Source organism: Toxorhynchites rutilus, chromosome 1 (genome assembly GCF_029784135.1).
Source record: "Toxorhynchites rutilus septentrionalis strain SRP chromosome 1, ASM2978413v1, whole genome shotgun sequence".
NCBI classification, from domain to species: Eukaryota; Metazoa; Arthropoda; class Insecta; order Diptera; family Culicidae; genus Toxorhynchites; species Toxorhynchites rutilus.
Genome location: NC_073744.1, coordinates 81365800 through 81437888, shown reverse-complemented (window position 1 = coordinate 81437888; position 72089 = coordinate 81365800). Strand labels below are relative to the sequence as shown.

At 39.7% G+C, this 72089-nt stretch overlaps 1 protein-coding gene and 1 long non-coding RNA gene across 4 annotated transcripts; both read right to left on the bottom strand.

Moving 5' to 3' along the window:
• Nucleotides 1-25400: 25400 nt before the first annotated feature.
• Nucleotides 25401-31701, bottom strand: LOC129779039 (uncharacterized). Its single transcript, XR_008743553.1, has 4 exons — nt 31685-31701; nt 26028-26120; nt 25846-25968; nt 25401-25675 (listed from the first exon to the last, which is right to left on the bottom strand). It is a non-coding gene; the product is annotated as an uncharacterized LOC129779039 (long non-coding RNA).
• Nucleotides 31702-39081: 7380 nt separating this feature from the next.
• Nucleotides 39082-51137, bottom strand: LOC129778959 (transcription elongation factor SPT6). Of its 3 annotated transcripts, none has more exons than XM_055786176.1 (9): nt 50838-51137; nt 50675-50759; nt 50405-50613; nt 49980-50335; nt 48246-49918; nt 39905-42253; nt 39717-39841; nt 39454-39662; nt 39082-39389 (listed from the first exon to the last, which is right to left on the bottom strand). In XM_055786176.1, the coding sequence occupies exons 1-9, from the start codon at nt 50874-50876 to the stop codon at nt 39182-39184; spliced, it is 5253 nt and encodes a 1750-aa protein (XP_055642151.1). In that variant the 5' UTR covers nt 50877-51137; the 3' UTR covers nt 39082-39181. The 3 variants fall into 3 exon arrangements, with proteins under 3 accessions (XP_055642151.1, XP_055642141.1, XP_055642134.1); XM_055786166.1 differs by having other exon boundaries at nt 39717-42253; nt 49980-50155; nt 50216-50335; XM_055786159.1 differs by having other exon boundaries at nt 39717-42253.
• Nucleotides 51138-72089: the final 20952 nt, after the last annotated feature.

Genomic DNA, 72089 nt, shown 5'->3' with positions numbered 1-72089 from the left:
AATTCGAAACAGGTTGAATTTGTTCACATTAAAAGATCACATATTTGCGATCTAACATACAAATCTACACCTAGGCGGCGCTGCGGTGAAAGTGATGATGGTTTTTAATTTTGCAATGTGAGTTTATGGGAGGTTTGTAGTTCTTTCCATAAATTACAATGTTATAATCATAAAATACTATTTGATTGCGATGAGTGTGAAAGAAATTTAATTCTGCGCAATTTTGTATATAACATGTTATTTGTTTACCTCTTTCGGTGTTGAAAAATGTATAAATATTGACAAGTAGAAAAATGCATGATTCCTGCATGTGAGAACTACATTGGAAAGCCCAAAAGTAAAATATACGTGATTCGTTTTTGAGTTTTAGGTTACATTAGCATCATTTTCTTAGTTCAAAAACAAAATCCAGATGTCCCACCGAACGTTTACGTTTTGCGTTATACCAGGGACAGACATACAGCTGTACTTGCGTTGTACGTGTACAGCGTTGTACAGGTACCATCGTCCCATGACAGACATACTTTGGTTGTACATTGTACCGTATGTCAAACTGACAATCAGATATTTTTTCAATTTCCACCACATATTTCAATGAAAAAGGTTTTTATTTAGTGTCTAAACTATCAAACACAACAAACAAGTTTCCAATCTGAGTTATTAACATAAGAGAAAGTCAATGAAAAGAACTTTTATCAAGTGATTTGATTCTGCTTGTTCATGCTACCCACCACATCGTAAATATGCATATATGCAATGAGAATCATTGAATTCAATTATTTAAATGCTTAAACCCCCTAGTCCGACCCTTATGCAACAATAATAATAAATAGAATAATTCTTTCAACTAGTCGCGAATGATTTTCACTCCGAATGACTTAGCTCCAAAGATATATGTTGGCATAAAAAGTACAGTAAGTTACTTATAAAGCGATATGCTGAGGCACCACTCAGTGTCGCATTGGAGTCAGTTTCATAATTGGACATTTGCGACTGGTGGCGACTTTCAATGTGGGGCCATAATTTGGGCCCCGAACTCAATGTTTACAAAAATGTCCAACTAGAGGTAAAAATGTCTAATGAAACGTGTTGCATCACAGATCTGTTCAATTAGCTTAATGTCGATGTAGATGTAAATTACTGTGCAACCAAATCAAAACAAAAGCCGAGACACAAAGCCCAGACGAAAAACAAACGAGCCGTCCGTCACCGTCAATTATTCTTTTCTACAAACCCTGCCGGTCGTTTTCGTTGAACGTATGCTGACGGGTTGCCTGTGTATGTGAATGTTTCCATAAAAAATGCATGGTAGAATAACTGACGTAACGTGACGTGACGGAACGTGGACGTGACGTGGATGTTGTATGTGAATCGCACTTTACTCTACTCTCGGACCGTGAGGACTCATTTGTTTGGGACCAAGCAGACAGCTCGTTAGTCTTTCGGTGGTAAGGCACACGAAAATAGCTCGGATAAGCGCACCAGCCGCAGAATAAGTGAAGAAGCCACATCGCTATCGATCGGGAACTTTGCGTGAAATTCGTCGCTATCAGAAGTCGATCGAATTGCTGATCCGCAAGCTACCTTTGCAGCATTTGGTTTGTGGAATTGCTCAGGACTTCAAAACCGCTTCCAAAGTTCCGCGGTTATGACGCTGCAGGAGGCCTATTCGAAGATACCAATTTATGTGCTATCCACGCAAAACACGTCACATCATGCCCAAGGACATTTAGCTGGCCCGTCAAATCCAAGGAGAGCGTGCTATATTAGCTTAGCATATAATCAAGGACCGTTGATTCAGGGCTCCAAATTTGATGGATTAGAGTTCAGAAAAGTTTTTTGCAGGCCAAACTGAAAGGAGTATTTTCGTTTGGATGCCATACAGCATCGAGAAAATTCCGGAAAGATCTAATCGTTGCTGAAAAATAATCTGCCAGATCCCTGGGGATTGAAAAATACATTCATGCGAAAGAGTTTTTTCAATGTTTTCTAACCATATAACACAGCGACCAAATATTTTTCAATCTAGTGCTATTAACAGGTGGTTGTCAAGTTAGCATTTACCACTGGAGGACTTCGAGTATCGAGGAAAATCTGGAAAAATCTAATCGTTGCTGAAAATTAATCTGCCAGTTCCCTGGGAATTGAAAAATACTTTCATGCGAAAGAGTTTATTTTAATGTTTTCTAACCATATAACACAGCGACCAAATACATTTGATTTTGTAATTTTTCAATCAAGTGTAATTAGCTTGAAAGCTTCTGAAGATTATTCTTCCCCATCAGTAGGATATTTTCGTATCCAATATTGTATGCACGCGCAACGGAAAATGTTTCGCATCGCGAAAATTATATAATTTTCAAACGATTATTGCTCAGTCGTCGAAAGTTTCAAACTTAGAGAGTTCATCCCCCTCAAGTTTGCCTTCCAAATTGCCATAGTAAACCACATTTCTCTCGATTCAATCACGCACGAAAAGCATACTTAAGCGATATTCTGGTGGTGAAACCCATTCATTTTTCGTGAGGACATCGACAAGACAACATCGGTACTGAACAAGCTGAACGGCGAGGGATCGAGGGATTCATTAGCTGGCCTGACCTGACCTAAAATGCAGTCATTTTGTTTTAACTGTGAGGGAGTGCAGTAAAGCCGATCGATCAGAAGGAGAAGAGAAAGTGACCAAGAGAGTATCAGCATCGAAAAACGGTTCCCCGGGAAGACATCGAAGCAGCCGCCACAAACACACAAACACGCGCGCAACTCTTTTCGTTTGCCTGTTATCGAGAAGAAACCTGGAAAGAAGTAATCGTTGCTGAAAAATAATCTGCCAGTTCCCCTTGGAATTGAAAATTACATTCAAGCGAGTTTATTTTAATGTTTTCTATCCATATAATACTGCGACCACATACATTTGGTTTTGTGATTTGTCAATCAAGTGCAGTTAGTAGGAAAGCTTCTGAAGATTATTCTCCAGAACAAGGTTTTTTGTATCCAATATTGGATGCATAAAACCTGGAGCCTCCAACGTAACGCTCTTGTTTTCGAAGTCCCCCAAATATTCATTCATTCATTCATTCAGAATGGATTTAGATTCAACTTCAAACAAATGATCTCTAAATCAACGATAGTCCTACGTCACCCTTGCGGTTATACCATAGATATAACCCACTTCCTGTTTTTTTTTGTGAAATCGATGATATTAATTGTATATTTTTTATAATATAGTTATGAAATAATATATTCAATAAAAGCCGTATGGGTAATGTCGGGGATATAACCGGGGTGACGTAGGTCTATACAAAGGGGGCAGCTTTTGTTAAATATATTTTTAAATATATTGTTTTTTTTCTTATGCTGCGTGATTATTTACTTTTTATGAATGTTGTTGTTGTGTTTTTGCGTTTTTTGAATTGGATCGTATCTAACAATTCTTTTGCAACGATCACATTCTGTTCAGATAGCTCAGTAAGGTCTTCTTCTGGCATGAAAATTACATCCCGGCATGAAACATCACACTTGCGTTTATTAAGGGCGGGATAAAAAATTATTTTAATAGGGGTCAGGTCGATTAACGACTTCATACCCATTAGAAATTCAATTTGTTTAACTTCACGTATCTGGAGAATATATTGAAGGCGATTCTTATCGTCACGCTGTGGTTTAGCATCCTTGAATTTATCACCGATCACACCTTTGATCGATTTCGAGACAACAAAAGAGTTGGGTGGAAGAATGTTATCCTCAGTTGCTCATAGCAATAAAATTGGGGATGCTCACACTCACACGTCTATGCATTAAGTGCGATTCACATGCAACATCCACGTCACGTTATTCTTCCAAGCAGTTCTTATGCAAACATTCACATACACTGGCAACGGCAACTTCGACTTGCCGTTGCTGGTGTATGTGAATGCTTCATGTGAATTGTATGGAAGAATAATTGACGCAACGTGACGTGACCGATCGTGAATGTGACGTGGATGTTGTATGTGAATCGCGCTTTAAGCTGTTATCTTCCAATTCTTTTCGTTTCAGTAGGCCGAACGGAAAAATTTTCAGTCGAGTCAACTCTTTTTTACAGTAATGTATTTGAATTCTGACACTTCGCATTACATTCAATATCATACCACAGCCATAACACTTTTTGCATGTTGAATTAATGCGATTGATAGTTACAAATATAGTTAGTTATGATAGTTAATTCATAGTTACTAATCAATCGCATTAATTCAACATCCCGGCATGAAACATCACACTTGCGTTTATTAAGGGCGGGATAAAAAATTATTTTAATAGGGGTCAGGTCGATTAACGACTTCATACCCATTAGAAATTCAATTTGTTTAACTTCACGTATCTGGAGAATATATTGAAGGCGATTCTTATCGTCACGCTGTGGTTTAGCATCCTTGAATTTATCACCGATCACACCTTTGATCGATTTCGAGACAACAAAAGAGTTGGGTGGAAGAATGTTATCCTCAGTTGCTCATAGCAATAAAATTGGGGATGCTCACACTCACACGTCTATGCATTAAGTGCGATTCACATGCAACATCCACGTCACGTTATTCTTCCAAGCAGTTCTTATGCAAACATTCACATACACTGGCAACGGCAACTTCGACTTGCCGTTGCTGGTGTATGTGAATGCTTCATGTGAATTGTATGGAAGAATAATTGACGCAACGTGACGTGACCGATCGTGAATGTGACGTGGATGTTGTATGTGAATCGCGCTTTAAGCTGTTATCTTCCAATTCTTTTCGTTTCAGTAGGCCGAACGGAAAAATTTTCAGTCGAGTCAACTCTTTTTTACAGTAATGTATTTGAATTCTGACACTTCGCATTACATTCAATATCATACCACAGCCATAACACTTTTTGCATGTTGAATTAATGCGATTGATAGTTACAAATATAGTTAGTTATGATAGTTAATTCATAGTTACTAATCAATCGCATTAATTCAACATGCACAAAATGTCAATGACGAATACGAAATATATGATAGTTGATATTTCTCCATATCGAAGGAATCATTTTGATGAAAGCTGCGTTATAAAACTATTTGTGTACGAATGCCGCAATCGATAGTCGACTCTAATTTGCGCTGGGTATGTCCTCGGAGGACTCGATTCCTCCTTTGAGCATTAATAATCTCTTTCTGGCAAAACGAAGTGGCATGACAATCACATTATTCGAAAGATGAAATGCAGATGTTTTCTGCTAATCTCCTTTCAACCTCGGACATCTCTTTCTCCCGTTTGTCGTTTTTCAAATCCATTTCTCCTCTACAGTTGAATCTAACGGAGCATTTAGCGAAATCCGAGGTATCGATGATAATTCGATACCGATGGGTGCCATTGACTATGGATTTGATAGTGAAGAACACGGTATGATATGGTGTAGTGGATATTATATTACTTCTGCGTTCCCCACTCGTCTTCACCTTGTCCCTACGTTTCGCCCATTCCTGTGATTGCTTGTAATGAATAGCTGTTTGCTGCGGTAGCGCAGACAAAATGTATGGGAAAGTAGGGATTTCTTTCTTTCAATTTGAGCTTTAAATGAACTGAAAAATAGTAATGTAGAGCATACAAAAAATTTCTGGGGATATTTCCTATTAATTCGTGTATTTGGAATCAAAATTCATCGTTAAATTAAAGAGATATTAACGTTCAAAAACTGAACACTTTTTCACATCGAAATATGGGCTCCTATATTGAAAGGTTAGACGTAGTCCTACGTCAATAATTATTCTCGCTTGGTGACCGAAGCCCATGCATTCGAAACATCTCTTCATTTGCTTGGTCACCTGAGGGACAACATTCAACAAGCACACGGACCACCCCACTTTCACTTTGCCCTTCTCCAACATTTTCTACGCCGCGTCTCTAGAGAGCTGTACGTACGAATTCGGAGGACGTCATGGGTTCTCAGCAGTGTTTGCCAAATGATCCATTCACTGAAAAAATTGCTTTCGTTTGTTCAAATATGATCATTTCGCCCAACGGCATTCTTTTGTTGTTACGTGCTGCAAATCACGACACAAAAGAGAACGAGACAACTCTGCATCGGTTCGCACTTCATGATACACCGACAGGCAAGCAGAACCTATACGCATATACGCTTTCGGTGAAGAAAGTTTATTTTCTTCTTTGCCTCTAACATATGCATATCGACCTCTCCATGCATCATGAAACAGCAGGACCGTACGGACTACGCAAAACGAATGATTGATATTCAGCTAATGTAGCAAATCTCTGAAACTTAAGAATCAGAAGTTTCAGAGAGTGTAAACTACAGTGTTTTCCAACTTTAAATTCCGAAAATAAATTGAAATAAAACACACTTAGAATTCGAATTTCGATGAAACTTTTATTTCAAATTAAAGTTTTGTTTATGCCATTATGTGTGAAATACAACATCATTCAAATGTCCACCTAGGGCTTCCTCACACACTTTGATCCGGAACAGGTAATTTTCGATGACTTTTCGGCATATATGGGGCGGTATCTCGGTCATAACTTCACGAATGATGTCTTTCAAATGTTCAAGAGTTTGCGGAGAGTTGGCATAGACACGGTCTTTCGCATAACCCCACAAAAAAAAGTCTAGCGGGTTCAAATCGCATGATCTGGACGGCCAATTGGCATCACCAAAACGCGAAATTATGCGTCAAATTTCGTTCGCAATATAGCCATGTTCGGTCGTGTTGTGTGGCACGTGGTGCCGTCCTGCCACACATGTCCACATGTCATCCGTATCCATATATTCTATTTGTGGCAAAAAAAAATCGGTTAACATGCGGCCATAGCGCTCACCATTCACAGTTACCGTCTCGCCGTCCTCATTTTCAAAGAAATACGGCCCGATGACTCCACCAGACCATAATGCGCACCAAACAGTGACTTTTGGCGGATGCAATGGCCTCTCAACCATCACGTGTGGATTTTCTGAGCCTCATATACGGAAATTTTGGGTGTTCACATAGCCACCGAGCTCGAAATGTGCCTCATCGCTGAAGAAAATTTGATGCGAAAATTCAGCATTTTGCTGCTGTTGTTCGTTCACCCAATCGACGTATGCCCGACGCATTCCATGGTCACCACGCTCCAATTTTTGTACCAGTTGGACTTTATATGGATGTAGGTGCAAGTCCAAATGCAAAATTCGCCACAATGATGTGTTTGACAAGCCCATTTGCTGAGCACACCGTGGAATCGAAACATTCGGGTCATCCTCCACACTGGCAGCAACAGCAGCAATATTTTCGGCCGAACGCACATTACGATGATAGACAGGTTTCACAATATCCGCTACGGATCCAGTTTGTTCGAATTTACGCACTACATTAGCGATTGTGTGCTCTGTAGGCCGTCCATGACGACCAAAATCCGTCCGTAATGCTCGAAAAACATTTGCCGGTTTTTCTTCATTTTTATAGTATAATTTAACAAAATTAACACGTTGTACGATACTAAAACGATCCATATTGTAAAATGGCAGACTTTCAACTAACGATATGACGCTTTGGTTGACAGCTATGTCAAACGGTTGTCAGCGCAGGACTGTATACTTTCGGAAGCCCGAAATGGAAAACCCTGTATATGATTATTTAGCTGGATAGAGGCTAAGAGAAGGATAGTCAGATTATATTTTCCATTTATAACGCTGCTGTCCCTTGAAATATATATATTCATGTAGACCGCATAGTTTTACTAGCAACACCGCTCTCTTTTCCCATTCGTTGCTCTCCGCAAATGGTAACTGAATGATGACGTAATTATTCTTGTATCATTTATTGCTTTGCCTGTGCAGTGGGTTTCGCTATAGTAGAGCGGGACGATATATGCGGATGTTTTATGCAGCTCGAATATGCAAACAACAATTTTCGTTCCTCTCATGGTTTAATCATTTAGTGTAACACAAATGATTACTGTCATTCATACAAGTATCAGAATGATCCTCTCATATTTGGTTATATGTTCGTGAGAGGTTACTTGCATGACATTGTGTATCATGTGTGATTTTGATCGAAATCCAAACACTGGTTCTCAGAGTACGACGAGGAATATTTATGTTGAAGTCATTTAGCACAGCAGGGCGGTCAATTTGAAACTGAGCAACATAAGAGACGAAAGCAACCTTCGCTACGTTCCCTATATTTTTGAGAAGCTCTAGATCGATTAATCGACAGCGATCTTTGTAGCTGGGAAGGTTGAAGGGATCGTTCCAAGGCAACCGTCGCAAAGCAAAGCGGACAAACTTGCGTTGTATTGCTTCTTTTTGTTGTATGTTGTTTTGATAGTGCGGAACAAGGGATTGCTAAGATGGCCACCTTTTTGTAGCCAACATATTAAATCATGAGCATAGAAATCATAAAATTAAAAATGAAGTGCTCCGCGCGATTCTCCAGCAGTTATTTTAATTGCAAATCGCCAAGAAAACTTGCGGAAGGGTATCCAAACATCGGTTGCCAAAGGACGCGTAATTAAATATTAACATATATGACTCCAAACATTAAACAATATATGAGCCCCCTAAGCGCGAGCCCTGTTTTTTGCTGCCTACGCTCAATTTGCATTGGTTGGGATTGGGTTGCCAGGGCCCCGGTACGGAGCCTATACAACTACAGCATACTCCAAAATAGTTCGAACTATCGAACAATACAAAACTTTTAGACAGTCTGAGTCTGAGAACTTCTTAGCAGCTCGGAAAATGAAGCCCAAACACTTTGAAGCTTTGGAAATAATGTGAGCTATATGGTCTTTAAAATTGAGCTTTGAATCTAACAGTGGGTTAGGCTAGGGATATATTCATGTGAAGAAATATGATGAGATTCATAGAAATCGCATCAACCGTTTACACCAGCGCGAACTTAAAGGGTGTGTCACATCAAATTGCATCACGGAAAAAACGCTGTAGAAATTCGCCCAGTAGACCGATCCTTTTGAAAATTTTAGACAGTAAAATAAAAACTATTAAACAACTTTTGGCATTTTCTTTTTATTCATACTTCGAGCCCAAGCCCGTATGCTCGCACCTTCCTCTTTACCCCGTCCATAAGGTTCTGTACAACGTCAGGTTGTAGTTTTTTTTTGAACAGAAATCCATTTTCTCTTGAAGTCCGCCTCCGATTTGACAACTTTTGGGTTCTTCCGGAGGGCCGGCTTCATAGTCGCCCAATATTTCTCTATTGGGCGAAGCTCCGGCGCGTTGGGCGGGTTCATTTCCTTTGGCACGAAGGTGACCCCGTTGGCTTCGTACCACTCCAACACGTCCTTTGAATAGTGGCACGAAGCGAGATCCGGCCAGAAGATGGTCGGGCCCTCGTGCTGCTTCAATATTGGAAGTAAGCGCTTCTGTAGGCACTCCTTAAAGCCGGGTTCAGACGGTGCGAGTAAGTATACGAGTCGGTCTAGTCAGTTACTGCAGTGCAGCTACTCACACCGTGTGAACACATCATGTCAGTTAGTGTCATGCGAGATCCGGCGTGCGAGCTACTTCAAAGTATTTTGATTTTAATCGCACTCGCATCCCTCAAAACGTCAAAAACAAAATTTAGCGTTCGAATCAGGGATGCCAAATGTAAAAAAATGTCTCTATTTTGAAGATATTTGAAAATATGCGAAGATATTCATAGACTTGAAAATTATTGGAAAAACAAATAAAAACCTCATAATTTCTAAACGAAATTGTTGTTATTTTGTTTTGCACGCTTTCTTTTTGAGATAGTTTTCTTGAGAATCACTAATATAGAATCATTATCGGACATAATTTTCATTCAGAATTCACTCACAACTTGCAAAAAAAAAGTATTGTTCTAAGAAACAGAATGCATATCCGATTTAAAAAAGTACAGTTTCATTCATTACTTTATTTTGATGCGTATACCTGTAAATCTACTATCATTTTCAATTCACAATTGGTGCTGGAAATGCGAAATAAATAAAATTAAAAAAAATCTTTTAGATTGCGATTTATAGCATCACATACTTCCGGAATTATCTTAGCTATGGATGCTTTCGAGATCCTAAAAAATATCTCCAACAATCTGAACGATATTCCAGAAGAAAGGCACATCAATGTCTTTTTTTAATTTCACTCTTGCAGGTATAGCATCCCTCATGAGTGTATCTTGGCTTGTTTTTTTGAACCAATGAAATCCAACAGTGTTTCCACTTATTCAGGTGTTTTTCTCAACACTGCTCTGTACTCTAGAGGATCATCATCGTAGAGTTCTTTCTATATTGTATTTGTTGTTCCTTTTCTTTGCATCCAATTCCTGGCCCAAACCCTCTTGCCTTTTTGATTTTTCGGATAGTACCTTCAGTTCGGAGAAATTCAGCACAAGTTATTTTTATACACGGTCAGCGTGTATTTCGCGATAGAATTGTGTAATGACAAATGCAACTGAAAACCTGAGACGAAAACTGCCAATAGAGAAGTCGATTTCGGATCAATCATCTATCAAATTCGGATCTGATTGCTGCTTCTAACTATTGGATGGATATTTGGAAAATCGTCTGGCATCCCTGGTAAGCCAATGATGTAAATAGTACCTAGTTTCTCGTCAGCAGCTCACACTGTGTGAACGGACAAGGCGAGTCAACCAATTGTCAAGCGAGTTTACCGGCCCAGTAGCTGCTCACTGTCAGGACAGCTACTAGCGACGTATAAATGGACCTTAAGGTAAACCTGCCCGTTTACCGTGCCGGTCATCACGAAGGGGGCGCTCCGCTTTCCGCAAGAGCAGATCGCTTGCCACACCATGTACTTTTTGGCAAACTTGGATAGTTTCTGCTTGCGAATCTCCTCCGGAACGCTGAATTTGTCTTCTGCGGAGAAGAACAACAGGCCCGGCAGCTGACGAAAGTCCGCTTTGACGTAGGTTTCGTCGTCCATTACCAGGCAATGCGGCTTCGTCAGCATTTCGGTGTACAGCTTCCGGGCTCGCGTCTTCCCCACCATGTTTTGCCTTTCGTCGCGGTTATCCTAATCCTAGCCTTCTGAACCTTGTATGTACGCAGGCCCTCCCGCTGCTTGGTCCGCTGGACGAATGAACTTGACAAATTCAGCTTATTGGCGACATCCCGGACCGAACGTCTCGGATCACGTCTAAACTGCTTAACTACGCGCTTGTGATTTTTTTCACTGACAGAGCATCCATTTTTGCATCCGTTCTTCACCTTCCGGTCGATGGTTAGGTTCTCGAAGTATCTTTTTAGTACTCTGCTGACCGTGGATTGAACGATTCCCAGCATCTTACCGATGTCCCGATGTGACAACTCCGGATTCTCGAAATGAGTGCACAGGATTAATTCACGACGCTCTTTTTCGTTCGACATTTTTCCAAATTTACGAAAAATTGACAGTGAAGCATGGCCAACGTGATCTATACACTCTTATCTTTATTTTAAAATTAAATTTCTACAGCGTTTTTTCCGTGATGAAATTTGATGTGACACACCCTTTATAAAATGAATATATTCATATTTTCGGTGAATTTATTCACCTCGAGTAGAACTGCTGAAACTGTTGAAACTTTAGTGATTTCTCACCAGTGAGAAATTCACCAGCGTTTACATATGCCGAAATTTATTCTATTCAAAGTGGTTATATATATATATATATATATATATATATATATATATATATATATATATATATATACCTCGAAGAATATATTCTCACCCGTTTACATCTAATTTCGCGTGAATAAATCCATCTATAGCTATAGTTCTCCCTAATGTAAACCCGCCATAAGACCCAAATCCTTAACCTTATCCAAGACGGGTCTATGGTATTATACTTCTACGCGCCTTGAACCTTATCCTCCCGATTAAGAATTAAATCGGCAATAGCGTAGTCGAACAAAAACACGGAACGTTTGCGAGCGAAGGAAATGACGGAGCATTTGCATTGCTCATATGTTTATTGCGCACCAGCCGAAGAAGCTATCGAGTTCCCGCTGAAGGAACTACGCGTCTTCTTGGAAAGTTATCACATGATAAAGATTGAAGTCATCTGCGTACGAAAGTTTGAAACATTTCAGAGTGAAGTTGATGTCATTGAAATACAGCAGAAATAAAAAGTGTCCAATGTGACTACTCTGTTGAACACCGGATGTACTTTAACTGTCACTGACGACCAACAAGATAAGAATTTAGCCAACTTAGTAGCGTACCAGAGAAACCGAGACGTTCGAGTTTTGTTATTAGTATTCTATAATTAAATTTATCGAATGTTACTGAAAAATTCGTGTAGATTGCGTCTGTGGGCTTCTATAGCTCTGATGATAAAAAATGTATAGCTGATAAGATTGGTCCTTGTTGATCTCTTCGGCATGAATTCGTGTTGTGTAGTGCAAACGTAGTTGAGACAATTGTGCTCAAAAAAGTCGAAAGCAATCAGTTTACAAGAGGTACATAATGTGGCGATTACCCTGTAGTTTGAAACTTCCCTTCTATCGCCTTTTTTGAACACTAGAAAGACGAACAATTTATTCCGGTTAATAGGGAATTATCCAGATTTGAGAGAACGATTGAAAATGGTAGCTAGGGGCTTAGAGATAGCCATACTACACTTCTTCAGAATAATTGATGGTATTCCGTCGGGACCAGGATTTGATGAGTCTTTCAAACGAGTGCATGCTATTTCCACGAAGTTATGAGTGATCAGTGGATATGGACCGATGGCTGGGCGTTGTTGTACGCTATTTGCAGCATTACTAATCTGAATTGGGTTAAGTGTTTCTTCGATGAAAAAACGTTCGCTGAGAAACGTTCCTTAAAAAGATCACTGATAGTAGGGAGAGATTATGCTTCTTTGTCACCGAGCTTAATGGTTGAAGCCAATCCTACTTCCTTCCGCTGTTCGTCTATGTAACCCCAAAACATGTTGGAATTTGTTTTCACACTAAATTGAATTCTATTCAGATAAGCGTGGAACAATTGCTTGTTCCTACGTTTGTATCTGTTATTGCAGTTACTAGTATAGGAATTGCGGTCTTTGGAAAGTTTCTTAAGCGCCGATCTCTTAATCAACTTCAGCCACTTAAGAGTGTTGTTGGATCTTAGGGGGGGGGTGGTTAGCAAACCACAAAGTTGAGAATCTCAAATCCTGCAACATGTTATCCCAATCTACAGAAGATAAGAACAGGTTCATTTGCGTGAAGTTCGTTTTCCTGAAGTTGTAACGAGTTGCTTCTGAGACCGGGATGTATTGACAAGGAGTGAGATTCTTGATGAACAACGGATGGCGGATGATGACGACACTCCTTAACGAGTGGGACTGGAGCTTCAGAGATCATCGTATCCTGGTTGAGTTCTAGACTTACATAGCTCTAGGAAACGGTTATTGGTGTTGCAAACAGAGTTAATTCTAGTGAGTACCGTTGTAATGCAGTCACCCAGAAGTTGTTTTTGAACTAAGTTCATCGATGAGTGAGCTAAGTTCGGATGAAAATATCCAGATGAACTTAGCATCCAACTTACAGAGAGTATGTTAAAATCGCCTGTCTTTCATAGACATGCGTGAGATGATCCAATCTAGCGATTCACCGTGTTGGGATGCTAAAATTAAATCGGTTGTTTGATCAGGAGGAATATAAACGACGCAGATAAACAGTGTAAACCCAGGAACGAAAAGTTCCACCCAAAGCTGTTCGACAGCAGTGCAATCAGGGGTTCCAGTAATCGGTATTCCGCTCGAACAGTCAATAGAACATCAGGGGTGGCATTGTGCATTTCGAAATGAGTAACTCGTTTCGAGAAAATTCGAACTCAAGTCGAATTGGTTCTAGTATTATGTATTTTTTTCAAGTCAATATTTTCAGTGTACTAGATTTAGAGCAAAATTTGTCTCGTAGAGAAATGCCACCAATATTTTGGTAATATCAAAGTACACCATTTATACCAGAGAGGTCTGAATTCTGGGTGGCATGGGTACCGGAGGACGCGAGCCTGATTGTTGCTGCCGATGTGCAGTTGTGGTGGTTCTAGGTGATTGAGAGGCAGCTTTGTGGAATCCTAAGGAAGGAGTTATTTGATTCTGCACAATGGGTTCGAAACGGTTCATCGCTTCCGAATCGGTTTGGAGTTGCTGGATCTCCGGTCTAAAAAAGAAATAGAAACTCCGTTCGGCCAAAATCCATCCGACAGTAAACTTTGATACTAGATACTAGACGGCACAATAACTTTGAAAGAGACAAAGGTTAATGGTCAATCTTCAGTATTACGAGCAAGCCGATGGCACGCTATTTGACTGGGTCGCATTGCGTATGGTAAGCTATGTAACTGATACTGTTGGCTTCAGTTTAATAAGGCTGAAATTTTGTTAAATAGAACCAGTTTCTTCTATCGTCAATAACCGTTATTGGTGGGGGTGGTATTGGTACTATCGCTAATCTAGGTATAGTAGTTGAGCTTTTAACTCGTGAAGCACCGCCGTTTGAGTTATCGTCAGTCGTTGGACCTACTGGTCTATGGTGTATGTGAAATCTTCCATGGGAATTGCATGGAAGAATAATTGACGTAACGTGACGCGACGTGACGTGAACGTGACGTGGATGTTGTATGTGAATCGCACTTTATGGAGGCAGTGGAAGTGGTGTAGTTCGGTTCACCTACGGTAGGGTATGGAGGCCGGCTTCGAGCGGCACGTTGTGACAAAGTGCTGAATGATGCTATTTGGGTACATTGATCTGAGGTATATTTTGGCAGTGGCAGTCGACTTAGTGGTGGTCTGCCGTGATCTCGTAAAGTGACGTAAGCGCCAAAATTGACATTTTACTTTTTATGTTATAGATCGATAAAGAATACCAAATCCTTGCAAACGACTGCGAAGTTTTACAGAAATGAGAAAAATGACCACGTAAAAGCTTGAAAGCGGAATAGCGTAAGCGCCATTTCCACTGTGATATGACGCAAACGCCATTTCTCTAATGATGTGACGTAATTTGAATGTAATGCGATGTGATTTTTGATCCGTTCTGATGGCATAGAATGAACGAGTAGGGACAGCAAATTTCACATAACAAAAGACGGGTGGGTAATGTCGGGGACATAACCGGAGTGACGTAGGACTATACAAAGGGGACAGCTTTTGTTAAATATATATTTTAAATATATTGTTTTATTTTCTTCTCCTACGTGAATACCTACCTATCTACCTGAAAAATGGATTAGTTTACTGTTTACTCTTTATGAATATGTTGATGGTTCTGAAAAGAACCTTTGGTGTTGTGTTTTTGTTATCACTCGATATTCCCATCTTGTTCGGTTAAACCTTCCTGTTTAGCTATTGCGTTTGCCACTCGCCACAGCTTTCACAGTTGGAAAATTTCTTCCCATCCAGCTTGTGACATGTTGTTCAGTAAATTACATTTAATACGACGTGTCGGAGAAACACTTTGCCACTCACTGAAACTAATTGTTGCCTTGATGAGCGCCGAACCGAAGCTGCTCTGTTCTTGATGCGGGTTTTCTGATTGTCGTGAGTAGCTTTGCAAGCCAACTCGAGCACTCCGACGGCCGAAACTCTATAATCGTTGTTAGGTATACTGGTGCTCCGGCACCAATCCGTTCGGCCTAGTTACCCTTGCGGAGCAATCAGTGAATGCGACCAACAGGGATCTGGAGACCTGCACGGTTCGAGTGAGACTTTGCCTTTCCCTTAACTTGTCCTCCTTTGTTACGTCCACGATGCCGATTTACGGGTTTACGGTTTGAAAGAAAATAAGATATTTTTTGGGGTCCGCGTGTTTTATACTCTAGCGGTACACACTCACAGGATAGAGACAAATCTGCAGACTCAGCCAGAGGGGCGAGTCCAACGAGACGAACGAATGAGCGTTAAAAAGGGGGCGATGGCAAAAAAATACATTCATTACGATTTGTTCGCTCGTTGGATTCACATGCAGGCTAAAAAGGGTCCTTTTCAGGATCACAAAATTATCTTCAATCTAAAGAGTTTATTGTTTTGTTATCACTCGATATCCCCATCTTATTCGGCTAAACCTTTCTGTTTAGCAATTGCATTTGCCACTCGCCACAGCTTTCACAGTTGGAAAATTTCTTCCCATCCAGCTTGTGACATATTTTACAGTAAATTACATTCAATGGCACGTCGCATTACCACCACTCAGTATCGGATTGGAGGTAACTCTATTGAACTCTATTGTTCTGGATTTGCCACCAAAGCAGTTTGTATAAAGAACAAACGTTTTTCTTCTGCTACATGCTGCCGTTTTGCGATTGCGTTTGCCACTCGCTGCAACTGCCTGTTGTTGTCTTGATGTCCACCGAACCGAATGTGGTCTGCTCTGAATGCAGGTTTTCTTATCGTCGCGAGCAGCTTTGTCAGTCAACTCGATCACTTCAGCGGCCGAAACTATATAACGCCGGCTAGGTGGACTGGTGCACTGGTACTAACGCGCTCGGCCTAGCTACCCTTGCGGGGAACTCCAGATCAACACGGTTCGAGCGGGATTTTGCCTTTCCCTTCACTTTTCCTCCTTTACCATGTCCAGACATGGCTGCTTGGGTTGGTTTGTTGATGTGTTGTGATGCGAACCGATGTGGTGTACGGTTTGAATGAGAATGATCGTTACGGCAGCGGAGCGGGGATTTTTAAGCTGACTGGCTGGCTCGAGAATTACACATGTGTGAGACTGCGACCAATGTTTCGTTCATTTTGACGTAGGACTACGTCTAACCGGAAGATATAGGGGGTGAAATGGAAATCTAGGCACTGAACAAGTAGGAAAAAACAATGGATGGATTATACCTATGGAATAACCGCAAGGTTGACGTAGGACTGCCGTTGGCTTAGTAATCAATTGTATTTCTTCAATTATTTATTTATTTATTTATTGTAATTGTTGTAGAGTAAGGTGAAACCTTTTAATTTACCACAACCAGGTCCTATTTCATTTCCATTAAAATTCATAATGAAAGAGCTACAGTATCTATTAACTAATCTTAACTTAACAACTAAAAAAAAAAAGAAAATCAAAAGTTTTGCTGATTTCCCCTGCTGAACCAAGCCACACAATCTCGCCGAAATATATATTGTTGTAATTTGAAGGATTTCTGGTAGAAATCCATAATCCATAAGCAACATTTCGTTCAATCATGGCAATTTGAATCTCATTATTAAACCAAGGATTTTTCTTTGGTTTGAACACTTTGAAAGGTACATATGAATCATACAGTTCAATAATCCGTTGATTGAGAAAATCGAGTGCTACATTGGGGTCGGAAACAGAATATAATAAAGACCAATCGATGGATTCAGAATCATAACATAGTCCATTTCAGTCAATATTATTATAATCACTATAATACTGTAACTGGTTCGCAGTACCACTACGAGAGATATTTATCGACGAAAAAATAATGTCATGTTTCGAGAACCCAGGTGCAGATACCTGGTTAAAATTTAAGATGAAATCAGTATTATTGGTTAACATCAGGTCAATCAGTGAGGATCCCCCAGGGTAAAAGTGTATTGGTTCATAACTGACACAATTTAAACCTAAAGCATTCAAAGTGTTATCTAACCCAACCGAATGAGTTGTAGAATTTCGTAAGTCAGTATTGAAATCTCCAACCACGAGAATATCTGTATAATACAGTGATAAATCATTTAGCTGATTGTATAGAATTTCGGAACAATCATTACGTGGAGGATTGTAGACAACGCCTAGTAAAAATTTAGATGTGTTATGCTGAACTTGAAGGAACAATTCGGTTCTATCAACGATTTCAAAGCCACTATGAAAATTAGAATGTGATAACACTTTTACATTTAGACATTTCCTATAATAAACACAGATTCCACCGCCTTGACTATATAAACGATCATTCCTAATCAAATTAAAACCTTCAATAGCAATCACGTTATCAGACACGCTATCGGAAAGCCAGGTTTCGGAAATACAAATTATGTCCAATTAACTGTCTTGTATAATAAACTTTAACTCATTAAATTTACTTAAATTGCGTGCGCACAAACTTTGGACGTTAATGTGGCAAATATTCAGACTATCAGAACGTAAAGCACAATTCATAACCACTTTAAGTATACAAGCAATACTACCATTTGCGGGAGCATTGACGTCATCGACCGACATCAGGAAGCAGAGTATACAGCGAACAACAACGAAACAGCATGACCCAGTCCCACAAGAGAAAATCAGCAAAGAAATCAAATATTGAGTGAAGATTCATATGTAAACTATCAAATAAACTATAGTAACGCATTCCTAACGAATCACTGGTTTCATTATAACTTGTGATTCTACTTGATCTAGTGAGACATTACATTCATTCATGGAGTAGTAGCATTAAATAAATTCATTACAATTGCGGTTCCACTAGCAGTAGTCATAACGACAGCAGCAAAGACGAAGACGCGAAACAGCAACAGCAGCAAAATAACAACAGCAGCAAAAACAGCAACAGCAGCAGCAGCAGGTAAGAACGGAATTTAGACGTCGAGCAGCATTACTTTTAGGAAGGAATAAATCATGGAAAAATATAAGGAATGGAATCACGGAAAGAATCGGGAGGAGCAAACAAAAACTTTTCGGAAAGGTTTGAAAATTTACTTTCAGGAGCGGACTAATATCGCAGGAAATGATACACGGAAATATGTGGAAGGAAGTATGATGCAACAAGGAAAGGTTTATTTCTCCGCTAATTGATCTACAGAGTTTATTCACTGTACAGCAGCACCCGCAGTAGACTTCACGTGAATCACTCCATCTCGTGTGTAAACGGAAAACAGCTTACCAGCTTTCTTGAGTTTAACAGCCAGTGTCTTGATACGGCGGGCCTCCTCGGTCAAATTTTCGTTGAGATAAATCCTCTTGTTGACATCAAAACCCAGATGCGACAGAGAATGGTTGCGTGAAGATAGATACCGGTTGTAAAAATCATCTCGAGCGAATTTGAAACCAAATTGCAGAACGATGTGGGGTGTGGCGCCAACAGCTATCGGAGTTCTAGCAAGACGTTTCGCATAAATTTGTGGATCGTTTTCTTCACAATATCCAAGAGTATATGCAATTTTCTCGAAGTAATCCAGTAGATTCTCTGTCGTTTGGAAGGGAACACCAGAGAGTAACAAATCGTTTCGCCTCTCCACTACAAAGATATGTTCCTTATTGACCAGCACATCATCTCTTATCGTAGAGACACAGTCATTCAACCGCCTAACTTCGGAAGAAAACTCTGTTTTGATTTGTTGTACTTCCTCTCGCAATATTCCGATCTCCGCCTGTAGCTCACGCTTACTGCTCTCGATGTTGACTTCTATCTTCGTATTAGTATCATCAAACATTTGGCGCATTCGACTTAGAAGTTCGTCTAACGTGTCCACATGATCATTAGCTTTATCGAGATCATCTCTGGAGCGTTTCAAAGCGTTTCCATCGGCAGACACGGAGGTAGACATCAGTATTGTACGTTTATTTTTACCCATTGGTTGGAATGTCTGTGTGAGTGGTACCTTAGTATTTCCAGATCGAGTGAACATTAGGTGAACGTAACAGTTTGATTGATAGATGAATAGATGAGCACTCCGGCGATGAATAGCAGGATGGCGGGTATGCAGCAGATGATTTGTTCGGAGTCAATATTGTGTCATATGACTTTTCCGCTCATATCACTCGTGAATCAACAAAACTCCACTTTCACCATAAAGGGAACTTCTCAGCTAAAGTTTCAAACGAAACTACGTGTTGTGTAGATAAGAACGAATCAGGATTTTAGTGGTAGAATCACAGCGCTATCACTTCACTCGCTATTCGCGATCATCCCTTCAGAAACTTGTGCGATAATCCCACCTCGGATGTTCCTCATTGGGTACTATATCGCCACTGCGCAGAGCTATCTTTTGTGTGCATTGATTAAATTATTGATTAAACTAGTAAATGGATGAAACTATTTACGAATTAAATTGCAAACAAATCCCAATTTAAGTCAATTCATGCATTATGGTAGTAGTTATCGCAGCAAATAGTTATCAACATTTTGGCTTTTGCGGTATGCGTAGTAGTTCAGTGAGCTGGCGGCATGAAGAAATATCTTCCAATGCAGTCTAGAATAATCGAGCCAAAGCGTTGCATTTGTACCCGCTTTTGTAGACCGTGTCAGCATAACGAATTCCGGAGTGTAAAAATGCATGGGGGTATGAAAGTATTAACGACTTGAATGTATCTGCAATGCCGATTTCTTGGTTTCGAAATCTGTATTGGGAAAACACATTCCGGTTTGCAAAAATGCAAGCGAGTACAAAAGTACCCGTTTGCAATGCCAATTTCCCCAGGGTCCATGTTTTTGAAATCCGTGTTAGGGGAACATTCCAATTTGCAAAAAACGCAAAAGTTCCCACTGCTTGCATTTAATTTGCAATGCCGATTTCCTCAGGCTCCATGGTTTTGAAATCTGTGTTAGGGAAACATTCCGATTTCCAGAAATGCAAGCGAGTACAAAAGTACTCGCAGCTTGCATCTATTTTGCAATGTCGATTTCCCCAGACTTCAAGCTTTTGAAGTCTGTGTTAGGGAAACATTCCGATTTGCAAAAACGTATACGAGTACAAATGTTCCCGCTACTTGCATCTAATTTGCTGAGTCGATTTCCACAAGCTCCATGGTTTTGAAGTCTGTGTTAGGGAAACATTCCGATTTCCAGAAACGCAAGCGAGTACAAAAGTACTCGCAGCTTGCATCTATTTCGCTATGTCGATTTCCCCAGGCTCCATGGTTTTGAAGTCTGTGTTAGGGAATCATCCATCCATCCCAGCGATCATACCTCAATCGTTGCGCAATCACAACTGAGTGGATTTCCGAGCGGCACTCGCTTATATACCGATTGGTGTGATTTCAATAGCCTGTTTTGAAAGCAATTTTAGGGCTATTGAAACAAGTTGTTGGATCAAAAAGTAACAAGCATATAACGCGTAGACATTTTATCTTTCGAATGAAGTGTTTATCATACCATTCCCTTCAGTTGTTTAGGAGCTATTAACGCTCAAAATCTCGTTCTCTGGCGTAACGCTTTCGTTTTCGAAACTTTGAACTTACACCCCAGTATAGAAATGAAAGACGTAGTCCTACGTCAAAATGCAAGATTTGAAACGCTTATAACTTGAGCATTTCTCAATAGATCGCAAAGGTTTTCGCATCAATTGATAGGAAATATATCTACGCATCTATCATAACGAATAACATTTCATTTTTCTTGAGATAAATAATTGAATAATTGTGAAATATCGAGCATTGTCAAAATGCACTATGTGCCCATTTTTGATTGGTCCATTTTGTGCTACTCAAATCGTACCGACCAAAACGGGCAACCAGAGCAGCAGCGAAATAGAATGAAGCACGATTGGAAAGGAAAAAGGAAAAAAAGAAAGAAACATTGGTCGCAGTCTCACACATGCGTAATTCTCGAGCCAGCCAGTCAGCTTAAAAATCCCCGCTCCGCTGCCGTAACGATCATTCTCATTCAAACCGTACACCACATCGGTTCGCATCACAACACATCAACAAATCAACCCAAGCAGCCATGTCTGGACATGGTAAAGGAGTAAAAGTGAAGGGAAAGGCAAAATCCCGCTCGAACCGTGTTGATCTGGAGTTCCCCGCAAGGGTAGCTAGGCCGAGCGCGTTAGTATCAGTGCATCAGTCCACCTAGCCGGCGTTATATAGTTTCGGCCGCCGAAGTGGAAAAGCTGCTCGCGACGATAAGAAAACTCGCATTCAGAACAGACCACATTCGGTTCGGTGGACATCAAGACAACAACAGGCAGTTGCAGCGAGTGGCAACGCAATCGCAAAACGACAGCAGGTAGCGGAAGAAAAAAGTTTGTTCTTTATACAATCTGCTTTGGTGGCAAAACCAGAACAAGGCGGCATCGAGGGCGTTCGAAATGGTTTTTCTTAAAACCACGAGTACTAAGTTTTCTAAATTGGAACCATTCCATAAAACAAGGCGCTTTTCAGGACCATTAAGCCTTCCAAAAAAGAGTTTAGGAAATACAGTTCAATGCTTTCTAAAACATTATCCAAAATAATAATAAAACACAAATTGATTTTTTCATAATTTGTTTGCCAGGATCCGATGAGTATGTGAATTTGGCAGTTGTTCTGAGCTTATTGATTTTCACCAATTCTTAAATTGTTTCTAGATTGAAAGTACAGTAATTTACACTTATGTCGACATTTAACTAATTGGACGGACCTGTAATGCGACATATTTAGTTGGACATTTTTGTAAACATAGAGTTCGGGGTCCATATTATGACCCCACGTTGAAAGTCGACACTGTACCACTGTCATCGCAAATGATCAATTACAGGTTAAAATTACCTCCAATCCGATACTGAGTGGTGGTAATGCGACGTGCCATTGAATGTAATTTACTGTAAAATATGTCACAAGCTGGATGGGAAGAAATTTTCCAACTGTGAAAGCTGTGGCGAGTGGCAAATGCAATCGCTAAACAGAAAGGTTTAGCCGAACAAGATGGGGATATCGAGTAATAACAAAACAATAAACTCTTTAGATTGAAGATAATTTTGTGATCCTGAAAAGGACCCTTTTTAGCCTGCATGTGAATCCAACGAGCGAACAAATCGTAATGAATGTATTTTTCTGCCATCGCTCCCTTTTAACGTTCATTCGTTCGTCTCGTTGGACTCGCCCCTCTGGCTGAGTCTGCCGATTTGTCTCTATCCTGTGAGTGTGTACCGCTAGAGTATAAAACACGCGGACCCCAACAAAATATCTTATTTTCTTTCAAACCGTATACCCGTGTGGTTGTACGGCATCGGCATCGTGGACGTAACAAAGGAGGACAAGTTAAGGGAAAGGCAAAGTCTCACTCGAACCGTGCAGGTCTCCAGTTCCCAGTTGGTCGCATTCACTGATTGCTCCGCAAGGGTAACTAGGCCGAACGGATTGGTGCCGGAGCACCAGTATACCTAACAGCGATTATAGAGTTTCGGCTGTCGGAGTGCTCGAGTTAGCTTGCAAAGCTGCTCACGACAATCAGAAAACCCGCATCAAGAACAGAGCAGCTTCGATTCGGCGCTCATCAAGGCAACAATTAGTTTCAGTGAGTGGCAAAGTGTTTCTCCGGCACGTCGCATTAAATGTAATTTACTGAACAACATGTCACAAGCTGGATGGGAAGAAATTTTCCAACTGTGAAAGCTGTGGCGAGTGGCAAACGCAATAGCTAAACAGAAAGGTTTAACCGAACAAGATGGGAATATCGAGTGATAACAAAAACACAACACCAAAGGTTTTTTTCAGAACCATCAACATATTCATAAAGAGTAATCAGTAAACTAATCCAGTTTTCAGGTAGATAGGTAGGTATTCACGTAGGAGAAGAAAATAAAACAATATATTTAAAATATATATTTAACAAAAGCTGTCCCCTTTGTATAGTCCTACGTCACTCCGGTTATGTCCCCGACATTACCCACCCGTCTTTTTTTCTTTTTCCTTTACAATCGTGCTTCATTCTTTTTCGTTGCTGCTCTGGTTGCCCGGTTTGGTCGGTACGATTTGAGGAGCACAAAATGGACCAATCAAAAATGGGCACATAGTGCATTTTGACAATGCTTGATATTTCACATTTATTCAATTATTTATCTCAAGAAAAATGAAATGTTATTCGTAATGATAGATGCGTAGATATATTTCCTATCAATTGATGCAAAAACCTTTGCGATCTATTGAGAAATGCTCGAGTTATAAGCGTTCCAAATCTTGCTTTTTTTCCTACTTGTTCAGTGCCTAGATTTTCATTTCACCCCCTATATCTTCCGGTTAGACGTAGTCCTACGTCAATATGCTCCGTAATGGACGTTTAGCAAAATGAGTATCACATGCCTTCTTTCTTGAAAAAACACTTTTCCGAAAAGCTCGTCATGCCAAATATTTTAATCAAAACTAGTCGACCCCCGTGCAGTGGTACATTTATAACAGCAATTTTGTTTTAGAATTACAAAACATGTACATAGAAGCTCTGTTGAAAAGTCTCGTCAAATATTTTAATTCATAAAATCAAATTCATCTTGAAAGAAAAAAATGTCCTAGTATTGTTGTTCTCGCATATTGCACATAGCGATTGTAACTAAATAGTTAAAACTCATCAATTCAATTGTTGATTACAAGGATTCCCCAATAGTGACCTTCATCTTCAGGAATCAAGGGACAAAGCATCTTGATGATTTTTACTTACTTCATTTGCTCAATTTCTCTTTCGGATGAATTGAAGCTGAGTGTTGATTGAATGGTAAATGTCGGATTTGGTGAACAGCTGCAATCTTCTGAATTCTCCATCGAAACGCATCTTATAACAAAACAAAACATCCTCGCGTAAACAGTATTTGCTTTACATCGGATAATTTCGGACGGCATTATCATTATCATTACCAAATTTAACAAAAATCTGAGAACCACTATATATGTAGATTTGGCATAGGATAGCTGTATCTCGACATCGCAAAACTATTTTTTTGACGTTATAGTGAATCACTTTAGGCTGTAAATCGAAAACGTGTTTAATTGAAGAGGACCGTTATAGTCAAATGCCGTATAAACAGCGGCCGTATGACCGGCGAGGTATGGGTATAGTGAAATCACTTGATTTGTGACGTATTGAATAATACGGAAAGGGGTTAACATGGATTTTTTCAATTGCATTTTGGATTGGAAAAAATGTTGCTGTCCATAATTGTTGCAATCTTTCGTTTCTTTGTTTTTAAGAGGCTTTAAACTTTGCAGTTCATTCGCCTCCAACAATGTTGCAATCGGGTACGTTAGCCTTCTCGTCGCATGCTACAAAGTCGGAAAATGTGTAGAACTTCTTCCCTGATGCTTTCTCATGCTCCGCTCAACAGCGGCATTTTGGAGAAAATAATTGGAAACAGATTTTCGCAGACTTTGATGGATGAACGCCAATCGATTGTGGAAACATCGAAGTTGGAGTTCTACACAAAGATTGAGTCGTATGCAGCGATGTTGGGAGTTCGATTGAAATTGTTTCGATCAGTAACTGGGCGATATCACCAGTTTGTGTCGTTTAGAATCGGAGAAATTCTGGTTAGAAGCTATTAAATTTCTAACAAAAACGATTTTAAAAACAACTTGATGGGTGGATGAATTTTTTCACCGAATACATCAAAAAGCTCATAGATTGTAAAAAAAAGTAGTGAGAGACCTGGTGTACGAATTCGAGTGTGTTCTACTGTACGTTCTCTTGGAAGCCGACAATCAGGAGGTTCCGACTCGAACCTCTTCTTCCTGTAGCTCCAGCGGAACTAAGCAGCCGATGACCGATTACACTTTTCGGATATTCGTAGCTCAAACCAGTGATTTTTTTATATTTTTGCTTTATTTCATCTTCAGCTAGACACTTTTGCTCTTGCAGTGTTTTATTTGGATGCGAATGATCGTAGCGACTCGCACCGCTGATACATGGAATCAATGCATAACCTCTAGCGTTGAACAATTCTGCGGTTTACATGGCCAAAAAACCGTTTACCGTGATTGGTTCTTATATTCCCGCATGTGGGATACTACCCAGGTTGGGTATGCCAAGACTCCGAAGAAAATAGCAAGACCGTGGACGACTTTTTCCTGAAAAACATCAATGCAAAAATTACGTAACAATTATTTGCCCGAAAAAAATCTAAACTATCTCGACAGAATAAATTAGATTTAACTGCAAAAAGATAAGTAAATAGCAAAAATACGGATAAATATTCGCGAATCATGAGAAATATTTTTTTTCTTAGTAGAAAACTTACAGGGAAAGAAACGCGGACTTGGGGCAATCCTCCACTGGTCGAACTGTAGCAGCGGCTCGGAATGAGAGCGCTACGGGAAACGGCAACTAAACGAGATGTAATCATTTTGCTCCTGTTCGATGGCTGTATATAAAAAAATCAGAATTCAATTAAATAGACTTTTTGCATTTATTATTCCTTACGTTCAGACAGTCTGTATCACAATCAGAAGTTTTGGACTTAAAACAATGACGATGAAATTTGACGTATCCTATAACGCAAGATGAGTAGAGAGTCTGTAAAAATCAAGATAAAGACAGTTTTTGTTTATTATACTATTCGAAAACGGCCAATCCAAATTTCAGAAGGTAAATGCTTTGAATGCTTATTTCTGCACTGACCCAAAAAATTGGTATATATAACGATTTGACAATGACAGTGCCTCATTTGGGTGGTGGGTGAAAAATGACACGGAATTGATGCTGACAAATCTTGATCGCTGCCTCTTCGTTGTCGCTGGTGGCCATAAATACTCCGCGGCAATAAATGGTAATGGTAATGGTAATGAATTAGAGAGACTTTAAACTCTGAGAGTTCATTCGTCTCTTCGGGCGATAAATTCCAACGATGATCTTTATATATCGATGCCAGTCAAAGTGTGATTTATGAGAGCGCCGTTGAAGAATGGTAGATGAAACGCGTTTCATGATTGGCCCGATTTATGGTTTCCCCAACACAGACTTCAAAATTGATGTACCTGTGGTAATCCGCTTTGCAAATATACATGCAAGTCGGGGGTATTTTTGTTTCCACCGCGCTGTGTTTCCCTAACACGGATTTCAAAATCAATATGCCTGGGGAAAGATGCTTTGTCAAAACCAAGGCGCCTCTATATATACCAGGTGAAACAATCATATGAAATGCACTTTCAGCCATATTGGAATTGCTGTCGGTATTGTTTACAAACAGCATCAGAACGCTGCCGGCGGCTCTCTACAAACTGCTGCGACGCTTATTCGAACGATGCCTACTTTGTTCGGCTTTCGCGAATTTATGTGAAAAAGACGGGATGATTTTGTAGAATTTTATTCTCATCCAGTTCATCCACTACTCTCGCATGTGAAAATGCAAAAATGGCGTATCCTAGCAATAACAAAACAAACAACCCCCGCTCCACAAACCGTAATCCCCTTCTCATTGAAGTGATGATGTTGCTTCACCTGTTATACATTTATACAAGCGCCTTGGTCAAAACATGCTAGTCGGGGGTATTTTTTCCCAGTGAGCTGTGTTTCCCTAACACAGAGCTCAAAATTAATGTGCCTGGGAGAATCCGCTTTGTCAAAACATGCAGACAGAAATACTGGTAGTTTTTCTTTCCAGCCCAGCTTATAGAGCAACAGTTCCATTATTTGCAAGTGGTTTTCTGTGTTATATACGATTTGACTGGGGAAAATAAACAAACGCATTAACATGTGTCAGCCAGACAAGGCTGGCACGCATACGTACACAATTTCCTCCCAAGGAGGACGCATTAGAATATGGCACCACAGTTGTATCAGTATTGACGGTTCCTCTTTCAGTCCTCGCTGGTACAGCATTCAGCATATTCGTATCAGATGGATCATGATGTACTTGAGCGTCATGTTGTAGTAAATTGGCAGATCCTGGATAAGCAACCGCAGCTGTTCAACCGATACCGCATCACTGGTCATTTCTGTGTGGACAGATGCATGAATAGTTGGTAAAAAATTATATCAAACAAGTATCGGATATCCTACTTGAGGCTTCGACGTATTTGTCGTAAAACATAACTGGAATGATCTGATCGGGAAGCTCCTGTAAGAACTTCTTCACCGTGGCTACACACTCCGGTGAGTAGTTGCTCAGATCGGTGTTAGTTAGATTTTCGTTGAGTGAATCACGCAGTTTGTTAACCTCGTCGTAGTTCGTTGGCATCGTTCGATACAGCTTGTGCAGATTCAGGTTCAAGTTGCACATCGATTTCTGTTCGAACTCGTTACAAAGTATTATGTCAATCTGCGGCGCCGGCAGCTCGGCCACAAAGACCTACTAAGCCCAAAGACCTGCTGACTACAGCTGGTCAACGCTAGCATTCGACTGTCAATTTTCGCTGCGCACGGTTTAAGCCCGTAGCCGGGCACTGCCGATGCACTATATGATCACACTGCATCAGGGATTACATAGCAATCCCTGATGTATCAGCCCCGCAAGTACTGCTGACCAGTGCTGAAAATAATCAATTCATTCATTTGAACTCGAACGACAATCCCTATCCCTTCCATTCGATTGAATAACCGCACCTTCATTCAAGCCGCTTGCCATGCTTTTATTTGAGATTTACGTTTGTCCCTATCAATTGAACTAGTGACCGACACTCAATTGACACCCTACGATGCTTTAGTTTGTTTTCATCAAGAAACGGAGGAACAACTAGCGAGAGTGAATTTTTCATTTCTTTCATTCTTACGCTCCTCGCATTATTGTGGATGTGTGATGCTAACACATGAGTAAGGGTCATTAGAAAAAGCTCTCCCATCGCCTGCTCTGTGTATGCCCTGCTTATATGACAGCAAATAAACCGATTCCATGCTTCATTGCGGAAAGTCGAAGTTGTGAGGATGAATTATTTGTTTTCGTTCGGCCAAATGCATTCATCACATTCAAATGAAAAGGTATGGCATTCGTTTGACAATGAACTCTTTCGGATCTCAGTTGACAAGGTTAGCCAAATTCAAGTGATGGAGCGTTCGTCCATTTCTTTCGATTGAGACCTAATTTTCACCGCACTGCTGCTGACACTTATCACATTCAACCAACTTAGAAAAAGAATGGTCCACCAAATCATGCGTGTGTTTATCGGCCAAGTTATCATCCTCTTTGCCGGTTATTTCCAGCACGATACCTCCACTGGTGTTTCACAAAGTACCACCACTCTGAAACGGTTGCTCTGCGCTCTGCGCGATTAAGTGGACCATATGTGAAAACCTACAATACAACAACGAAATGAAATAATAAGCTAAAGTGACCAGATGGTCAGAGGTCTAACGCGGGACACAAATAACAAAACGTTATGTATATAAGTTTTGGGAACATATACCATAGTTTAGCGAGTCTGAACTGATATGTATTATTTTTTTCTAAGTATCGGCACTCAGTTGTGATTTTTCGGTGGTTTAGATTTTGTTTGCGCCTGAAAATCACTCGCTCAATCAGAGCATTTACGCCTGGCAAGCACGATTCGAATTCTACAATTTTCTTTGAAAAAGAAATTACGAATATTACCGAATGGAATGCTCGAATTTTTTCTTAAATCTTTCGTTTATTAAGCCTAAAACAAAAATTATTCAAGGCTGTTGATTCGCAGCAGCAGCACTGTCAATCAACTTGATGATTTTTTCATACTGCAAGCTCCACCCCACAGCGAAGGAGTTGGACATCCTGAGGCACTTTGTGTCCGCCAGATATAGCCGATCTGGTATTTACAACATCATATCCCTGCTGCTCCTTAAGCCGGGACATCGAAGCAACCGGCCAAACGGTGAAGGAGAATCTGGTCAAACTGGACATTTTTATGTGGAAGCGTCAGATGAGACCGGCCGTATCTGAGCAGCAAGCAATCACCCAGAAGGAGTAGCTTGAGGTGCTGGTGAAAATCCTCTTTCCGGCCAAAGAAGTGAAAAACTTCTTTCCGTGCTTATAATGAAAGACGAGACGTACTTGATGCTAGAATTTAACGAATGGCAGGGGATCGGGTACTTTACGTTCCCCAGGTAAGCGATGACTTCGAATATATCATCCACACCAAGTTCTCGAAGAAGGTCCTTCTCTGACAGATGTGAAGCGAATGTCCAAGCCGCTCTTCTTTCTAATCATATTGTGAACGGGGAGATATAGAGTACGAAGTGATTGCCGGAAGTTGCGAAGGTGATGTGGTATTTATGCCGAACCTGGGATCAGCCCATTATGCCAAAAGATCACTGGAGGATGGATCGGCTGGAGATAATCATTGTCGCGAAGACCGCCAACCTTCTCAACACTCCCCAGCTGCGACCGTTAAAAACTTTTGGGTGAATGGCCAAAATGGAGAGACAGTCGACCACCAAAGCCACGAAAATGTAAAAAAATACGCCGACATACATCTTTTCATCGACCATGGTTGAGGTTCCAACCAACTTCCGTAAGACCGCCCAGCGCTTCATTCACGATACTTATCAAACAGCCTCCCTCTTCCTGTCGAGTATACACTAGTTTTTCCGGCTTATTTAAAACGTTAAGCCCTGACCGAGCTAGAGAACCAAAGATGATCTTTTCGTTTGACTCGCGTTGGTCCCTGCGGATCAATAGGGGACTTTTATAAAAATCATTTTTCATTTTTGTTGCTGTCGCTTCCAGTTGACACTTTCTACACAAAAAGCCCACTGTCGGTGCGATGAAACCAGCTCAACGTATTAGTCTTAGGATGTATTAGAAGCGCTCTTGAACAGTCTGCCAAATAAAAGTTTTTTGACGTAGGACTACGTCTTTCATTTCTATACCGGGGTGTAAAATCAAAGTTTCGAAAACGAAAGCGTTACGCCGGAGACCGAGATTTTGAGTGTTAATAGCACCTAAACAACTGAACGAAATGGTATGATAAACACTTCATTCGAAAGATAAAATGTCTACGCGTTCTATACTTGTTACTTTCTGATCCAAAAATATTGTTTCAATAGTCTTAAATTTGCTTTCAAAATAGGCTATTGAAATCACCAATCGGTATATAAGCGAGCGCCGCTCGGAAATCCACTCAGTTCTAATTGAACAGCGATTGGAGCATGTTGTCGTTGTTGTGGTGAAGCTCTTCATTTATCATGAAAGCGCGGATGAAAGGTGTCACCAAGAGCCTGTTTGTGCACCTTAGGCCTGAAGGGAATCCATCAGGAGGAGAGTGATGCTACAAACGGTTCCCCGGGAAGATCTCGAAGCAGCCGCTACACACACACACACATACACGCACGGAATTCTTTCCGTTTGGATCGAGAAAGATCCGGAAAATAATCTGCCAGTTCCTCTAGGAATTTAAAAATACATTCATCTGAAAGAGTTTATTTGAATGTTTTCTATCCATGTAACACTGTGACCAAATATGTTTCAATCAAGTGCTATTAACAGATGGTTATCGAGTTAGCATTAACCACTGGTGGGCTTCCAGTATCGAGGAAAATGTTGAAATATCTAATCGTTACTGAAAATAATCAGCCAGTTCCTCTGGGAATTTAAAATTACATTCATATGAAAGAGTTTATTTTAATGTTTTCTATCCATGTAACACTGTGACCAAATACATTAGGTTTTGTGATTTTTCAATCAATCGCAATCAACAGGATAGCTTCTGAAGATTATTCTTCCCCATCAGTAGGATATTTCCGTATCCAATATTGGATGCATAAAACCTTGTGCCTCCAACGTAACGCTCTCGTTTTCGAAGTTCTCCAAATATTCATTCATTCAGAATGAATTCAGATTCAACTTCATACAAATGATCTCTAAATCAACGGTAGTCCTACGTCACCCTTGCGGTTATACCATAGATATAACCCACTTCCTGTTTTTTTTGAGGTTCATCCATTTAAGAAAATCAACATGATTAGATTGTGATATTGAAATATATTGATATCGCGGGACATTTTCGTTTCTTTTGCCAAACGCGGGACGTTTCGCGGGACGTAATCTTACGCGGGACATTTTGTTGAAATGCGGGACTGTCCCGCGTAACGCGGGACGTCTGGTCACTTTATAATAAGCCGTAAATCAAACGTTAAACTGCAATGTTTAAAAATGATTCATAATAACTTACCTTTATTGTTGTTATCAGCACTGCGAAAATTGAAATGATGACAGATAGTTTTTTCGCGGTTGCCAGGGATGACAATCGTGAAAGTTACTGGTACCGCATAGTAAAATGTACCAATCATTGGTAGTGATGTATCGCATCTGACATTCATTGACAAAGTTACAGCATGTCAACAATCGCTTAAAATTTTCGATTTTTAACTCTGTTCCTCTATTTTTTTTTTGTCAAGTGTAGGGTAAATGATTTTGGTTTGTCCGATTTGGAGTGTTTTCACGAAACTAGTAAATGCAAATCGATTTTTTTTCATGAAAATCACATGTAATTGTCGTGTTCCCGTTTAAGCATCGTTGAATTCCAGTGACCGTTTCTGCTAACTTTATTCTAGAGACTGACGTTCCATCGAATTAGTGGCATGCATCAGCCAAAGAGATATTTTAATTGCTCATTTTTCTCATTCTTATTAGCTGATACTCTTCCGGACCAATGGTGCCAATGTTTCCGAATTATCCGGATAATCGTATAAGACATAGGGCAACGCTGATCGGAACAGAGACAGATTAGAGCTTTTTCTCATTTCGTTCTTATATTATTTTGCTCTCCTTATTTGTGGAGGAATGTTCTCACGTATTGCTTGCGTGTATGGGTAATCCAAGAATTCACTTGCATACAAAGCCAAAGCTTTACCATAGATCATGAGTAGATGAAACACAACGATTTTGTAATCGATTTATATTTACATATACCTATATTTCAATTGTTTCGCATTTCTTCTCTTGTCTTCATCTCATCTCCTACAGTAATCAAGACGACTTTAGGTTTGTTGAAACGCCCCAAGTCCCTAGTTTGTTAATAATATCATAAGGTGTTCGAACTATTTATTTTTAATGTTTTTTAACGATTTTCTGCAAAGGGAAATTATGAGCATGGTTTGTCCGGAAAATGATCATGGTTTGTCCGGTTTAAGAAATCACCATTTTTGAATGAAAAAATTCGAATTTTCATGTAGATGTTGCATTTCTCATTGCTGGACTTTGCTGTCATCATGTTGATCCATTCATAATTCAGATTTTCTTCATAATATTGCCTTTTCCTAGGTATTTTGAAGGTGAGCATAACCCAACACAGAGAATTTTTATTTCTGCATCGCGCGAAGGGCAACACAAAACAAAGAAACTGCAGCGCGCCAAGCGGTTGTCATAGTAATCATGTGGACAAACCAACATTAGCGAATCGGACAATCCATGATCAGAATTCAGGTCATCGATATGCATTATTTACATCATTTAGACATATGAATCTGACACAAATTGTATGCAAGCATGAAGTTTACAATACATTGCAGTCGCTTTTTACGCGGGGGATACGTTCCGCGTAAACAAAAACCGCGTAAAAATAAACTAGGTAATTTTCAAAATCCGTGTAAATATCTAACAAACAGTGAATTGTTAGTTTAAAATGGAACCCATATTTCAACAACTGATAAACTGTTTTTTTCTCATGCTACATTCATGATATCTGTGTCTCCTTTTATTTCTCAGCTACTAATCAGTGATACAATACTAACTTATTTCGTGAAAAGTCACATCAATGAGCATATTGAATTTTCGCGCGGTTGATACGTGCCGCGTAATTTTCGAAATCCGCGTAAATTCCAAAACCCGCGTAAAAAACGACTTCAGTGTATTGTAAACTTCAATGCTCATCACCGCAACTGGGAAATGCAAACACCAGACGTCAGAGGGAATATCATCGCCGACCTCTTAGAGGTGATGGAGCTCTCAGTCTTAAATGACGGCACTGACACTTTCCGTAGAGGTACGAGCAACACAGCCATTGATATTTCAGCAGCCAGTCTCAACTTGGTGGATAAGTTAGGTTAGGGTGCCTTCATGGCAGCGACCATCACCCGATAACCATAAGCTTCAACGGCTCGCCGCCGCTCACGACTCGCAGACCAAGATGGATCTTCGAAAGAGCTGACTGGACAGCTTTTCAAACATCCTCCGACTTCTTGATATCTGGAGACAGCCCAACCACCATTGCCACTTTCAACAAAACCATTATGAAGGCGGCGGAAGCCTCCATCCCAAGAACGAAAACCACTCCGGGGAAAAAAGCGCTGCATTGATGGTCCGAGGACATCAAAGGGGAAGTCAAGAAGCGGAGAAAGTTTCTGCGTACGGCCAAACGACTACCAGTAGGAAGCTGCCATGAACAGGTATCGAGCGCAACACATCAGAGTACGGCGGTTAATCCGGAAGGCGAAGTTGGACAGTCAGATTGGTTTTCTAGAGTATATAAACGAAAATCAGTCCTCTGCGGATCTTTGGCGCAGAGTAAACGCACAAAATTGGAAGAGAAGGCCACACAACCCCATTATTCAACGGATGGTATAACCTTCAGCGATCCGGTAGATACTTCGAACACGCTCGGTGAATGTTTCGCGGGATTGTCCTCGATCTCCGAATATGAGCCCGAGTTCATCCGTCGACATGGAACGAGTATCCCTTCGGTCAGCAACTTTGTGATCCCTGTGAGTCGTCCTAATAATCCTCTCAACCGGAACTTCACCATCGAGGAACTTTCTGTCGCTCTACGTTCCGTAAAAGATGAGTCAACTGGCCCTCACGGTATCGGCTATAAGATGCTGAAACAGTTGTCCCAGCTCGAAAAGTCCACCCTTCTCAGAATCTTTAACGACCTGTGGGATACAAACGAATTTCCCGAGGGTTGGAGACACAGCCTAGTAATACCTATACCTAAGGTCGGTCAATTTTTTTTTTCTTTCTTTATTAAAGAGATTTTCAGCCAAAGGCTGGTTCATCTCTATGTAAGGTCGGTCAATGTAGCAACAACGTGAAAGGCTACCGTCCAATTTCCTTAACCTCCTGTTCATCCAAGATCCTGGAAAGAATGGCGAATAGACGCCTGGTCACCTTTCTAACCAAAAATAGAAAAATGAACTATCGACAGTTCGCCTTCCGACCGGGTATGTGCACCAACAACTACTTCGCGATCCTCGGAGACGTGATAGCCGAAGCCAACAGGAACCGTCAGCACAAGGAGATGGTAGCACTGGATCTGGAAAAGGCATACAACAGAACATGGATCCCGTTAGTGCTGAAAACTCTAGCAGATTGGGACGTTGACGAGAAATTACTGCACTTCATCAAGAACTTCGCCACACGCCGAATCTTTGAGGTCAAAATTGGTAACATCAGCTTTCCACGAGGAAACAGGAGTACCTCAAGGATCTGTTCTTGCCGTCACCCTCTTTCTCATCGCCATGAATAGCCTGTTCCAGGTCCTGACTGGGGGAGAACCTCCTTTCGATTTAATCATAGACTCGGAGATCATAGCCAGGACTGCCAGTTTTTTGTCGAAAACCAGCGATAGAGGGAAGACCCACCTGACCGCCCTTAGCAACACGATCCTGCAGCGGGTGGCGCATTCCAACCTCACTCCGGTGACAAAACAATCCTGGTTTGGTGCGAAAGACTGGAGGTTCCCAACTGTTCTCGTCGAGAATGATATTAGGGACAACTTTCGAGCCGGGGCGAGCTCGATCGGTCTGCTAGAATATTTCAAGGCTATCATAGCAAAAAAATCACGAGATCAGATACTCGGACGGCTCAAAAGGACCATAGGAAGTTGGATTTAGGGTAAGCGATAATAATAATAGTCTGATTTCCCGCAAGAAACACTCGGATACCTGCCAGGTCTTCTCGGCCGAAGTGGCCGGCATCTTCGAGGCAGCTACAACTTCATCTTCCAAGCCGTTGTTGGTCGTCTCCGATTCGGCAAGCGCCATTAATGCCATCGGTGCGACCAGGTCCAAACATCCATGGGTACAGGTCATCAGCAAGTACATATTGCCCGACACTGTGCTCATGTGGGTCCCCGAACACAACGGCATCGCAGGGAATGGAGCGACCAACTCTTTCCGCACCTTTTGGACCGAAAGGTGGTTCGCAGAGAGGGGGTAGTTCCTCAGAAAAATCAAGGGCACGATTGTCAGGTTTGACGATGTTAAAGGAATGAGAGAACAACGAATCCTGTCCAGACTGAGGACCGGTCACTGCTCGGTCTCACACGGATTCAAAAGAGAACCCTTCCATCTACTCTGCGACCTCTGCCAAATCCACAACTCCGTCGAGCACTTCTTGTGTGGTTGCCCGAAATTTGATGATCTGCGAAACCTTCATGGAATCAGCGGGAGTGTAAGAGACATCTTGAGGGACGATCCAGCAATGCCGAACTATTTTTTAAGATCTAGCGTCTGAACAATGGATCAGTCAATCCCCTCCACGATGAAAGGGAATGAGAACACTTCGGCATCTGTAACGGCACGGCTTCCTCTTCACTGGCCTGGAGCCATGGGTCAAGGACATCCTTGCGATCTGGTCCAGCAAGCAAACAGCAAGTTCTTTGTTAAGTTATGTTTCGCAAAAGGATTTATATGTGTTTAATTTATACGTCCAATTTTTATGTGATAATTTTATGTGCAATCTGTTCCCAACGAAATCTTGCGGCAATGCCGTCGATAAAGAGGCGAACCAGCCCGGGAGGCTGAAAACCTCTCAGAGAATAAAAAATGGGTGGGTTATATCTATGATATAACCGCAAGGTTGACGTGGGACTACCTTAGCTTAGCAATCACTTGTTTGTATTGATTAAATTCTTGATTGAATGAAACAATTTCCGAATTCAATATATTTGCTTTGTGAGTAAAACGATTGAACATGTAAGGTCAATTCATGCATTGTGATAGATTATGTTCTTCGTTACAAGTAAATTAAATGACAGTCCTTTTACGGACGAAATATGTGAACGGAAAGAATAATAAAACGATTATTTTATTTTTCATTTGCCTCTGAAGTTTGCATCTCTTAAGTGTACGCACTTCTCGAACCGCGAGTTTGCTTGAAATCTGAAAGTTCATTCGCCTCTAGTGTCTGCAACATTTTTCCAGGTTCCTAAGTTTAGAAGACCGTGTTAGGGAAACACATAGGCAGGTGAGTGCAAAAGTACTCGCAGTTTGCATTCATTTGCAAAGCCGATTTCCCCAGAAATTTTGGATTTGAAGTCTGTGTTAGGCAAACACAATTCAGTCGAAACAAAAATGCTCCCGACTTGCATGTATTTGCAATGCCGATTTCTCCAGAAATCTTGGTTCAGAATTCTGTGTTAGGGAAAAACATTTCAGTCGGAACAAAAATACCCCCCGACCTGCATGAATTTGTAATGCCAATTTCCCCAGACACCTAGATTCTGGAGTCTATTTCAGCCGGAACAAAAATACCCCCGACTTGCAAGTATCTGTAATGCCAATTTCTTCACGCTCCATGGATTTGAAGGCTGTAATAGGGAACCGCATTTAAGTCGGAACAAAAATACCCTCGACTTGCATGAATTTGCAATGTCAATTTCCCGACGCTCCATGGATTTGAAGACTGTGATAGGGAAACACATTTCAGTCAGAACAAAAATACCCCCGACTTGCATGAATTTGCAATGCCGATTTCCTCCATGCACCTTGGTTTTGAAATCTCTGTTAGGGAACAAATTTTGGTGGGTTATCCGAGGTGACGTTGCCAGACTATTTCGTGGATACTCGGGGTTCTACTGTATTTCCGGATATTCTCAATTGTCCTTGGGATTTTGAATTATTCAAGCAGTTAACTTCAACTTAGGATTATTGCGCGAAGAGGATTTTTATATATTCACAAAATATTATATTTTTGTAGTTTTTGACAATGACGATAGTGAGGAGCAGAAAAAAGACGGGTGGGTAATGTCGGGGACATAACCGGAGTGACGTAGGACTATACAAAGGGGACAGCTTTTGTTAAATATTTATTTTAAATATATTGTTTTATTTTCTTCTCCTACATGAATACCTACCTATCTACCTGAAAACTGGATTAGTTTACTGATTACTCTTTATGAATATGTTGATGGTTCTGAAAAAAACCTTTGGTGTTGTGTTTTTGTTATCACTCGATATCCCCATCTTGTTCGGCTAAACCATTCTGTTTAGCGATTGCATTTGTCACTCGCCACAGCTTTCACAGTTGGAAAATTTCTTCCCATCCAGCTTGTGACATATTGTTTAACCTGTAATTGAACATTTGCGATGACAGTCGACTTTCAATGTGGGGTCATAATTTGGACCCCGAACTCTACGTTTACAAAAATGTCCAACTAAATATGTCGCATTACAGGTCCGTCCAATTAGTTAAATGTCGAGATAAGTGTAAATTACTGTACTTTCAATCTAGAAGCAATTTAAGAATTGGTGAAAATCAATAAGCTCAGAACAACTGCCAAATTCACATACTCATCATATCCTGGCAAACAAATTATGAAAAAATCAATTTGTGTTTTATTATTATTTTGGATATTGTTTTAGAAAGCATTGAACTGTATTTCCTAAACTCTTTTTTTGGAAGGTTTAATGGCCCTGAAAAGCGCCTTGTTTTATGGAATGGTTTCAATTTAGAAAACTTAATACTCGTGGTTTTGAAAAAAACCATTTCGAACGCCCTCGATGCCGCCTTGTTCTGGATTTGCCACCAAAGCAGATTGTTAAAAGAACAAACTTTTTTCTTCTGTTACCTGATGCCGTTTTGCGATTGCGTTTGCCACTCGCCACTCGCTGCAACTGCTGTTGTCTTGAAGTCCACCGAATGTGTTCTGATCCGAATGCAGTTTTTCGTCGCGAGCAGCTTTGTCAGCTAGCTCAATCACTTCGGCGGCCGAAACTAAACACGGTTCGAGCGGGATTTTGCCTTTCCCTTCACTTTTCTTCCTTTGCCATGTCCAGACATGGCTGCTTGGGTTGGTTTGTTGATGTGTTGTGATGCGAACTGATGTGGTGTACGGTTTGAAAGAGAATGATCGTTACGGCAGCGAAGCGGGGATTTTCAAGCTGACTGGCTGGCTCGAGAATTACGCATGTGTGACACTGCGACCAATGTTTCTCTCATTTTTTTTCTTTTTCCTTTCCAATCGTGCTTCATCTATTTCGCTGCTGCTCTGGTTGCCCGTTTTGGTCGGTACGATTTGAGGAGCACAAAATGGACCAATCAAAAATGGGCACATAGTGCATTTGGGCAATGCTTGATATTTCACAATCATTCAATTATTTATCTCAAGAAAAATGAAATGTTATTCGTCATGATAGATGCGTAGATATATTTCCTATCAATTGATGCAAAAAACTTTGCGATCTATTGAGAAATGCTCGAGTTATAAGCGTTCCAAATCTTGCATTTTTTCCTACTTGTTCAGTGCCTAGATTTCCATTTCACCCCCTATATCTTCCGGTTAGACGTAGTCCTACGTCAAAAACAATTCAGCGCTTACTCGTAAAAACAAACAAATTGAAACAAAGAGGATATTGAACCATTTGCTTATATTTATAGTCAATACGGTTATTTGCATACAAGTGCAAATTCACAATTACAGTTTGCATCCCATCAAAATGGTTAAAATCATCTACTCGTCCCACAATGGTGTGGAATCTCCTAGCGACAATAGACCCGGTGTGCTGCCAGATTTTTGTACGTTGTTCGCTGCCGGTCGTGGACTCGCACTGAACTGATTTGTTCTATGTGGCGACGGCTGTGAGTTGGTATTCGAGCGGAAGGAATCATTCGGGAATTTGTTTCTAGGGCGAAAATCACCAGGTGGACGCTGGTTATTGCTAAAAAGATATACAACGTTACAAATATGTGTTGTTGGGTAACTCAGATGTTGAATGAACTCACTATTTTGGTGTACTCCTCGCACCACCATCGCGATCGTTGTAGCCACCCATTCTGCTCCGTGGGGGTGGCATTTGGGTTGATCCCGGATGCACAAAAGGACTACCGGAGTGCTGGGATGGAGTCGAAGATCCGTACCTCGGTGTTTGGGAAGAATGAGGTGTCTGCTGGTATGGTGTCATGTAGGGCGTTTGGCCACTTGGTGTGTAAGGCTGAAACGATCGAATTTAAATATGACGAACAAACAAACACATAAATATATTTACAGTCGTGACATAGTTGCTGGAGCTTCCAAAATCCCCTGGAGTATACCCATAACGGGGCGTGCGGCCGCCTGATTGTGAACCCGAATTCACAGAATAAGGCACCCCTGTTGACGACTTAGAATCATCTATGAAAAAAAAACAGAATTTAAGTTCAATTCTTAGAAATGTGATGGAAAAATGGGACTTACTGAACATGGGAGATCCTGAGTACGGCGTGCGTGATACGGAAGCGCTTCCTCTCGGTGTACTTGAAGGAGTTGCTGATGGTATCGGATCTCGGAAATGCTCTTTGAACCATTTAAGCAATGAGTTGACCGAGTCGAAATTTTCCTGCCTGAATCGGAACCCCTCCGGTGTGACCGTCACGTATTCGTGTTTAAACTTTGTTCGAGGTAAGTACGACAGCAGGAACTTTCCGGGATAGTTCTTTGCCACGGAAATCACATAGTGTATTTTGTTGGGATTTTTCTTTTTTTCCTCCTTCAGAATTTCTTCGGCCTTATCACGCATACCACCGTTTGTATCTTTGTAGTATTTATAATTCAGCAAGTCCCTGACGTACGAAGCCATCGGGTTAATATACCGAGCAATGATTTCGTCCAAATCCTCAAATTCTTCGTTGCCTATCCAAAGTGATTGGCCTAAACTGAAGACGTTTTCTTTTCCCTCCTCGCGTACATCGATGTGCTGGTAAATATCTTTGGTGACTTTCCAGGTGGCCGTCAGGTGATCAGAACCCTTGCTTGATGGTCTCACTATTACTTCTCCTTGATCGAGCTGTTCCATTATTTTCAGCGCTTCGGCGTACGAAATATTGTGGAAAGATGGATGCACAATGACTCTTTTGATGTATTGCTGTCGCTGTTGTTGTTTCTTCGAATCGGATTCTTTCTTATTATCCTTGTCTTCTGCTTCCTGATCGTAGAACGCATCCTTTCTGGGTCTCCATTCGTTATTTTTATCCGCCAAATCGGAACTTTTTGACGAGCAATCGAGAGCGAATCGTTCGACGTCAATTTTCGTTATTCGCACATGAATGGTTTGGCCGTTTTGTACGCGCTCCTCGGGGTTTTTCACGTGTTTGTCGGAAATATTCTTAATGTGAATGAATCCCGACAATCCATTGTCAAACCTCAGCCGAACTCCTGTCGCTTGCCCAGGACATTCGCCGGCGTCGAAGTGGTTCCACACTTCCGAAAGTTCAGGAAACTCGCTTTGCATACAGAATGGGCATTGCCAAAGACCAGTTTCATCGTTTCGAACAGGATTTGCTTGATCCAACTGTTCCCCTTGCGGTTTACGATGACTAATTCCAATCACTGTTGCGAGTGTTATTCTACCGACATATAGCGTCTCCGGTGTTTCTTTCGTCAAATAGTCGAATAATTCTTCCGCTGTGGGGGAACGATATGGCGTTCGAAGGTCCTTATATCTAGAATTGAGCTCAGCCCGAATATCATATAGGGTGATGCTCTTATTACCGAAGCCCTGGCGTTCCAATTCAACGGCAAAAGCGTCCAAATCCAAATCTTTCAAGCGTTCCGGAGATTCGAGGATTTCCTCCAAAGCACCGGCGGGATTGGCGTCTTCATCGTCATATTCTAATGCGTCTACTGCCATTTTGCGTGCCCACTCGTAGGTTTCAGGATGAACACGAGATCCGTCCAGCACTTCAACATAGGCCTCTGTGCTGTCACCCAACGAGTTTGTATCGATTTTTATAAATCCAGAGCAATTGATGAACACCTTTGGCCCCATGTGACAGGCAGTGACAAGCTGTGTTCGATTCTCTAACCGTTGATTTGTTTGCTTGAGAACTTTGACCAACGCTTGTCCCTTTCGGGGACCGAGACCACATATGAACTGAACCAGATTAATAGTGATAGAATTTTGTACCGTTAGATTGATATCTAACCCAACTTCGTTTGTTCGGTTAATGAATTCGAGATACAAATTTTCTAGCAAGTCCTCCTTGGTCAGCTGATCCTGCAGATTATGATAGCGCAGGCACAATATTTCCTCGTCCGCTGTACACAGCTGAGAGAATTCTATGAGCGGATCCTGCATTCTTCGAGCCAGCGATATCGCCTGACGCAGAAGCAGAGGATATTCACGAAAATCACCGGTGCCCTTGTTGGAATTGGAATAAATCTTAGCCAGTTCATTGTCCATAATCTCTACTGCAATCTCCGGGAATTGCTGTTCTTCTCGCAGATTCTTAATACACTCTTGGAAATCTTTCTGAACCATCAACGCTTCCTTAGATTCCCCGCCAATCACAATCACGTGGGGTTTCTTATTTCGGATGAAATCCGTCATCGATTGCAGATCGCCTTCCTTAAGTTCCTTTTCGTCCTGTCTGAATGCGTTTTTGCGCTTCATCAGATGGGGAATACGTAGATAATCCATCACCTCGCCATCCGGATTTATTATTGCAGCGAATGCCGACTGTGTGTAGTCGGGCACATACGCAACGCCCATTACGCGTATCCCCCGGGACGTTTCCCAGTCGTAGTCATCGTCATCGACCTCGAACGCTATCGATGGAAGAGAAAAAAAAGGGGATTAGCTCACAGCTCAATTCGATTATTCCAGTGGCGTCTCTAGAGTAAATTGACTAGTTGTGCACCTACACGGTGACCCAAAACTTTTACTAAAAATTGCAAAATGGGAGTTAAGTAGTGCCCGAATATTGTTTTCTTTATACAGGAACTTTAAAGGATTGCCAAAAGAAATTTTCGCGTGATATAATGAAAACGTGATATATTCGAAACAAGCTTTTTTCTGTAATGTAAAAATCTGTGTTGTATCTCCAATATGTATAATTTAAATACTTTTTTCCCTGTGACATGCAAATTATATAGAAATTGATTAATTGCATTATTTATCACATGAGCTGTAATACAACATTTTATTACACAATGCAACATAACATATCGAGATTATTGTTACAAAGCTTTTCTCATATATTTCTTAGAAACGCTCTTATATTATAAAAGTGATTCGTCCTGCGTGTTCAATCATATAATTCGAATCATTTACTGTCATTCTGTGTGAATTGTCTTTTGCTGATGTTATAGGATCACATATTTCAGATTCGTCACTTACAGTTGATATCTGTATGCATTCACTTACTTCTTCATCATCCTGAAAAACAATATCTTCAATCCTTTCTAATTGGCCATTCTCTATACTAATAACATGTAACATTGTGACACATTGTTTCTTGTTCTAGTTCCAGCACAACTATCGAGTCTCAGTAGCAGGATTCATAAAAAAAGTTTGACATGGAATCATAAACATGGTGCCAAGACTCGAATATTCGAAAAAAAAATCCAAAATAATACGTCTCTCAACGTTCTTTAATGCCATGTTCATTATGCATTCGTCATTTGTAGAAAAAGCTCATTTTAATCTAATATCAAAGAAAATTTAATCTCCTGAATGGTGCACAGAGCAGTTGTCCGTCATATTAATAAAACGGTTTTAAGTTGTAGATTTTTTGTTAAATACTGACAAGCGTTTGAAAATCGAATTCGATTTTGGAACCATTCACAAAACAGTTGCCAATTCACTCAGCGAAAGCAGAACCTCGGTAGTATACTGGATATGATAAATCTTTGAAGCATCGAAGATCATTCGATCTTCCACTTATTATCGATGGCAGTTTAAGAGTATCAGTAAAATAGGAACACGATATAAAAGTTTGTCAGTAATGATTTCTGCAACACTTTTTTTCTCCGAATGGATTAATGTAATTTTTTGAATGTTTTGAAAAGTAAACTAGATTCGTTGCGATTATCGAGATTATATACCTGGTTAAAACTATCCATTACTCGATAATCGGTTGAAAACTTTCCGCCACAAACGATATTTGACACTTACGAATGCCGAAACTCTAAAATTAAGGCACTACTATACTAGAACGACGTAAGTGCTACAAAATTACGTACGTGTTTTTTTTTAGTTTTTTTTTGCAAGTGAATCATTTTTTAATTTTTTTAAAATGTTATCTTTGATGTCCAATTTTGTGGTGCACCGGTTATTTACTTATTCGTTAATATAGAAGTGGCCTATAACATTCAAGTTGAATATCGTAAAAAACTAGTCAAAGCTAACTTTTATTGAAACATACCACAGATTCGATTCACAATTTTGTATCTAGCTTATTGGTCGTTCCAAAGGAATAAATACAAACTTCAATTCGCAGAAGCTGTCACAAAAATGTATCACAGGCTACTTTTAAATGTAACTTCAACAATTGACGAAATAAAATACTGTACTACTGATTCTAACATGGATTAAACTTGAGAAATGACACAGGTCGGACATCTCATTCCAAACAATCAAAGAGAAAGTTGCTCAGCATCATCGATGGTTGTTGATTCTGAACTCATGGAATTAGTACGGGGGCTTTCAAAAAAAAAATGCGTAATATTTGCTACAAATCCCAAATTTAGAAAACTTTTCGTAAGTTAGGTGAATACGGCTGATCACTGGAAGCGGTATGAATACTTAAAAATCATTTCTTCTACTCAATCCTCATTTTTTATTCAATAACTCAACGACGATTTCAAATTCGCATATTATTTCTTTTGTTATGAAAAACGTGACATAAACGAAACGTTTTCAATGATAAAATCGAGAGTGATATAAACGAGACGTGATAAAAACGCCCAGTGATATAATCGAGACGTCACTGTATAATATTACAGTGTTGTTTTCGGGGACAAATTATTTTTTTAAATTAAATCTCTTCTAGCGATACAGTAATGAAATTATTCGTTCTGTGCGATGGGCAAATCAATCAATTATGTTTTCCGAAAAAATACTGTAAAGTTGAAGCTCAAGAAGCATTTTGTTTTCAATAGCCATAAGTATAAGCTTTTCGAGTCGCTTCTCTCCCATCGTTAAGTAGGTCTTCAGTCTACGAAGAACAGAAAAACTTAGTTCGACCGATGCTGTGGTTGAAGGAAGCGTTAGTATTAGCTTTGCGAGTAAAATAATTTCCGAAAAAATATCGTCAAAATTGCTACCGATTAGTGTTTTTATAATCTTCGATATTTTCTGTTTTGGCCGAGGTTGCGTTACTTACTGTGAATTAGAGACTGCGGTACGTAGCGAAGAGAGGGGGTCTAAAATCCTGATTTTTAGCGTTACGTAATTTGTGCACGACGACGTACAGAATGTCGGCAAATGAGAAATTAGTAGTGATTGATGAAAATTTTCAACATCCATCATGTATCCACGCAGCCCTTGTGCGAGTGAACTCGTATCACTATCCCACTTGGTGTCACCTATATACATTTTTCCAAGACAAGTAGAAATTTCTTTATTATATGTTTCCACTATGTTGATCATTCTAGAGCTTTAGACCCAATTGGCTTTGCACACGTTCAGGATATTTTGCTGCATAAATTTCTTCAACTCGCAATCGCGCTTTGGGAAACAAAAAACATTTCCTTGTGTTTGAACTATTCGTACAAGAGTGCAGCAAAACAATATTGAGAACATGCGCCTTACAATGAATATAATCAATATAAACTAACGAAATGGCTAAAGCTGTACTGGACTTTTCACTACTAACATCTCTCAATGGGGGGTCTTCGTAGCCACTTGGTTACGCGTTCGCTCGTGAGTTCAAACTCAGGGTCCTCAATTGACCATCTTTGTGTTGTTATAGAATAACTACGTCCACGCAACCATCATCAGCGATGGAAATCGATCCACGGTCGAAATAAGGTAGATTCATCCATACAACTGCTCTGCTCTGCAAGACACATCGGGCTGCTGTTCTAGAAATAACTCAACAATGATCAATATCAACTGTCTCCGCTGCCCGGTCTGCTGAACAATGGATGAACAGAAAGAATACCCTTACGCCTAAATGGCTACTACTGTGTAATTTACAATTTATAGAAACATAAACATATGTACATGTACACGATTAAAACCCGGCTCTGTTACAGCTAAAATGCTAATGAGCCTAATATATATAAAAAAAAATCTCTCAATGACCCAAATCTTTTGACGGGAATACTTGTATAAAGTTTAATTCATGACGAATGTCAAAAGGGTCATGCGTTTTTGAACTTATATTTTATCATTACTACTCACCGTCGTTCGAACAATATCGTAGTGTTGTAGCCAACTAAGCTTTCCTAGAAATATCAGTGATTTCGTCGATCATAACTGAAACGAAATCAGCTTGTCTTATTTCTTGCGCGATCTGCTCTTGCATGGTGGATCCAACAATTTCCACCAACTTATTCTGAATTGTTGCCGATGTTCCAGAAAATACTGCCGTGGCATTTATGAAGTCAGAAAACGACATACCTTTCGTAGCCAAAAAGATATACATGTCCTTATAGTTTCCTCTATTTACAGACGATATGCTTTCATCGTGACCTCGGAAGCTCAATCCATGTGAACATTCTTCATATATTCATATTATTAATCTCCCCCCGGAAATTCTTGAGATTCTTGCTTCAGTTTCGCAATCGACGAATTTACATTAGATTTACAATCAAATGGCGCAACGAGTAAAACTATGACGTTTGTTTTTTTTTGGTTTGAAATTCGTTTGAATTTTCTAGAAAAATGGAAAATTTTCTCCAAATTTCGCAGTTTCAAACATTCTTTCTACTCTAAAAAGGATAGAAAATCACCATTTTACATATGCACGAAACACACACTAATGCATTGGCAATTTACCGCTCTATCTATACTTTAATATACACCAAGTTTTGCAATTTCGTTGGTTACTGGTAGCTATAGTTCGGTTTTCCTCACGAATGAGGCCATCTGCTGTTGCTAGAAGATCCCCTAGTAATTTGTACATTCCTCTGCCGATGCACGTGCAGTACCACTGTTGGACCGTCCAGAGCTAAATATAGACAAGGAGAACCATTCACGAATCGCTGCTCGTAAAAACCCCGTCCCGTTGTACCGCCCGGCGAGCTCCCCATTACCCAACACCTAAAATCCACGTAAGAATCGTGAAAAGGTGCGGCACTAAGCGCTAAGCTCCGTTACAAGCACTAATTACTAAGGGATTGCTAAGATGGCCGCCTTTTAGTAGCCAGCATAGAAAATCATGACCATAGAAATCATAACCTAAAATTAAAAATGAAGTGCTCCGCGCGATTCTTCAGCTGTGGTTTTAATTGCAAATCGCCAAGAAAGCTTCCGGATGGGTATCCAAACTTCGCTTGCCAAAGGAAACTATCCAACGTAATCAAATATTAACATATATGACTCCAAATATTAAACAATGCGTGAGCCCCCTAAGCACGAGTCCTGTTTTATGCTGCCTACGCTTAATTTGCATTGGCCGCTAATTACCGTAATGTGCTCTGAGGAAACATGAGAGAAAAATGTGTGCTGAGGGAGAGATGTTATATTGCACTGGTCTTTTCTTACGCGGGTACTGATGTCGATGATCTCATAAATCATCTGCGCCAAGCAAGCTTTCAGAGAGTCGCTATATAAAAGCAACTTACGCATAGCGCGCCTCGTGATCCCTCATAATCGTTCGATTAATCGATTAATCGTATACTTCCTACAGGAATCGATTATTAATCGAACGAATACTGCGCAACCATTAATCGAAGCGAACGAATAATTTACGTCGATTAATCGATCCAAACCCAGAGAAAAAAAAACCTACGACCGCTGCAGTTTTATCCTGAAAATCAATCATTATCTTTGACGCTCCCCTTAACTGGAAAACGAAGCTCAATGCCGTCTACGCGAATTGAGCTTCGTTTGCGTGTTTAGGGGAGCGTAAAAGTTAATCATTGATTTTCAGGCGGAACGAACACTTTTTTGATTCCAGATGACTTTCTAGCAAATGAAAAATGTTAATCTTATTAATTATTACTCTCAGTGTCACGATTAATCGATTATTTGGGGCAATTAATCGTATCGAATATCAAACTGCTGAAAAGTATTCGATTAGCTGATAAACGATTAATTTCAAAAATCGGGGATCACTAAGCGCGCCGATTGCGGATCTGGAGCGAGTCTAGATGTCTGAGTTCGGGTTGTGAGAGAATCACAATGAGAAGATCTGATTGAACCCACAACCGTTCTCTTCTGTTGTGCACAACTTCCACTGCACGATTTTTTTGCCAACACATTGGCAGTTTAGTTAACCAGAGCTTCAACACAATTTTATCAATCCGCGTGTAGATATATGTAATTGTCGTGCACAAATGGAAGTGCGCGAGCTGGGAGAGCGTAGAATAAGTGATAGAAATAGAAACCAATGTTCTGCATCCTCGTTTCATGCCGTTCGTTTTCTTTACGAACAAACACGCTTGTGTACAAGGGGTAACCATGTTCCTTATGATTTTCATACTTTCCATACGTTTCTTCAATTGAACTATATTCTGGGCTAATAAGCATAGCAGTGGTGCTTCACTTATTTTCTTTTTGAAATATTAGTTTGTGCAGTGCACGAGGTGCACATATGGCCGAGACGCCACTGGATTATTTGTGAGGCATTAAACAGAACTTATAACTTACCCGGACTATAGGGCGCAACCTTGATCCAGTTGTACAACTTCCGGCAGCATATTTTGAGCACCGCGTCCTTTGATTCCTCCAACAGAATCGATTGCAACTCGCGTCTCAAATCGGGCAGAACCATCTTCGTGAACGCCAACTCTACGCACTCCGCACGCAGTGTGTTCCACTCCTGGACATTTTTAGAGAACTCATCCTTCTGGTACATCGCCTTCACTTCATCGATGAACTCCACGGAAGCCTGCGAACCTTCGATTCGCTCGGAAATGGTAATCGTCAGGAGTTTATCATCCTGCGCAATACACAATTTAAGAAACTGATCCCCGGTGAACTCACGGACTGGTTTGTCCTTGAGGTACTTCATCGAGTAGCAAGCATGATTCTCGTCGATTTCCTTCATGCCCTGCTTGGTCGGTCGCACGCTCAGCTTCGCTCGTTCGTAGTACAGTTCGCGAACATACTTCCGGAGCAGCGGCTCTTTCGCTATCTGTCTTGCTACCATAAATTTACCGGCATGCAGAACATCTTCAACCGTTGTGAAACGATTGTTCACATATTCCGTAGCCACACTCGATGGATCGGTAGCCTCTTGTTCGACCTCATGTCGCTGATAACTGTCACGTACATTCTCGGCGAACTGTTCCGGTGTCAATCCAAAACGTTTCGCCAGTCCACAAAGGCCACCTTTTCGGCACATTGCGTAAGGGCCGGAGTCAATTTTCAGCTTTACAGCTTCCTCTTGGTACGGTTCTTCCTCGATTTCAAGATTTTCCAAGTCGATACCTTCAACATCTTCTTCACTATTCTCAAGGGCCTTCCTCCGAGCCTCGAGCTTTTCCCGTCTAATTCTCTCATGTTCCTTGCGCTTGATTTGTTCCTGCATTACGGGAATTTCGTGTGCATAGTACAGCAGGAAGTGATTGTGAACATCTTTCAACTCCTCAGGAGATTGTGCCGATCTCAGCCTGTCAATATCTTCATCCTTGATGACTCTCATCGTGTCAGGAATAGGATCATCAGGTTTTTCCATGATTTTATCTAACTGATAGTTTCTCATGTTTTCGAATAGCTTCAGGAGATTGTTCTTACGTGATGTGAGCTGGCACCATTTCGCGTCGTATTTGTACACCTTCCACAGGTCGTTAATATTTAAATCAGGCTGCACATATTCTTTCCGGTAGAACGCAATGAACGGAACCTCTAAATGTTGGTTGCGCATAAAATCTAAAGCTTGCTTTATTTTGGGAACCGCCGAGGAGGATTTGCGGCTGTAATTCTCCTGATTTGAAACCGGCGGTTTACAGAACGCCTGCTGGTATATCCATTCGGCCTCTTCCTCCAGCTCATTCGATCCTTCTGCCACCGGTGTGATTGGAACATCGCGTAACTGCATTCGTTCGGGAATATCCGTCTTTCGAATTTCATTATCTAGATCGGTGAAATGACCCCGCTTGAGCTCACTTGGTTCGAAGATATCGAATATAGTTTTTTTCGATGTTCTTTTGCGAGCCTGCTTCTTAGGACGTTTGGAACGTTCCTCAGATTGCTCTCCGCCATCCTCCTCGTACTCATCGTCAACTTCCGTTTCGTCTTCGTATTCATCATCATCATACTTTTCGAATTCCTCGTAATCAAAATCAACACCGAAGATGTCCTGACCTTCCTGCAATGATCTGAAAAGAGAAATAATTTTTGATTCCGCGCCATTGTGTAACTATATTCTTTTATACTTACGCATCCGTGAAGATGTGTTTCTTTTTCTTCCGTTTATCGCTTATCGGAACACCATCATCACCAACAATGAAATCATCGGCATCTGATTCCTCTTCCTCGTCGTCATCGGGATTTTCCGTGTTGTTGAACTGAAGATCGCGATTACTCTCACGTTCGGACTGGTGCTCATCGTCCTGCTGTAGAAATCGATAAACATTAAATATTGTTCGTAAGCTTTCCCTAGCTGTAATACTTACTTCGTCCCCAGAACCCTCAAACAGCTGCTCGGCAATGACTTCCCTATTGAGACCGTCATCCACCGGTTCGTCATCATCGCTTCCTTCGTCAGTGATTTTTTTCAGACGTTTGAATCGTTTCTGCAAAACATCAAATTCCAATAAATTAAGCTGCCCTTACACAACAAGTAAGTGTGCCAATGTACATACCCTTTCAACTTTCACTCCCAGATTCTCCTCAATGAGGTCGTAATCATCATCCTCCAAGCGGTCATCAATTTCGTCTTCGTCGTCACTTTGCTTACGCTTCTTATTGCCGCCACCAGGAGCATCCGAATCACTGCCGCTGTCATCATCTTCCTCAATAGGATTGTCATCGATGAGATCCTTGAGCTCTTCCCGAAGTCGGTCTTCGTCATCTGTGTATTTAAGAAGATTGCGCGAGTTAGGGGAAAACTTGCGACTATCCAATGCACTTACCATCTTCTTCCTCCTCACTATCGCTCACCGCCTTCATTTTTTTCAACCTTTTGCGCTCATGTTGATCCAACTCCTCCTCCTCCTGCTGTAAGATTTCAAAAAACGGAAAAACATGTTAAATAAGGATATATCTTCCGAAAAAAAAAATACTAGAAACACTCACCTCACTTTCTTCAGCCTCAGAATCCAAGAAATCGGCCATTTTTTTAAGAATGGGTTGTTTATTGCAGCTATAGAAAATAACTAGATATTGTACGACAAGCTACACCGTATTTGGAGAAAACACTTTCATTCGATATCTGGTAGACGAACTACTGAATCATGATATATACTACAGTTTTCGGTAGTAATTTGCTCTGGAAGGAACAGAAACAACGCAGGTAAATCTACATATACTGCAAAATCTACTCAATTGAGTAGCGAATGGAGAGTCTGTCGTTGCGCTCTGTTGTGTTCACGTCAAATGTTGAGACGTCAAATGTTGATAAGGAAGGAAGGAAGGTATTGAATTAGAGAGACTTTAAACTCTGAGAGTTCATTCGTCTCTTTGATAAGGAAGATTGCCAAGGTGAATATATACTTCAAAGTTACGAATAAAGATGAAACTCCAAGAGGTCGTCCACATACCACGTAGAAACTAGGTTTCCCAGCGATCACTAAATCGTATAATTTTGCACGTGCTAAGCTTTGTGGGCACCTTACACGATCAACCGGATTGACAATAATAGCGAATTCGTTTTTAAAACTGAGTCAGTGCCAAACTGACTCTGTAATAAAAAAACGTTTTCAGTTTCACGAATGCGTTGGTTTGTTGGTGTACGTTATATAGTCTGATTTGTTTATATTTACGACGGCAAATGTACAGTGTCGACCTCTGGTGGTGATATTAGTGCTTGGGAGGTAAATTGTTCTCCATCAGATCAGAAGGGCCAAGTGCAGTGTAAACATATAAAAGTTTGAATGAAAATTTGTACTTCATATTGTTCGATTACCTAACACATGTAGTTCTGACACTCACATAACCATTTGTCGATGCATTTCCTGTTTGTTCCACAAATAATTACTATTATAATATAAAATCATCATTAGACACAGTTTTCGTTCAATATGTTTCTGCGATATCGGAAAAATCCTCTTATTTAATCACATAAAATAAATATTCGACACGTTAAAGTAAATTTTCATTCATAATTTTGATTTTGAAATTTATTCCACCTGAATATCCATCATTATTTTCACCTCCCAATGAAAGCACACGTAGCTTAATGCCGTCTACTCGAATATACTCTTCAAAATCAGAATCCGAATTGGATTACGCTTCCAATAATACAAAAGCAAAAGCAGCAGGTTTTCCATTTTCATAGTCTTTATTTTTAGATTTTCCAAAATAATATTCGGAACTTGACAGTTCAGTATAGTTGTATTGGTGAACCCGAGTGCCAACCCGTGAAACATCTCAGTGCGAAACTAACAGTTTTCGGGGCGAACTAGTGCGACACTGAGTGCGAAACTGAGTGAATAAAAAAACGTTTTGACAGCAGTTAGTGCGGCACTGGGGTTGAAACTGAACAAAAACGAATTCGCTATAAGTGTCTTCAATATCGTGACAGCTAGGCTTTCAACATCTGATCTAACCTCAATCAATTTTTTTCCACCTTACACGGTCAATATCGCCCTGTCTCGAGACAACGAAAATATCCGCGATGGCTAGTGGCGACCTAGGTAGTGCGGACTGAATCAAAATGGCTGTCAAAAAAGATCCAATTAAATTGTCAAAAGAGATCCAACGATCAGGAGTGTTATTTTTCTTATGATAATTAACGCTATAAAAAGGGTATTGTTATCAAGGGCAAAAATAATTAAAATTATAAAATGAACGAACTACCTTTTTTTGTAAATTATTTGATTAACCTTTGCATCTCTGAAAGAGCATCTCAGCCTCTCACTGAGCAACGCATTTTTAATGTCCCCTTTCTTTGACATAACGTTCTCCTGAACGGAATAAAAACAAGCGAAGTCAGAGTCACGTAAATGTTTACTCCTGCGATTTGAAAATATTCGATAAAAAGTGGAACGAAGTGATGCCAAATGATTTAAAAAAAAAGTCTGTAATAACATGTGAATGTCTGTTAAAACTGTGGAAAAGCCTGTAAAAGTGTGTAGATCTATAGAAATGTCTTTGAACGTTAATTTTTACACATTCATTAATACTTTGTACATCGCGATGCACGTAAGATTGTATTTTGTATATATATATACAGCCATTCCATGCCAAACCGATATACTAGTTCTCAGATTTTCGTCATTTTGTTCTTTATCGCAAAACATTAGACCCGTATATTTTTATTTTTTCATTAGGGTGCCCGTTTCCATTTTAGGGTGGTCCAAAAAACCATTTTTTCTACTCTTTCCCAAAAACTACTTTTTCAAAAAATTCATAACTTTCGAACCACTTAATCGAATCAAATTGAAGCTTACGAGTTATTTTTCTTTGAAAAAATATTACTTTTGCGAAAAATTGAATTTTTGTTTTTGTAATTATTGATTGAGTTAGTTTTTCATAGTTTTCTCGGTTTTTTACATTTTTTATGGAAAGCTGAGGAATATTTACCTAACATATCTCGATATCAGAGATGCTATAATTACCATTTTTAAGTTATAATTTTATAAATTTAACATGATTTAAGTCTTCGATCAATATTCCTATGTGACTAAACTGGACCTATGCGACTAGAATCCAATCTTCCCGCAAGTGTGATATTTTTTCAAATTTTGCTTATTGGCTTCAATTTAACTCTTTGTGGTCGTTTGTCTGCTCTTAGCCACCACAGCAAGAAACCATGCTAATCTTATTTTTCACTCAACCAAGTAACAGTTTATGCTTTTCCTAAACGTAGCTTGATGTCTGGTAAACCTTTTCACGAATCAATGCGGTACTCCTTTGAGTAATAGATAACGCTACGCAATATTCGTATCCTCTCTTTCGTCTGCAATGATGTCAGGGCAAAAGTACTTATGTGTATAAGTTCCAAACTTCATACACACCAGATGAGCCAACCAGAAAGTCTGCCGGGCCGCAGGTTGAATAACTAAATATAATAACTTTTCTGTATTAAAACTATGGACAAATGTCATACGGTGAGTCAAATATCTTTGATGTGATGAATAGAGCCTCTTATTTTTCCTGTGAAATATTGTTATATCCAAAAAGTCTGCAACAAAAATAAAAAGTGTTTTACAGATATGTCTGTAAATTTACAAACATATTTGTAAATCTGGCATCTCTGGTGGTCTGAGAATTTATTGCAAGAAATCGCTTGAAAACATGCATGAATTTGCTTGAAAATGAAGTGGATTGAGTCCGCACCACTTAGGTGGCGACATTTGAGTTTGGGATCCAATCTATTCTCTATCAGATTAGAAGGCTAAAAGGCAATTTTCAATTGGTAAAATTTGAATGAAAATATCTACTTGGTATTATTTAATTAGTTGAAGCGCGTAGTCCTAACCTTAACTTAACCTATTTCCCCTGAATTTTCAGATATTCCTACTAAAATGTATTATTATAATATAACGTCAATTTCAGACATAATTTCTGTATGGGATTTTCTCACAACTTGCAGAAAAAAAGTGATTTGCATTCACATAGAATACTAATTTGATTCGTAAAAGTTTATTTTCATTCATAATTTACACTTTAGAATTCGGTTTTTCTTCTCAAAAATACATCATAATACTCGTTTCACAAATACAGACTGTTCCTTTCAGTTTCAGAGATGCCAGATTATTTTAGTTTGCAAAAATATATGCAAGTTATTTTATCTGCAAGCAAATGTTTTTATTCCATAAATGAGACTATGACAGTAGAACCCCGATTATCCGCGAGCGGGTGATCCGCCCTGCGGATTATTCGTGACTGCGAGTTCCATAGTAAATCAATAGGCCTTTCCGGAATTTGTTAGTGAGTGGTAGGGCCATGCTCTTTTGTTGTGGTCATGGCTTTTACATTATTTAGCCACTGGTGTACACGACCTTATAGATGGATAGTTGATTGATTTCTGTATTGATAGAACATAGTTTTTATGTTGAAACATCTCTTTTCGTGTTTGCATTTTTTTGTCCTTTAATGGGTCACCCGCGATTTTCGTTAATCGCGGTGAGTTTGCCCGACTATTCCGCGGATAATCGGGATTCTACTGTAGCTTGAATTAACACATAATGTTTTTTCATCTGTGATTTTCCCAGATCTTCTCATTCTCCAAATTTTATAGCGGAGTGTGAAGAAACCCACAACCCGCTCACTAGCGCAAAGAATGACCGAGTTCAACGTTAAAAAATTCCAAAAACGTTGTTAAGTTTCATCCACTCTCTCACCATCACATTGTCAGTTTACTTTGAAGTTTTGATTTGTATCGTGAAAAGTATCGTATTTTGGTATTCAAAGTATCGGTTTTCCAAACCAAAAGCTTCCATTTATGATTCCTACAATTTCAGTAGTTTATAAATTTTAATTGCAATCGCAAAAAAGACTAACCAAAATTAAATGTGCGCTTGCATATCTGGCAACTCAGTCTGGAAGTCCGTGAGGTAAAACGTCAACATCATGCATCCATATGAAATGTCACGATATTGATGTTCGAAAATCAGAAAATCCGGATTTCTGCGTCGTCGACCATGTTCAGCTGTCATTATGCTCTCAAATGTCATCATATTGTCAATAAAGTTGACCGTGTAAGGTCCGCTTTACAAGAAATCAGAATAAATCATAATCACATATAATATCAATCGAAGTATGTATCGTGTATATTTGAAATCGCATAAAATGTAAAAACTCGATTTCATATATCATTATCAAATTAAGTCGCAATTCGGTATAATAAATATCAGTTTTATGATGTACATTGTCGTAAAATACATTTAATCCGCATCATATGCGCTGATGCAGTTTGTGTGTCGTATAAGCTTATAATTTCAATCGATTCAGTACTGCAGTAAATCGTGTTGCATAGTTTTTTTTTATGGAATTGATAAACTGAAATGTGTATTGGAATATCTTTAAACCTTAGTGGATGAAATATTGCCATTTTTGAAATCAGGATTAGTATGGTCACATTTTAATAGTCAAGATCTGTTGTTTTATATGTAAGATCATTCATCAAACGGGTTTTGGATCATAATGGTAAATTTGGTTATATTAAATGTACTATGTACTTTACAGGCTCAGTTACCTAAGTTTTAAGGAGCCGAATTCTTAATTATATTTTTATAACTATACATTAAATCTAAGGTTAGGAAGGTGGAAAACCGATTACTCGCGGTCTACTCGAGTTTAGAAGGGTGACGTATTTTTTCAGGAAAAGGATGGGATATAAGGATTGTACCGATGTTGATGATCACACTCAATTCTTAAATCTATTCATATATCTATAGTGTATTTACATTTCAACTTAATCTACTGTTTATAGCAAGAGGGGCCCTATTACTGGCAGAGGAAGAAAAGAAGGGTATAAGGATATAGGGACAATCACATACGAAGATCGATAGCTTTAAGTAAAACATATATTTGGGACATGTAATCAAGGTCTAACCGAGCCAAAACATCTCTCACGGGCACCTTCCTCGGCCTTCTTCGGGCCCGAAGGGAGTTTTCTAAATTCGATCTGGCGACAAGATACACCTCGCACGACCAAACAACGTGCCGGATGTCGTGGTAACCTTGGCCGCAAATACAAAGATTGTTGTCGGCAAGATTAATACGAAAGAGTAGCGCGTCTAAAGGCCCATTTATACGTTGCTAGTAGCTGACTTGACAGTGGGCAGCTACTGGGCCGGTGAACTCGATTGACAATTGGTTGACTCGCCCTGTCCGTTCACATAGTGTGAGCTCCTGATGAGAAACTTGATACTACAACATTGGCTTACCAGGGATGCCAGATGATTTTTCAAATGTCCATCAAATAGTCAGAAACAGCAATCAGGTCCGGATTTGACAGATGATTGAACCGAAATCGACTTCTCTACAGTTTTCGTCTCAGGTTTTAATCATTACACAATTCTATCGCGAAATACACGCTGACCGTGTATAAAAATACTTTGTGCTGAATTTCTTCGAACTGAAGGTACTATCTGAAAAAGCAGAAAGGCAAGAGGAGCCAGGAATTTGATACAAAGAAAAGGAGCAAAAAATACAATATTGAAGGAACTCTACGATGATGATCCTCTAGAGTACAGAGCAGGTTGGAAAAAACACCTGAATAAGTGGAAACACTGTTCGATTTAATTGGTCCAAAAATACAACGCCAAGATACACTCATGAGGGATGATATACCTGCAAGAGTGAAATTAAAAAAACGACATTGATGTGCTTTTCTTCTGGAAAATCATTCAGATTGTTGGCGATATTTTTTAGAATGTCGAAAGCACCCATAGCTAAGATGATTCCGGAAGTATGTGATTCTATAAATCGCAGTCTAAAAGATTTTTATTTTATTTTATTTATTTCGCCTTGCCAGCAGCTTCGTGTACCAATTTGTGAAATGAAAATGATAGTAGATTTACAGGTGGGATAAATACGCGTTAAAAATTAAAGTAATGAATGAAAATGTACTTTTTAAATAGAATATGCATTCTGTATCTTAGACCAATACTTTTTCTTTGCAAATTGTGAATGAATTTTGAATGAAAATTGTGTCTGATAATGATTCTATATTAGAGATTCTCAAGAAAACTATCTCGAAAAGAAAGCGTACATAACAAGCGTATATCCCAGCAAACATTAAATCGCATAACAAACGTATATATACCATCAAATGCCATATAACTGGCATATGCATGCAAAAGTGGAGGCCATATACATACATGGCAAATGCTTACCGAATTTGTTTGGATGAATATGCAACTTTGACCGGCTATAATAGCGATTATGTTGAAATTGAATTGCGATCTAATATGAAGATATTCATGAATTTTCAACGCACCTAATACGACTTTTGCCACACTCATATACGATTTATTACAGACATAGAAAAAAAAACAAATGGCGCAAAATATTTTCGTGAAATGTTTATTAAAGCCTCACGAATCGCCATTTTTATATATGAGTATTTATGTTTGTAGAAATAATAATTATTGAATTGACTTGTGTTGGGAGTGGAATATAAATGTTTAAAATGGCACAGATTGTTGTTTGGTGAAAACTGCTCCGATGTGGGTTCGAACTCCGGTCGTCTGGATTATCATCCACCAGCTATCTCGCGCGGCTATCTGAAATTTCATTCAACAGCGGTTAAAACTCATACTTATGATTCGATATGATATAACCTAATACATTCTATGCAGTAGGATCAATCATTCCTGGTTGCTGATTTTATTATTTACCTATGTTCCAAAGAAAAAGATCTTTGATTTCCCTATCATAGAAACCAAATATATAATATCATTGAACTGGAATAATAAAAAAATAAATGAATATCAATGAAACTATATCAATTTTAAATTATTTTTATTACCATTTGGACTGTACATTTTTTTTCTCAATCATATCCAACTAAATTCTGATTACTATTATAATAAATATAATAAATCAATCTGGCAACCTTGAAAAGCGATGCAATACAATGTGCCAAATTCGATGTGGTATATATCTAAAATATAAAACTATAAGAGCCATTTTTTAAATTTGATTATTTTATTCGTCCATATGTGTTCAGACATTGCTGTTATGAAATGAAACTTGTCAATGTTAAAGCATTTCATTGACATCTCAATCTTATGTAATATGTTCTTTATTAGGATCTAATATGATATATATTCATGATTTTCTTCAGCATGCAACACGATTTACTACAGTACTTAATCGATTCAAATTATACGCTTATATGACACACAAACTGCATCAGAGTAATATATACATATGATGCGGATTAAATATATTTTACGACAATGTACATCATAAAATTGATGTTTATTATACCGAAATGCGACTTAATTTGATAATGCCTAGCAAACATTAAATCGCATAACAAACGTATATATAACATCATATACCCTAAAATTCGGTTGGCATATAATGCGCCTAACTGGCATATGCATGCAAAAGTGGAGGCCATATACATACATGGCAAATGCTTACCGAATTTGTTTGGATGGATATGCAACTTTCTTGCACAAAACGTCGTACGCGACGTTCCTGCACAAAACGTCGTACGCGACATTCCGCTCCAATGCGATTATGAGAATTTTTCGATGGTAGAATTCTCAATTGCCCTCCTCTCATGTAACAATTCAGCTCCTGGGTCGGACAAGATTAAATTCAACTTGTTGAAGAATCTTCCCGACTTGGCGAAATAGCGTTTGCTGAACTTGTTCAACAAGTTTCTGGAGCTGAATATTGTCCCACATGACTGGAGGCAAGTGAGAGTGATAGCCATACGAAAACCCAACAAGCCGGCTTGCGATCACAACTCGTATAGGCCGATTGCAATGTTATCCTGTATTCGTAAATTGTTGGAGAAAATGATTCTACTTCGTTTGGACAAGTGGGTTGAAGCGAACAATTTGCTGTCAAATACGCAGTTTGGCTTCCGCCGAGGTAAAGGGACGAACGATTGTCTCGCGCTGCTATCTTCTGAAATCCAAATCGCATTTGCTCGTAAAGAACAAATGGCTTCCGTTTTTCTCGATATCAAAGGGGCATTTGATTCAGTTTCCATGAAAATTCTCTCAGAGAAACTTCATAATCGTGGACTTTCGCCAATTCTGAATAATTTCCTGTACAATTTACTCTCAGAAAAGCACATGTTTTTCAATCATGGCAGCTTGAAATCTTCTCGATACAGTTTTATGGGCCTACCACAAGGATCCTGCCTAAGCCCCCTCTTGTATAGTTTTTACGTCAATGATATGGATGATTGTCTAACTAGAAACTGCACGCTGAGACAACTTGCAAACGATGGAGTTATTTCCATCACGGGTACTAATCGCGCCATTCTGCAAAAATCCTTGCAAGATACCCTGAACAACCTGTTCACGTGGGCTCTAAAGCTGGGTATCGAATTCTCTACGGAGAAAACCGAAATGGTCGTTTTTTCTAGGAAGCACGAACCCGCCCAATTCCAGCTTCACCTATCCGGTAAAGCGATCAGGCACTCGATGTTTTTCAAATACCTTGGAGTATATTTTGACTCTAAATGTACCTGGGGAATACACATTGCGTATTTGAAACAGAAATGCCAGCAAAGAATCAATTTTCTCCAAACAATAACCGGAACATGGTGGGGTGTCCATCCAGGAGACCTCATTCAGTTGTACAAAACAACGATATTATCAGTGTTGGAATATGGCAGTTTTTGCTTCCGATCAGCTGCCAGGATTCATATTCTCAAGCTGGAGAGAATACAATATCGTTGCTTGCGTATAGCAATGGGGTGTTTGCATTCGACACATACGATGAGTCTCGAAGTCTTGGCAGGAGTACCCCCGCTTACTCTTCGATTCACAGAATTATCCTACAGATTTCTCATCCATTGCAAGATCAGGAATCCATTGGTGATTGATAACTTCGAAAATCTACTCCAACTGACTCCTCAGTCAAGTTTTATGTCTTTGTACCATGATTTCCTTACCCATGAAGTGCACCCTTCACCGGGCATCTCCAACCAATTTTGCTTCCCATACTTTTGCAATTCTGTCATTTTTGATCTGTCCATGCGACAAAAAATCCATGGAATCCCAGATCATCTACGCTCCGATTATATTCCACCGATATTTTCGGCAGAATATGGGAAAGTTAGATCTGATAAAATGTTCTTTACTGACGGTTCATTCATAAACGGGTCCACTGGCTTCGGCATCTTCAATGAAAATTCCAGTGCCTCTTTCAAACTCAAAGATCCTTGTTCCGTGTATGTCGCTGAACTGGGTGCGATATACTACGCACTAGGGATCATTGAAACATTGCCCATCGACCATTATTTTATTTTTTCAGACAGTCTCAGCTCAATAGAGGCAATTCGTTCAATGAAAGTTGATATACGCTCATCTTATTTCCTAACAAGAATAAGACATCGATTGAGTGTTTTGGTCGAAAAATTATTCAAGACTACCTTAGCATGGGTTCCCTCTCATTGCTCGATTCCGGGGAATGAGAAAGCGGACTCGCTAGCTAAGGTGGGCGCTTCAGAAGGCACACTTTTTGAAAGGCAAATTGCTTATAACGAATTTTTTCACATTCCTCGTCAGGACACACTCGTTAGTTGGCAGCGCATGTGGAGTGAAGATGAGTTCGGTCGTTGGTTACACACGATTATCCCTAAGGTTTCGACGAAAGCTTGGTTTAAGGGATTGAATGTAGGTCGTGATTTCATTCGCGTGATATCTCGGCTTATGTCCAATCACTACAACCTAAACGCGCATCTCTATCGCATTGGGCTCGCAGCAAACAATCTTTGTGATTGTGGCGATGGCTACCACGACATCGAGCATATTGTCTGGTCGTGTATCCGGTTCCATGCAGCTCGCTCTCAGCTCTCTAGAGCACTGAGAGCAAAAGGCAGACAATCGGATATCCCCGTCCGGGATATCTTAGGTAGCCGTGATCCTGATCTTCTGCTTCATCTATACCTGTTCCTCAGAAACGCCGATGTCAACGTTTAATGATGTTTCCTTCGTTGTGTCCCTGTTTGATATCCCTCCTATCCGATCTATAAACTTTTACTTAGTCGCGGCAATACATACACACACTCTTTACAGATACACGGGCCAAAGGTTGTGCAGTCCACTGATGATTCAACAAGAGCCAAAGGTTGTACCGCTCATGAAAACTCTACACGAGCTGATGATTGCGCCGGCTAGTGACCATTCTATAATGGATTCCTCGAGTCGAGAAGACGCACCACGCTAGATATGGGGTACAGACTAGGGGGCGTTGCTGATTAATGGTCAGCTGCATCCCAAAAGGAAGTATCCCGTGTTGGGCACATGTACAGAGCATTGGAGACAGCAACATCACAATTACGAAAACACTTGTAATACTAACCTCGAGCCAACCGCGAGTAATCGGTTACATATTACTAACATAGTTATAAGGCAAACGTTGTCGAAATATTGAACTCCCGGCCCCGTCAGGTTGACGCCATATGAGCCTTAATAAAAATATATATTTTGGATAAAAAAAAAAAAAATGCAACTTTGACCGTCTATAATAGCGATTATGTTGAAATTGAATTGCGATCTAATATGAATATATTCATGAATTGTCAAAGCACCAAATAGGACTTTTGCCATACTCATATATGATTTATTACAGACATAGAAAAAAACAAATGGCGCAAAATATTTTCGTTAAATGTTTATTATAGCCGCACGAATCGCCATTTTTCTATATTTGTAGAAATAATAATTGTTTGATTGACTTGTGTTGGGAGTGGAATATGAATGTTTAAAATGGCACAGATTGATGTTTGGTGAATACTGCTCCGATGTGGGTTCGAACTCCGGTCGTCTGGATTATCATCCACCAGATATCTCGCGCGGCGATCTGAAATTTAATTCAACAGCGGTTAAAAGACGGTTCCACTCCCAACACAAGTCAATCAAACAATTATTATTTCTACGAACATAAATACTCATATGTAAAAATGGCGATTCGTGAGGTTGTAATAAACGTTTCACGAAAATATTTTGCGCCATTAGTTTTTTTCTATGTCTGTAATAAATCGTATATAAGTATGGCAAAAGTCGTATTTGGTGCTTTGACAATTCATGAATATATTCATATTAGATCGCAATTCAATTCCAACATAATCGCTATTATAGCCGGTCAAAGTTGCATATTCATCCAAACAAATTCGGTAAGCATTTGCCATGTATGTATATGGCCTCCACTTTTGCATGCATATGCCAGTTAGGCGCATTATATGCCAACCAAATTTTAGGGCATATGATGTTATATCCCAGCAAACAAGCTGGGATATAAATCGCATAACAAGCGTATATATAACATCATATGCCCTAAAATTTGGTTGGCATATAATGCGCCTAACTGGCATATGCATGCAAAAGTGGAGGCCATATACATACATGGCAAATGCTTACCGAATTTGTTTGGATGAATATGCAACTTTGACCGGCTATAATAGCGACTTTTACCATACTCATATACGATTTATTACAGACATCGAAAAAAAAACAAATGGCGCAAAATATTTTCGTGAAATGTTTATTATAGCCTCACGAATCGCCATTTTTATATATGAGTATTTATGTTTGTAGAAATAATAATTGTTTGATTGACTTGTGTTGGGAGTGGAATATGAATGTTTAAAATGACACAGATTGATGTTTGGTGAAAACTCCTCCGATATGGGTTCGAACTCCGGTCGTCTGGATTATCATCCACCAGCTATCTCGCGCGGCTATCTGAAATTTAATTCAACAGCGGTTAATACTTTCGAGTGCATCAGCATTTCATTGACATTTCAATATGATGTAATATGTCCTTTATTAGGATCTAATATGATTTACTGTTTCATGATTTTCTTCAGCATGCAACACGATTTTCTACAGTACTGAATCGATTTAAATTATACGCTTATACGACACACAAACTGCATCAGCGTAATATACGCATATGATGCGGATTAAATATATTTTACGACAATGTACATCATAAAATTGATGTTTATTATACCGATATGCGACTTAATTTGATATTGGTATATAAAATCGAGTTTTTACATTTTATGCGATTTCAAATATACACGATACATACTTTGATTGATATTATATGCGATTATGATTTATTCGGATTTCTGGTAAGACTTGGCACGTGCAAAATTATACGATTTAATGTTTGCTGGGATATACGCTTGTTATGCGATTTAATGTTTGCTGGGTATGCCCTAAATTTTGGTTGGCATATAATGCGCCTAACTGGCATATGCATGCAAAAGTGGAGGCCATATACATACATGGCAAATGCTTACCGAATTAGTTTGGATGAATATGCAACTTTGATCGGCTATAATAGCGATTATGTTGAAACTGAACTGCGATCTAATATGAATATATTCATGAATTGTCAACGCACCTAATACGACTTTTGCCATACTCATATACGATTTATTACAGATATAGAAAAAAAGACAAATGGCGCAATATATTTTCATAAAATGTTTATTATAGCCTCACGAATCACCATTTTTATATATGAGTATTTATATTCGTAGAAATAATAATTATTCAATTTACTTGTGTTTTGAGTGGAATATAAATTTTTAAAATGGCACAGATTGATGTTTGGTGAAAACTGATCCGATGGGAGTTCGAACTCCGGTCGTCTGGATTATCATCCACCAGCTATCTTGCGCCGCTATCTGAAATTTAATTCAACAGCGGTTAAAACTCATACATATGATTCGATATGATATAACCTAATACATTCTATGCAGTAGGATCAGTCATTCCTGGTTGCCGATTTTATTATTTAAGAAAAGGATCTTTGATTTCGCTATTATAGAAACCAAATATATAATATCATTTAACTGGAATAATAGCAAATATATAAATAATCTCAATTTTAAATTATTTTTATTACAATTTTCACTATATAATTTGTTTTTTCAATCATATCCAACTAAATTCTGATTATTATTATAATGAATATAATAAATCAATCTAGCAATCTTGCGAAGCGATGCGATGCAACGGCCAAATTCGATGTGGTATATATCCAAGATTGGCGTTCAATGGCGTAGTTCACTTCGTTTTGCTGCATGTTTCATTAGAAGGGATGTTTGCCGTTGTTACTTTCATCCAACATCAGCAATTTCGAGTGCTGATATTCAGAAGTCCATTTTTGTAAATCATTTGTCATTGTTGAAGCATTTCATTGACATTTCAATATGATGTAATATGTTCTTTATTAGGATCTAATATGACTTACTGTTTCATGATTTTCTTCAGCATGCAACACGATTTACTGCAGTACTCAATCGATTTAAATTATACGTTTATACGACACACAAACTGCATCAGCGTAATATACGCATATGATGCGGACTAAATATATTTTATGACAATGTACATCATAAAACTGATATTTATTATACAGTATTTACAGTCTTCCATATACCCTGAGTGTGCTCATACACTATTTGACCGAAGCCAAATATTTGACTCTTCTTGAAAGATAAATTTTGATCAACGTGTACTGTTCAAATATATTCGACTTTATCTGTCAAAAAGTAACAAATATTGACCTCTAAACAAACAATGTACGACCACCTTGAGTACTCTGTATATAGCAATTCCACGCCAAATCGATAAAAAATAGAAAATTTGCGACTCTTTTTGATTTTATTGAAACTTGGTACATATGATGGAAGCTACCTAAAGTCATAATTTTCATTATTATATGACCAATTTAAATTACGACTGATTTCTTAAAAGGGCGTATTCAAAATCTTCGATCTTTCTTTCAAAAAATCGTAACTCAACATCCAGATGTTTGATTAAAACAATATGTTTGACAAAGTTGATGAAATACACTCGACAATAAAATTAGAGGAACAGAGTGCGAAGCCGGAAATTTTGAGTGATTTTTGACATGATGTAACTTCATGAAGAATCAGCTCATATCAATGTAAGGAACATTATTTTGAAACTAAGACTGTCAGGTATTAGAATAATTTACGCACATATTTTTATCTTGGTATTTGTAGGTGTAGTGGGCAACAATGTCGGGAAGAAATGAAAAATCGATTTTCTCAGTTTTTTTAAAGAATCTCGAATCCTGGTAATGAGAAGGCCGACACTCTCGCAAAGGTGAGTGCCCAGGAAGGCGAATTGTTTGATAGACAGATTTCATATGATGATTTTTTCCAATTATTGAATCAGACTTCCCTCCTGAGTTGGCAAACCGCTTGGTTGTATCTTTATTCGTGTAATAATGAAGTAATGAAGTCATTATGTACAATGGTACAGTGTGTGTGGCCGCCCTTGGTTGAGACCAAGGCGCCTGGAAGTACATCCTAAGGTGGGCCAACTTACTAAAACCACCCTTCAGCCATATTGGAAGTCTAATGTGTTTTGTTTGTAAACGAAACACAATACGCTAGTGCCGAAGCTCGTTCGTGATCAGTCTGTCTCTTTCACGCTACAAGCAAATAATTCCTCTTCTGCTTTCTTCCATACTGTTTTCATATACCGCTCCCCTAGCCAACTTAGTGACGAAACGGCCTCATCTTACGATATACTTCTAGGCGCCTTGGTTGAGACAACGGTACCCCTTTTCCATATTCCTAACCTGACCAGTCCCACGAAAATTGCTGCCCTTCTAACCTCGAGTAACCCGCGAGTATTCGGTCGATTCCTGCTAAACATAGAATTAAAATGAATTATTGAATTAAAGGCTCCGCGTAGCTTATGCGATTAAGGTGAAGGGGGAAGCGCCACAATGGCCCTCATTTCTTTCATCTCCCTCCCTCACCTTTCGCCCGAAAATCAATAATTTTGCGAAACAGTGTGAAGAAAATGATCATTTTCGCACACTTCCCATCAAGTAATATCAACCAAACTCTAATCGATTACTCACAAGATATTAAATTTTCATCTGCTGTCGCAATGTATGGTGAAAAACGCCGGAGAACTCGAGCTAGTGCTCTGAAAGTTAAATTTTCATTTATAAATTTTCGGCAATGGTTTTGTTTGTATTGGTGAACACATCGTTATTTTTCCGACACTGGTACCAGACAACATCATCGAAACAGCTATAAAAATCACTCAATAAAATGTTATTCCTGAGTCATAGCGTCATGAAAATCAAAAGAATAAAATTGTGTTGATATCAATACAATTATTATTTTTACGTTTAATGGGTCTATAATGTGAGTTCTAGCAACTTTAACATTGGTTGAGCAAATTGTATTGCAGAGCACGGAATAATGCCACGGCTGCCTATGCTTTCAAAAACAGTAAACGGAAAAGTATTATATTCAATCAAAATGCCTCGGCCAACGAAGAGAAGGGTGAGGGCTCTCCAACGTGAATATGTGAGAATAATACAAGGAATTATCAACATCGAATTACTATGCGGAAGAAATTGTTTATACCAAAAGAGCCCCAATCGCATGTGTTATAAACTTACTTATGTTACGCTCGCGTATAATCAGAATTTTACTTCATATGCAAATGTACCTTCTATATATATATATTTATATTTGCAATTGTTCATCGGAACATATCATTCATGCATTTTACTTTAGTATTGAATTGTTATTTTTTTATTCAAATGTATTCAAAGACTCGTGTCAATGAAGCGCCACACAGTCTGATAAGTGAATTGATTTATTTACGTCTCACAAACACTATTACCCTATTTTTACACGTGGTTTTACCTATACTACAGGGTTTTCCATTTCGGGCTTCCGAAAGTATACAGTCCTGCGCTGACAACCGTTTGACATAGCTGTCAACCAAAGCGTCATATCGTTGGTTGAATGTCTGCCATTTTACAATATGGATCGTTTTAGCATCGCACATTAATGTTAATTTTGTTAAAGTATACTATAAAAATGATGAAAAACCGGCAAATGTTTTTCGAGCATTACGGACGGATTTTGGTCGTCATGGACGGCCTACAGAGCACACAATCGCTAATGTAGTGCGTAAATTCGAACAAACTGGATTTGTAGCGGATATTGTGAAACCTGTGCATCATCGTAATGTGCGTTCGGCCGAAAATATTGCTGCTGTTGCTGCCAGTGTGGAGGATGACCCGAATGTTTCGATTCCACGGCGTGCTCAGCAATTGGGCTTGTCAAACAAATCATTGTGGCGAATTTTGCATTTGGACTTGGACCTACATCCATATAAAGTCCAACTGGTACAAAAATTAGAGCGTGGTGACCATGGAATGCGTCGGGCATACGTCGATTGGGTGAACAAACAACAGCAGCAAAATGCTGAATTTTCGCATCAAATTTGCTTCAGCGATGAAGCCCATTTCGAGCTCGGTGGCTATGTGAATACCCAAAATTTCCGTATATGGGGCTCAGAAGATCCACATGTGATTGTTGAGAGGCCATTGCATCCGCCAAAAGTCACTGTTAGGTGCGCATTATGGTCTGGTGGAGCCATCGGGCCGTATTTCTTTGAAAATGAGGACGGCGAGACGGTAACTGTAAATGGTGAGCGCTATGGCCGCATGTTAACCGATTTTTTGACGTAGAACTACGTCTTTCATTAAGGGTGTCAAATCAGAAAACAGGTCACGTTTTTATGAAATAAAGTTAACGTTAATAACTATTTTTGTCGCGAACGGATTTTGGCGATTTACATACTAAACGAATCGGAAATTCCCTAAGATTTGTTTAATATGCTATACACAAGAATCCCCTGGTTTGTAAATGGTTAAAATTCATGACAACTTTAAGCGTTTCCATTTTCCCATACATTTGTTCTGTCCATTTGTGTGCTTTCCCGAACAGAGTTGTCAATAACGAGCAACTTATCGACGACCAACGGAGGGGAAATCGTAGGATTTGAAGTCTCCGTGAACAAAGGAAAAGTAGAAGAATGAAGGGGAATACTTGCCTAGAGTATAAACAGTGGATCTCGCTGAGGCAAACTTTCATTCGGCATCGGACTGTTGAGCAATGCAGTTCACTTTGCTTTCGCAGCGCTTCGATCTAAGATTGGACCCCACCAGTGGTAATCCAACTTAGATATCGTTGTTTGGTTTTTCTGTTCGTTTTTCGAGTTATTCGTATCGTGTGTTTTTCTTTCCGCATCATAAGTTGGTCGCTTCGCGTAATGTGTGATGAGCCAGAAGAAGAGGAAGGCAGGCTCGAGCCCTGCTAAAAACGATCGCATTGCCAGGGGCAATAAAATTTCGAGGCAAGCGTCATCTGATGATGCACGCGATGTTGGTGCAGTGAAAAGCGCTCGCACTGAACCGAGCCTTCGCGAGTGTGACGCCGCATCGAACAACAGCGAAGTAGGCGATTTCGGCGCGTCTGTCGAAAATGTAAACGCCGTTACCCAGGCAGCAACCAAAATCAAGTTCCCCCCGCTGGCGGTGACAAACTCATCAGCGAATTCACATCGATGGGTGTTACAGCAGTGTACAAGCTGTGTGGCATAAAGACTTTTGACGTAGGACTACGTCTAACCTGAAGATATAGGGGGTGAAATGGAAATCTAGGCACTGAACAAGTAGGAAAAAATGCAAGATTTGGAACGCTTATAACTCGAGCATTTCTCAATAGATCGCAAAGGTTTTTTCATCAATTGATAGGAAATATATCTACGCATCTATCATAACGAATAACATTTCATTTTTCTTGAGATAAATAATTGAATAATTGTGAAATATCAAGCATTGTCCAAATGCACTATGTGCCCATTTTTGATTGGTCCATTTTGTGCTCCTCAAATCGTACCGACCAAAACGGGAAACCACAGTAGCAGCGAAATACAACGAAGCACGATTGGAAAGGAAAAAGAAAAAAATTAACGAAACATTGGTCGCAGTCTCACACATGCGTAATTCTCGAGCCAGCCAGTCAGCTTAAAAATCCCCGCTCCGCTGCCGTAACGATCATTCTTTGTGTGGACACCGACTGGACAACATCGTTGCTGGACGAGCTGGACGGCGAGGGATCGAGTGCCTTTCTCAAGGCAAGAGGGCGGAGGTGGTAGCGCTGGAGTAGAGTAGAGTAGAGTTTTCAAAGGGCCTTTCTCAAGGCTAGAGACGAATGAACTGCAAAAGTTTAAAGTCTCTATAATACAATACCTTCCTTCCTTCCTTCCGTAACGATAATTCTCATTCAAACCGTACACCACATCGCATCACATCATCAAACTAACACAAGCAGCCATGTCTGGACATGGCAAAGGAGGAAAAGTGAAAGGAAAGGCAAAATCCCGCTCGAACCGTGTTGGACTGCAGTTTCCCGTAGGTGTATTCGCCAATTGCTCCGCAAGGGTAGCTAGGCCGAGCGCGTTAGTATCAGTGCACCTAGCAGCCGTTATAGAGTTTCGGCTGCCGAAGTGATCGAGTTGGCTGGCAAAACTGCTCGCGCTTTGGTTCGGTGGACGTCAAGACCTCAACAGGCAGACGTAGAAGAAAAAAAGTTTGTTGTTTATACAAACTGCTTTGGTGGCAAATCCAGAACAAGGCGGCATCGAGGGCGTTCGAAATGGTTTTTTTTTCAAAACCACGAGTACTAAGTTTTCTAAATTGGAACCATTCCATAAAACACGGCGCTTATCAGGGGCATTAAACCTTTCAAAAAAGAGTTTACGAAATACAGTTCAATGCTTTCTAAAACAATATCCAAAATAATAATAAAACACAAATTGATTTTTTCATAATCCTGTTTTTCAGGATATGATGAGTATGAGAATTTGGCAGTTGTTCTGAGCTTATTGATGGTTGGGGACTTTTCCGATTATTCAATTTTCACCAATTCTTAAATTGTTTCCAGATTGAAAACTTATTCGACATTTAGCTAATTGGACGGTCATGTAATGCGACATATTTAGTTGGACATTTTTGTAAACATAGAGTGCAGGGTCCAAATTATTACCCCACATTGAAAGTCGACACTGTACCACTGTCATCGCAAATGTAAAATTCAATTACAGGTTAAATTCGCCTCCAATGCGACACTGAGCGGTGCTTCGGCACGTCGCATTAAATCTAATTTACTGTACAACATGTCACAAGCTGGATGGGAAGAAATTTTCCAACTGTGAAATATGTGGCAAGTGGTAAACGCAATCGCTAAACAGGAAGGTTTAGCCGAACAAGATGGGGATATCGAATGATAACAGAACAATAAACTCTTTAGATTAAAGTACAAAACGCGCGGATCCGCTGAAAAATATATCATTCTTTTTCAAAACGTAAATCAGTGTGGTTGTATGGCATCGTTTCACATCACAATATACCTAATAGCGGTTATAGAATTTCGGCCGCCGGAGTGCTCGAGTTGGCTTGCAAAGCTGCTCACGACAATAAGAAAACCCGTCTACAGAACAGAGCACATTCGGTTCGGTGGCAACAACTAGTTTCAGCGAGTGGCAAACGCAATCGCAAAACGGCAGCAGGTAGGAGAAGGAAAAAAATTGTTTATACAGATTGCTTTGGTGGCAAAACCAGCCACCGTAAAACACGGCGCTTTTCAGGGCCATTAAACCTTTCAAAGAAGACTTATTAAAAGTTTTCACAATACCAAAGCATTCTAAAGTGACATAATATGACATATAATATAAACTGATTGATCATTCAGTTTTCACAAACCCATGCATGGTTTCCGAATTAAAAGTGGCTTCAAATTACAACACATTGTATGCAGGATGGCATTGACGAATTTTCTCGGTAGCAACAACTGCTTTCTTTGGTTGATAACTGATGTTGAAAATTGACTGACGTTACATCTGCATTGTATAGAAACATAACTAAGGAGCAACATGATGAGCTATGTATTTCCTGCTGCTCTGTTCTTATTTTAAAGGACTTTAATCCTGTGTTAATTTACTGTTGGTTTTTCAGAGCGCTTATAGCTCGTTTAATTCTCGACAGATCGTAGAGTTCGTCTCCAAAACCTCAGTTCTTTTTCATTTCTACGAGGGTCACTATTTATATTTCGGGAATTGGCAACACTGATGTCATGTGAGTCCATCTGACGGTTCCATCGTAAAGTTTGACATTTTTGACGATATACGTACTCAGAACATTTTGTCATACGGACGCTATTTGTTCATTTTATATTTAGTTGAAAGTTTGGTCTCGGCAAAAAAATGGAACTGAATCGTGAACATTTTTGTGCGATGATTTTTTACGACTTTCGACGTGGATTATCACAACAAGAGTGCGTCAATCAACTTAATTTTACTTTTGGCGATGAAGCTCCATCAAAAACCACTGTGTATCTCTGGTATAGTGGATTCAATCGTGGTCGTAGTTCGCTGTCCGACGAGTTTCGTGAAGGTCGTCCAAAATCGACTGTACTGCCAGAAAACATCGATGCTGTGCACGAAATGATTAAGCAAGATCGTCATGTAACCTATTGTGAGATTGAGGCATCCCTAAGCATTAGTTCCACCAGCATATATGCGATTTTACATGAACACTTAAGGCCCATTTATACGTTGCTAGTAGCTGACTTGACAATGAGCAGCTACTGACCCGGTGGACTCGCTTGACAATTGGTTGACTCGCCTTGTCCGTTCACATAGTGTGAGCTGCTGGCGAGAAACTAGATACTACGGCACGGGTTTACCTGGGATGCCAGGCGATTTTTCAAATGTCCATCAAATAGTCAGAAACAGCAATCAGGTCCGAATTTGTCAAATGATTGGTCCGAAATCGACTTCTTTATTGGTAGTTTTCATCTTAGGTTTTCAGTTG

Coding starts and splice junctions, on each gene's coding strand:
- LOC129778959 (XM_055786159.1), bottom strand. CDS start 50,876: ATGGCCGATTTCTTGGATTCTGAGGCTGAAGAAAGTGAG. Junction 50,614..50,674: donor TAGTGAGGAGGAAGAAGATG/GTAAGTGCATTG, acceptor TTAAATACACAG/ATGACGAAGACCGACTTCGG. Junction 50,336..50,404: donor TGGGAGTGAAAGTTGAAAGG/GTATGTACATTG, acceptor GATGTTTTGCAG/AAACGATTCAAACGTCTGAA.